The 72089-nt window shown below is 36.7% G+C and overlaps 1 protein-coding gene across 50 annotated transcripts; it reads left to right on the top strand.

The window, feature by feature from the left end:
• Window positions 1-16115: 16115 nt before the first annotated feature.
• LOC120082881 (general transcription and DNA repair factor IIH subunit TFB1-1-like) lies at window positions 16116-51806 on the top strand. 50 transcript variants are annotated; one of them, XM_039038251.2, is made up of 22 exons: window positions 16116-16340; window positions 16754-16912; window positions 17637-17770; window positions 21998-22076; window positions 22426-22487; window positions 22861-22924; window positions 28438-28564; window positions 28666-28741; window positions 28885-28980; window positions 29117-29161; window positions 39265-39321; window positions 39467-39622; window positions 39759-39824; window positions 40010-40133; window positions 47740-47796; window positions 47923-48032; window positions 48114-48305; window positions 48425-48538; window positions 48771-48848; window positions 50725-50772; window positions 50930-50998; window positions 51444-51806. In XM_039038251.2, exons 3-22 carry the CDS (start codon window positions 17690-17692, stop codon window positions 51528-51530), a joined length of 1788 nt encoding a protein of 595 aa, XP_038894179.1. In that variant the 5' UTR covers window positions 16116-16340; window positions 16754-16912; window positions 17637-17689; the 3' UTR covers window positions 51531-51806. The 50 variants fall into 50 exon arrangements, with proteins under 50 accessions (XP_038894179.1, XP_090172178.1, XP_038894181.1 ...); XM_090316052.1 differs by having other exon boundaries at window positions 17670-17770; window positions 51388-51806; XM_039038253.2 differs by having other exon boundaries at window positions 17670-17770.
• The last annotated feature ends 20283 nt before the right edge of the window (window positions 51807-72089 follow it).

Here is a 72089-nt window from a genome sequence, read left to right on the forward strand (position 1 = left end):
ATAATATCCCAGGTACAATTTCCAGTTTCCAATCAAACCAATAGGAAGAAACATCCAAACCAAGACTCACAGAGAAAACAGTTATCCAAACAAAAGAATAATAATTATAATCCAAGAAAACATATTTTTAGATCATGCCAAGTTTACCAAACTGGTATAAATATATAATACATCCAAACACCAAAAAATATATACCACTCACTGTCAATTTTCTTTCCTTTCGAACTCCCCGTCCCATGGTCTTTTGATAAATCCTAAAATTTAGTTAATACTCTCCTAATTATCCTCTGCATAGTCATAAACCAATCAATTATGCTTAAATTTCCCCAAAGTCCTAATTTGATTTATTGTAGGGTTCACTTTTCAATTTGATCCTTTAGTTACTTTGGAATTAATTTGAAGATCCCCAACATTGATATTCAACAGGAATTAATTCCCATCATTTTGGATTTACTCGTAGTTAAATCCTTTTGATTATTAAAAAAATCATTTTCCAAATTACTCCAATTTAAGCTCAAAGTATCTTAATTAGAACTAAAATTAAGCTTAAATGGACTTAATTTTTCCTAAACCCTAATACCATTCAATTTTAGGGTTTTACTTTACATTTTCATACTCAAATTATCTTAAAATCAACTTAAGATTCCAAATTAATTCAATCCCAAGTTTAAAACATTTTATTGATATTCATTAGAACTTAAATTAAGGTTGGAAACACCTTAGTTAATATTAATTTTGTCCAATTGGGAACACTTAACTTAAGATTAATTCATTAGAACTTAAATTAAGGTTGGGAACACCTAACTTAAAAAATGACGTAGGATCTGAATTTCTTCTAATTTCATGCTTAAAGCATCCTATTAATAACAATTGGACTCCTAATTATGTTTAGAAGCACCTTAATTAACTTATTTTGAATTTTTTTCAACTTTTAATGACGGACAGAAGATGACAGACAGAAGTCAACTCTAATAAGTCCTCTTTCTTGGACCTACAACCCAAAGTTTTCTAGATGTCAGCCAGCTTTTCCGACGAGCCTCTGGTGACCAATTTCTCTCATTTCAACCATATCCACTCTAATTAACTTATACAACCTCTTACCTATCATCTAAACTATCTTACCTCAAAGTTTGATGGTTCGATTTTCCCCACAACGCCCAGAATCGACCAAACTTCCTACAGGTACCTTTGAATTTGGAGCCTCAAATCACTCTTCAAGTCCACGAATTTACCCAAAAGTTGCACAACACCTTGATTTTCGTGTGACCTCTGACCAGCGGCGTGTTCCTCTGTTTTCTTACTCGTTCTGCCAGAATTTCTTAACGAAACTCTCCCAATTTCTTTCCTAACAACTCCCCAGAGGTTAAACTTACTTTTCCCTCAAGAAATTGCTCAAATTGAGCCCTTTCAACTCATGTCTACTCTTCTCCTTTTATAGGCCAAGAATCTCAAATCTTACCTTTCCACCTTGAATTTCCAGCTGACAGCTCCTAATTTCGATCAGCCCCAACACCTAGCTAATACATCTCCCACCTCTTATCCCTCAAATCACAAATTAACAGCCAAATTCCTTGAATTTCTCAAGTTTTATCAAAAACCCATTTCTATCTTATCCTTATTGAATTTTTGCCTTTCCAATTGAATTTCTGCCTTTCCCTCTAATTTTTTTTACAATTCCTAGTTCAAATGGTACTAATAAATGCCAAATTTCCCAAAATTTCATTCAAATCCCTCAATTTCTCAAAATTTAAAAATGTTCAGCGCCTTACGCCCATCCTTGCGTGCAACTGAGCGCTTCTTCGCTCGTGCCTGGCTCTTACTCGATGCACGATGGCCTTTACTCGATGCATGATGGCCTTTACTCGATGCACGATATCCTTTACTCGATGCACGATAGCCTTTACTCGATACAAGATAGCCTTTACTGGATGCACTTTGGCCTTGTTGAATTGGTGTACTAATTCTCCCAGAGTCTCATAGTTTGTAAACAATTTGTACACATTGTTATTAATAAAATAAGAGTTGTTTTATTTGCATTTACTCATATCCAATAAACTAAGATCCGTGGTTATTTTATGTAAACTTAAGCATGAATGTGAGACATACAAGTGGATCATGCCTTAAGTAATAACCTAAATAGGTTGTAGTATAAGGATAAAGGAAGGATATCTTATCCTGGTAACACTACGGATACGACCCGCTATGTAGATGTTTACAAGTGTTGTAAACTACTACAGATGGTCTGATTCTGACCATTCATGTGGAGACATGCGAGCGGGGGTGTCCTATACAAAGAGTTTATATAAGACCGAACCACGAGATGATTAGTCTCTTTATATAACGCCGTTGATAATTGAGACTTACATTTCACTAAAATGACCATAGGTGACATGACCTTAATCCTAAGTGTTTTGGGAACTCTTACCTATGAGGGCAGTCCTTTGATTAGTATGAGTGGGAGTGGTCAGATTGTTAACTCAACAAGCCCACTTTTTTGGGGATTTGTCTGATTGGGGAGCTGGAAACTCAGTTACACAAGACGAAATTCACTCCTTCCCCAAAGCAGGGGTAAGTAGATAAATTGCTCCCTTAAGGACTGATTCCAAGTCTTGAACATAGTGGCCACATCCTCTCTTTGAATGAGAGGACTCGGTCATAGTAGGACTATGACTTATTACTCATTAGAGAAATCAGTGGTACTTAAGAAGTTAGATGTAACTATAGGGGCAAAACGGTAAATTGGTCCAGTTGTACTTACGAACGATTTGTGAAGGGTTATCACACTGTTGATTGGTTAATATGGACACAGAAATATATCTGTAGTGAGAAGAGTGCAACAGTCGGTCTTTAGTGAAGTGTCCGACAGTTAACAGATGGTGGATCTTGTGACTAAAGAGTTTAGTCAGTTATTCTTACCATTGGAGCTTCAAGTTACGGGTTCATAAGGTCCCCTTGGTAGCTCAATGAGTTCAAGTTGAGAATAAGATTTTGGGGTTAGTTTGAAGTGTTCAAAATAACAACAGGAAATTCAATTATATATGATATAATTGGTGTGATGTATTAGATACATTATTTAGAATTAATGTAAATATGATTTACGTTAAGTACCATAAAATAGAAAAATAACTATGGTTTATATGTTTCATGAGATGAAATATTAAAACTATAGGTTATAAATATAATATGATAAGTTGGTTATCATATTTATTTATAATATTTTAATTATATGATAATTAATTCTTTTTCTCTAATAACCGATTGAGTGGGAGGTTATTGGAAGTTTTATGGTAACCGTGAGATAAAAGGAAAACGATTTTCCAAATTTAAAATTTGCTTCATTCGGAAAGTACTCATGGAAAAAGCTATCAAGTAAAAGAGTTTTACTAAGCGATAGCGTTAACAGAAACTAAACGATTGTGTAGAGTTGATTATACGATAGTCATTCAGCTCATCTGTTGGGAATGTCCTAGAACTCGCAGTTCGTGTTAAACATTCTATCTTATCAATGACAATGACTTCTTGATTTTGCATCTTATTAAGAAAATCCAATAAACGCATCCTTGGCTATAGTCTGAATGCTGTAACTTTATACAGTGACAAAAACAGGATCAAGTTGACAATATATAGCCTAAATGGTCTAATAAGTATATGGATGAAATTGGGTATCTCATCCTGGTAACATTATTGGATGTGGCCCACTCTGTAGTTGTTACAAGAAGTTGTAAGGTGCTACAAACAATGTGACCCACAAATCGTTCATGTTGAGATATGAGAGTGGAGACATCCTATGCAATGAGTTTGCATATAGACTAGACTATGAAAATAGTCACTTTTCTTTATAACGACCGTTTACTGTTAAAACTGACTATTTCATTTATTATATAACCTAGGTTAACTCGATCTTAATCTTGAGCTAGCTATGAACTCCTGTTTGTTCGGGATTATCCTTTAATCTGCAAACGGTGAGAGTAGTCCAACAACACTGCTCAATAAGCTTACCATTTTGGGGATAAGACCGGATGAATAGCTGGGGACATAGCCTTGCAAGATGGAATTCACTCCTACCCTATTTAGGGTTAGTAGATAGGTTGTTCTTTTAAGTATTGACTCCAGGTCCTGAACAATCGGGCCCCCGCCTTCTCATGATAGAGAAAGGATTTGATTCATAGAGATTATGAATCAGAATTGTTCATTAGAGGATCAGTAGGAACTTAAGGAATAAGAAGTAGTCACAGGGGTAAAACGGTATTTTTGACCTAGCTGTGATTACGAACAACCTGTGAAGGATTGACTTACTGATTATGGTTATAAGTGGACATAATATATCTACAGTGAGGGGAGTTCAACTATGGGCTATAGTGGAGTGTCCCATTAGTTAACAAATGGGGGCTAGATCGGACTAATGAGTTTAGCCGATTAATCTCGAATCGTTGGAGCTCATGATCTATAGGTCCGCGAGGTCCCCCTACTAGCTCGTAAATGGATAAGCTTTAGGGTAGCTTGAGAGATTAATTTGAAATGTTCAAATTAAACGGAACAAGAGAATAAATATTTAAATATGATTTAAATATATAAAGATGATTATTGTGCAAAAATTAATTTAATATTTGATATTAAATTAATTAATTTTTTAAGTTAATTTATGAAATTAATTTAAGAAAATTAAATTTTGAATTAAAATGATTTAATATCTTTTTTGTTTTAAAAAGAAAATGAAAAATCGTTTTGCATGGTTTTACATAATGGAAAAAGAGTTTTCTCCATTATTATCATCTTTATGCTCACAAAAAAAACTATGATCTTCTCTACTTTGATTCTCCAAGCATGAGCTGCAAGCCATGCACTCCATCTCTTTGCATGTTCATCATAGTATATAAAGAAGATTGGAGTTATTGGAGAGGAGAAGATAATCATAGAATTTCGAAAGAATTTTCTCTGAAGAAGAAGAAGTCTTCTTCAGCTATGCTGCTGTGAGTTTCTCTGGTTTTTTCACATCTTCGAGTTGTTCTTGAGTCTCACAACTCTGCCTAAAGCTCCAAGAGCATAGTAAGGAAGGCTTTAAGGTGGTTCACATTGATAACAAAAGAATACAGCAGTTGAACAGACGTTTTCTTAGAGAGTTCATCGAAGGTATGTTCATAAAACCCACTTTTTGTGAAGAGCATGCTTTAATTTTTGCTAAAATTAGTGAATTAGAAAGCTTATGGATCCTTGATACTTATGTTACATGTTGTTTTACTCTTTTATGAACGTTGCTATACGATCGAGTAGTAAATTATATGTGATAGGCTTCATTTACTAAATGATTGAGTACATCGTCTATGCGATAGACAGCTTCATATCTCCCACTTACTCGATCGTCTACTCGATCGTATACCTCCTGATTCCTCAAGCCAAGATCATACAGAGCCCACAACTCCTGGATTCCCACACCAAAAATACCAAGGTAACACTTGTGGTAGTGTCTTTACTTAGTTCGGGTATCGAGTGGGACTCAATTGGGTTCGAGGAACTGTTGGCTGTTCGTGCTGTTCATAATCTGTTCATTACGTTCGAGTGTTGCTGTTGGACACATTGGAGACTGATCGAAGGATTTTTGGAGAATGGTTCTTCAAAGGTATGCATACTCTATCCCTTGATTCCTATTGTAGCATGTTGTAATTTTTGTGTATACATGACCTGTTAGTTTCCATTTAAGACTGTAATTGTTTGTGCTCAATTCAAATGGAATTTGGAACGATCCCTTTCGCTACTCATGGAAATCCCCATGTTTGATTTCCTTTAATTGGTATCAGAGCCAAGTTGTTTTGATATTCCAAATACCATTTCTGTATTGAACTTCTTTTACAGTCGTGGTGGGTTTTAAGTTTGTTCTGCAATGCGTTTAAGAGTTAAATGTGTTTGTGGATGTGTTGATGAATGTTTACGGGATAATTGCCTCTGTTTAAAGCTTTCTTTAAGTTTACAAAGTGATAATTTGTAAGGGCCCCTGCGTTTTTGGGCATAATTAACAAGCAATCGAGTCTGTATTCAAAGTGTTTGAAGTTGGTTGAGTCGTTCGTGATGAAGTTTCGAAGTATGAAGATGCAGTTCTCATTGAGGAAGAAGACCAAAGGTTGGTCATATCGTGTAGCCTAAGGTAAACCATCGTTGAGATTTGGCTAAACGATCGTGTAGAAAAGTTCTGTCTGATCGTGTAGTATTTACTAAATGATCGTTTAGCGGAAAAAGAGTTTACTCTATCATGTAGTATTGGTTTCTCGATTGCGTGGCGCGTGAGGTAAACAATCGCATAGAGTTTTGATACTCATCGTTTAGTAAAAGGCGCACACACTAATTGATCGTGTAGTTCAGCATACCTCATCGCATAGTCACTGACTACATGATCACGCGGTATACGATACCTTACGCTTGCTCAGCGATCATCTAGACGATTATGTTTCACCACATCATTGTTGTTTACTTGATCGCTTAAGGCTTGCGTTGCATGATGCGCGTTGCATGATCGTGCGGCCTTCATGCTTCATCGTATAGTCAAAGGTACACAATCATTGCTAAACGGTCGTTTATGCTCATACAGTGTTGCTAAACAATTGAGTAAAGAGCTTACTCTATCGTGTAGGCGATCACAAGGATTTGTTACACGATCAAGGAGATGCGAACTTCACCCAGACGGTTCAAGACCCGAGTCGCCTGTTTGAACTGGTGGACTCATTGTGCTTTGTAAAAGTTAGCTTTGTTTTTTTTTTTTTTTTTTTTGAGGATTTGAGGCTAATTATCCCAGTTCATCAACTTTTACTTAATGTACATGAGATGTATGTTTGTTTATATGCCATAGTGTATGACATATAGATTTAAAACCCACCTTAGATTATGCATTTTATTCATGCATCATATATTATAAGTGTTATAATATAGTTATTGGCATGATGAAATTACAAGAAAGCATGCGTATGCATCATGAAATATAAGAGTTATATTTATGCATGCATTAAGCATATTCAAGCATCATCTTTATATTAAAAGAGTTAATGGTATAAGGGTGTATGAAAGCATGTATGCTTGATTCATTGCTTTGTTATATAAGTGTTATATACAAGTAGTAATGAATGAATAATGCATGGAGCATGACACTTAGGCTTGTTTATAAAAGTTATGAATGCCTTGTATGTGTAGCTTCGCATTGTGGATGGTTTTGGTTGTTTCCGGTTATAAGCGTTATAATGGAAATTATAACTAAAATCAATAAGAAAGAGTTACATGCGAACTTAGGTGAACTCATGTTTTAAAAGGGTTTTAAAATAGGATTGAGATAAACCTAAGTTCATGGTTCTAATGAGATTAGATACCTAAGTTTAATCTTTTAAATCGATTTAATAGGATTAAATTGATTTTCATAAAAGATTAAATTTGTATTAAATCTATCTATAAAGGACCTTTTGTCTAAGGCGGGTTCTATCTAGGTTGGGGTATTTAAGATGATGGAAACGGAACACCCCAAGGTGAATTAGATAGATTTGCTACAAGCATGCAAACAGTTGGTCAAAGACTTCGTTAAAGAGTTTAATGAATGATGATCAAAAGTTGTTCAACTTTCCAAAGTAAGCATTACTTTTGGGCAAACCTATAAAATCACTCAGTTAAAATTGTTACCCGTGTTTTTTTAAGTAAACTAACACCTTAGGTTATAAAATACTCAGTGGGAGGAAAAAATGTATATGATATATCAATTCCACTCACGTTTCTCCCTGAATGTTCACGCCGTGAGATTCATGCTTGGCCTTGTGGTGCCCTGGGAGCATCCCCATTCGGATGGTGTTTGCATGAATCAATATCAAGGTGAATGGAGATAGTGTTTATAGTAAGTGGGTGAAGGATGTGCGTTAACATGTCCTGCAGTCTCCTTCATTGGTTTGCATCGTGAGATCTTCTTACACTACCTTATGGTGCCCTGTGAGTGTCCCCCTACGGATGGTTTTGTGTGGTTGGTCAATATCAAGGTGAACTCCAGAAATGGATAGGGTTGCTTTAATTTTTGGCCCAATTAGATTTTTTCCCTTCGGATTGGCTACTTGGGGCGGAACTCTAAGATCTAAAATGAATGGTCACACTTACGGGAAATTGTTAAGCAAATTAATGATTTCTTGATCAAATCAATGATGGTTAATTGTTATAGAAACAAGAGTTATTTTGGTATTAATGACTGGTTGAGAATGTCTCTATTCAGAGGAGGGATAAATTGACTATCTTTCGGTGGCTTTTGTCCTAAACCACTGAAGCGTCGTTGCAAAACAAGATGTCACACGGGGTTCATTTCAGTTTTTCTAAACCGTATTAGATGTTGTTTTTTCAAGAGTATTTGCTAAAATCTAATGTAGATCAATGTGTTTGTTTTTTCAGCAACATGTACGATTTTTCGTTAGTTACTTCTTTTAATTTGACCGATTACATACATTAGAAAGAGTCCGTTAAAACATATTTCGTGATAAACGACCTCGAGTTTGTCATGGTTGAGGAGTGTCTTCAAGTTCCGACCCTTGATACACCGCGAAATGTTCATAATGCATATGATGTGTGGATGAAGGCTAATTCGATGGCCTGACTTCACATTTTGGCTAGCATACCTGATGCATTGGCCAAAAGGGTTGAGAACATGGTCATTACACGTAAAATCATGGACTCATTGCAAGAATTGTCTGAATGTCAGTTCTCACTTTTTTAGCATAAAAGGATGGATGACAAAGAAACAAGTAGTGTCAGTTCCCAAAATAATCTCCAATCTTTCTTGAATGTCAATGGACTCAAAGAGAAAGCAATTGTTGCTGACTCTGGAAAAGTTCATCGACGAGAAATGTTCTATGAAATGGAACTTGGAGCTTATTTAGGTTCTGATAATGATCCCACTACTCTCCAGAAGAGGAAGAAGTCTAAAGACAGTAAATGTGATTTATTTGTCTTTGAGACGTGTTTAGTATAGAATGATTATTCTGCCTGGATACTTGATTCAGGTGCTACTAACCACGTTAGTTCTTCTTACCAAGGATTTAGTTCCTAGAAAATGTTGGAAGATGGAGAGTTGACTCTTCGAGTCAGTAATGGTGAGGTTGTTTTTGTTGTTGTTGTAGGCAGGCTAAAGTTATTTTTGGACAAAAAACGTTATCTGTTACTACATAATGTTTTTGTAGTTCCTTATATCAAGAGCAACTTAATCTCGGTTTCTTGTCTGGTTGAACAAGGCTATACCGTCTCCTTTTCTGAGAGTAAAATGTTTATATTCAAGAATGATATAGAGATTGGTTTTGGTTCAATGGAAAATAACTTATATGTACTAAGGCCATTAGTCTTAAAAGCCTTGCTTAATACTGAAATGTTCAGAACGACGACAACTACAAAAAGACCAAAGGTTTCTCCTAAGGAAAACACCCATCTTTGGCATCTAAGATTAGGTCACATCAACCTCAATAGGATTGAGAAGTTGGTGAAATGTGGACTTCTAAAGAGTTTAGAAGAAAACTCCTTGCCAGTATGTGAATCATGCCTTGAAGGCAAAATGACCAAACAACCTTTTACTGGAAAAGGTTATAAAGCCAAGGAACCTTGGAGCTTATACATTCAGTCCGATGAGTGTTAGAGCTCGAGGTGGGTGTGAATATTTCATCTCTTTCATAGATGATTATTCAAGATATGGGTATCTATACCTAATGCAACGTAAGTTTGAAGCTCTTGACAAGTTCAAGGAGTATAAGGCTGAAGTTTAAAACTTGTTAGGTAAGAAGATAAAAACACAACGATCTGATCGTGGTGGAGAGTATATGGACCTCAAATACCAAAACTATATGATAGAACATGGAATCACGTCCCAATTCTTGGCCCCAGGTACACTTTAGCAGAATGGTGTATCAGAAAGGAGAAACAGAACCTGTTGGACATGGTTCGGTCTATAATGAGTTATGCTCATCTTCCAGACTCATTTTGGGGATTTGCAATGGAGACTGCATGTTATATTTTGAACAACGTTCCCTCGAAGAGTGTTTCTGAAATACCTTTTGAGTTTTGGAGAGTTGTAAAAGTGCCACTTTAGGATTTGGAGATGTCCGGCCCACATGCTTATGGCTAATATTAAGAAGTTAGAACCGCGTTCGAAAGTTTGCCTCTTTGTAGACTACCCAAAGAAATGAGGGGTGGATACTTCTATGATCCGAGTGAGAATAAAGTGTTTGTATCGATAAATGCTACCTTCTTGGAAGAAGATCACATCAGGAATCATAAACCATGAAGTAAGCTTGTTTTACATGATATTTCTAGTGAGACTACTAATAGTTCAACAAGAGTTGCTAAATAGACTGATTGATCAATAAGAGTTGTTGATGTCGGTACATCTAATCAACCATCTCAAGAGTTGAGACTGCCTCGACATAGTGGGAGGTTGCGAACCCACCGGAACGCTACATGGGTTTGACTGAAGCCCAAAACATCATGTCTGATGATAGGGTCAAGGATCCATTATCTGGAGGATGTTGACAAAGATGAGTGGATTAAAGCCATGAACCAGGAAATGGAGTCTATGTACTTCAATAATGTCTGGAAACTTATGGATCAGCCTGATGGGGTAAAATCTATAGAGTGTAAGTGGATCTACAAGAGAAAACGAGGTATAGATGGAAAAGTACAGATCTTTAAGGCTAGACTCGTGGTAAAGGGTTATACCCAGGTCAAGGCAGTGGACTATGAGGAAACTTTCTCACCTGTTGTCATGTTGAAGTCTATCAGGATTCTTCTGTCCATAGCCACATTTTATGATTATGAGATATGGAAAATGGACATCAAGACTGCCTTTCTGAATGGTAATCTTGAGAAGACCATCTACATGGCTCAACCAGAGGGGTTCATTATTTCAGATCAAGAGCAAAGAGTTTGCAAGCTTAATAGGTCCATTTATGGGCTGAAACAGGCGTCTAGATCGTGGAACATTAGATTTGATAGTGCGATCAAATCATTTGGCTTTGATCAAAATGTTGATGAGCCTTGTGTTTACAGCTGTACTTACGAGCGATTTGTGAGGGTTATCGCACTGTTGATTGGTTAATATGGACACAGAAATATATCTGTAGTGAGAAGAGTGTAGCTGCTGGTCTTTAGTGGAGTGTTCGACAATGGTGAATCTCATGACTAAAGAGTTAAGTCAATTATTCACGTACCGTTGGAGCTTCAAGCTACATGTACATAAGGTCCCCTTGGTAGCTTAATGGGTTCAAGTTGAGAATCAAATTTTAGGTTAGTTTGGAGTGTTCAAATTAACAAGAGAAAATTCAATTATATATGATATAATTGATGTGAAGTATCAGATAAATTATTTGGAGGAATTAATGTAAATATGATTTACATTAAGCACCATAAAATAGAAAAAAAAACTATGGTTTATATGTTTCATGAGATAAAATATGGTTATCATATTTATTTATAATATATTAATTATATGATAATTAATTCTTTTTCTCTAATAACCGATTGAATGGGAGGTTATTGGAAGTTTTATGGTAACCATGAGATAAAAGGAAAATGGTTTTCCAAATTTAAAAATTGCTTCATTCGGAAAGTACTCATGGAAAAAGCTCTCAAGTAAAAGAGTTTTACTAAGCGATAGTGTTGACAGAGACTAAACGATCGTGTAGAGTTGACTGTATGATAATCATTTTGCTGATCGTTGCTACACAATCGAGTAGCAAAGTCTATGCGATAGGCTTCATTTAGTAGATGATTGAGGACATCGTCTATGTGATAGACAGCTTCATATCTCCCACTTACAATCATCTACTCGATCGTATACCTCCTAATTCCTCAAGCCAAGATCATATAGAGCTCACAACTCCTGGATTCTCACACCGAGAATACCAAGGTAACACTTGTGGTAATGTCTTTACTTAGTTTGTGGATCGAGTGGGACTCGATTGGGTTTGAGGAGCTGTTGGCTGTTCGTGTTGTTCATAATCTGTTCGTTACATTCGAGTGTTGCTGTTGGATGCATTGAAGACTGATCGAAGGATTCTTGAAGAATATTTTTTCAAAGGTACGCATACTTTATCCCTTGATTCCTATTGTAGCATGCCATAATTTTTGTATATGCATGACCTGTTAGTTTCCGTTTAAGACTGTAATTGTTTGTGTTCAATTAAAATGAAATTTGGAACGATCCCTTCCGCTACTTAGGGAAATCCCCGTGTTTGATTTCCTTCAGGCCTGCACGATAGCCTTTACTCGATGCACGATAGTCTTTACTCCATGTACGATGGCCTTTACTCGATGCATAATCTCTTCCTTACTCATGCATACTCGATGCACGGTCCTTTCCTCGATCATGCATACTTGATGCACGATCCTTTCCTCGATCTTGCATGACTTTTACTCGATGCTTACCTAATGCTTACTTGATGCTTGCCTAGTGTTTACTCGATGTTTGCCTAATGTTTACTCGATGCTTGGCCACCCTTTTCACAACCAACACTTAGCCAAAAAATTTTCTCACTAGGTTAACTTATAAACACTTGAAAGTCAAGTTTCCAAACTTAAGCATTTTCCTTCTTCATTTCCTTATCCTTTACTCATTTCCCTACTATTTCACTTTAACTTAAATATTAAATATCTCATTTTACTAATTTCAACAATCAACATATTTAAATAGGGAAAGTAGGGTTCAGGTTTCATACGCGCGAATGAAAAGGGAAGCGTCACTCCAATCGGAGCATTGCAACACTGCCCTAGACACCCATGTCTGCCTTCTAGTGTTAGGCGAGCGTTGGACCAAGGCATGGGTTGAGCATTGCGATGCTGAAGTAGGGGCATTTTGGTCTTTTTGCTTCTTTGAAGCCCGAATGTAAAATCAACTCCAATTTGCTTCAAATTAATCTCGTTCTTCACCAAATCACCAATTCTACCTCATGGTTGCTCGAAACCTACAAAATAAGACAAGAACCACATAAAATCCAACAAAGAGCTCAAATTAAGCAAGGAAATATAACACTTTTTTAAAGCTATCTGTGACGTTAACCAAAGTTGTTTGTGAACCTTATAAGACAAACACCCATAGGAGAAACTTATCAATCCTAAGAAGACGCCCAAGGCTGTGAGTAACAAATTAAGTGTTTTCCTAAATATTTAGTAAATGCAAGGTTTATCCAAAAGACTAGTTTTCATGCTAGCTTTTATGTAAAGTATGTTTAAATGATAGTTTCCAAGCAAACCAGTTTTCCATGAGTTTTCCTTACACATGCATAGTTTAAAGATGTTTGTGAAAGCATGTTTTTATACACTTTGTGTTTATGAGGCATGCGTTAGTAGTTTACGATTATGTGACAAAGAGGTTTAAAACATATGTTTTATGTTATTTATGCTTTCAAGTGTTTTATGTTTCAATGAGTAGATTTTTATGATGATTATGATGAAACCAATACTGAAGGACTATGAGAAGGTATCCGAGCCCCCAGTACCTAAGGTATGACAATACTTAGTTATTATTAGGTCCACGTAGGTAGAGTTGACGTTGGTAGTGTTGAGATTACTCCACACCAACTAAGGATAGAGGTTGAGGGATTGAGCAGAAGAGTTCTCTCTCAGCAAGGTTTAAGAGGAATTATGATTTCAAAGATTTTATGTTTTAAATGTTTTAAGTATGAGTTTGCTTAGCAGTTTTCTGTATTGAGCATGATGTTTTTGTTTAATTAGTCACTTGTTGGACTAGTAGCTCATTCTTTCCAAATGTTTTCCTTTTTTCCAGGTAGTGATCATCTCTCCAGAAGTTAGCTGCCATGCTGCTCTGCCAGTCAATGACTTAATGAAGGCACAGAGTTTGTAAAGAAGTCTTAGGTGGTTACTTTATTAATGTCTGTACATATATGTTGTTCGTGTTAGGGACTAGGAAAGAGTGTTGGGACCTACTGAACTCTGTGATTGTTAATGTGATGTAAATATGTTGTATGTTGAACCTTGGTATTGTTGAAGTTGTTTTAAGTTATATTAGTACATCGAATGTCGTGTATGTATTTCTAGGGTTTCTTAAGCAAGTTAAGGATGTCAGTTAGGCAGTAAATGCTATAGAGGGTTGATAACTACTGCCGTCACATTCTCTTCAGGATTAAGAGGGTAATATGGGAGGGAGTATGGCATGTATTCTCTTTATGAGGGCGAGATAGGATATTGAGTATATTCTTCTTCTTTTTCTTTTTTGGAAAAGGAAACTTAGGGTCTATTTAGTAGGCAACTCGGATTTTGTTTTATGTTTTTCGATTCACCGAGTTCAGTGAATATGCGTTTGGTTGACAATCTGGATTTTGTTTTTGAAAACAGTTTTCAGATTCTGTGATCCAAATAGTGCAAATTCTGAAAACAATGTTTTTTTTTTATATGTTTTTAGTGTATCTAGATTTTGAATTCAAGATTTTAAAATGTAGAATTATATTAAAAATGATAAAAACAAAAACAAATATACTATTTCATATTATAAATTCAATTATTTTTGTTAAATTAAAATGTAACATTTTATCTATTATATGATATTACTAAATAATAATTAAACAAAAATTTCAATATAAAACAAATTTATTAATTAATTAGTAATAGTTTATTCATCATAATATTAATGAGTAATTAAATATATTTTATCAAACACATTTAAAAGAATCTTTTTAAATTATATTTTAATTTATGAATCTGCTACCAAATAAATGTTTGAAAACATGAAATACAACTCTATTTTCTTTGGATCCCTTGTTTTTAAAATGATGTTTTTAGATTGCCTACCAAACAAGTCCTTAACTCTTCATTGATGTAATGTAAATACACTAATGCTCAGAGATACAACAACTCTTGAAATGAAAAACAATTATGTAAATAAAAAATAGACATACAGTACCGAGCTATAATGAAAAGATATAAGCATTACAATTGAGAAAAGGATTCTGAATAAAGTAATCGATAAAGTGCTTGGATAGAGCTCATCGGGATCGTGATCATATTCTATGGAACGGTGATCTTGCTTGCAATTTGGAGGTTTTGAGGAGTTCAATCTTATTTCAATCGGGCATAATTTATGTAGAGGATTTATGATTTTCTTCTCCACCCTCCTTTCGTGAGACGAATTGTTTTTTGTGGTAAGTTGGGGTGTGTGCTATTTTGTAGGACTTTTTGGATGAAAGGTGCAATAGAGTTCTTAGAAAGCTTTGAACGTTCTTTGAGCAATATTTGATCTCTTATTTAGCTTTAATGTTTTTTTTGTGGGCTTTGGGCAAAGCTTTTTGTAATTATCCATTACCATTAGGTTTTATTTGCTTGATTGCAGGCCTTCTCTTTTTGGGGGTTTTTTCTTGTTCGGCCTTTGTATTGTTTTATTTTATTTTTTCTTAGTAGAAGCCCAATTATTCATTCAAGAAAAACTATTGTCTCTAAGAAGTATGGACATAAACACGTGACACGACACGATACGACGACACGCCAATTTTTAAAAATGTAGAACATGACACATTGGGGACATGCTATTTATTTATTTATTTATTTATAACTATATTTATATTATTGAAAATAATTTTTTTAATTAATTATTAAAAATTCTATTTTTTTATTAAGCATTAAAATAAATTAAGGGAAATTATTTCAAATGGCAAAACTACGGAAGTCTATCATTGATAGATTCTGAAATTTTGCTATATTTTGTAAATATTCTGATATGTTTTTCTATATTTAAAAAAGAGTCCAATGATTAACATTAGTTCTTTTTTTATTAATTATGCGAAATAACATTTTTTAAAATAATAATAAGAAAAAAGAAAAAGACATTTTAAAGAGAAAAAAATAGCTATTTTTAAATATAGAAAAATAAATAAAAATATTTACAAAATATAACAAAATTTTAGAACTATCAATGTTAGACACTGATAGATCAGATCAGTGATATTGATAGATACTAATAGAAGTCTATCAATGCCTATGTTTGAAAATTTTATTATATTTTATAAATATTTTCAATCGTTTTAATATTTGAAATAAATCCTTAAAAAAAAAAACCCAAAAACCCATTTGAGAAAAAGAAACTCACATTAAATGGATGTAATAAGGCCCAAAAGGCCATTTAAAAGTAAATACCCTAACCCTAAATAATGTTTTATTCTCTTCTCCCAAGCCCAGACACCCTCCTCCCGATTTCTGCCCTTCCTCCTCCCCGTTTCTGCTCTCCCTTTCCACCAATTCCAAAGTTGCCGACGCCTACCGCCCCTCTCTCCGCCGCCATCAAAGCTGTTCGATCTCCCTCCTTCACCGACCACCCCTCTTCATCGCCGCTGTTGGTTTGAAAGGTTTTTTTCCCCCTTCTTTTTTATTGTCTATGCGTGTCCGGCGGCGTGTCATCACGTGTCATTGCGTGTCCAAAATTATAAAAAATAATAAATAAAGGGAACACGTGTCAGGAACGTGTACAGACGTATCTGTGTCCGACACGTGTCCGGAAAGATCACCTTGTGATGATTGAACGGAGAAAATATGGTATCTTTAAGTTTGCTTAGACCTTAATAACGTTGTTGAATACATTACTTGTTTACCTTTGTGGATTAGTTAACCTGGTATTGTGATATATGGTATGAGATATGTGTCATGGTGATCTATGATGTTTATGTTACATTCAATTGCTATTTGTTACGATGCCATAAGCACGTTGTGGTGATATTATTGCTTTTGGTGGTTTTTTGCTGATGCATGGCTCCTTTAGCAGGGGTTACTTACCGACCATTCACATACTCACCCCTTACCCACCAGCTTTTTACACGTGATGAGGATTTCTATAAGCTTGATGATGAAGCAAAGGAGGGTGACGATCGAGAGACTATTAGCCAGTTGAACTTCTTTTTGTAGTCGGGTTTAGTTTGGACACGTTGCTACCGATTCTTTCTTTCATGATGTTTTTATTAATTGAACTAGAGTTTAGCATTGGTGTTGTCTATTTTTCAGAAACTAGTGTTGGAGTTGTTTTGTCTGGTTTTGGAGTTCAGTTGTTCTTGGTGGTTTAATAAAGTTGAATGTATCTAGTTTGAGTGTAAATATGCTCAATTGGTTTATTGTTACTCGATTTCGTTCCGGAGTGTGGTTTTGGGATTTAATCCCTGTCCAAAGGCTGGCCGTTAGTTTCCAAAATACCTCTTCCTTTTTTTTTTTTTCTTTTTTTTTTCCTAAAAAAAGAAATAACTTCTCATTAATTAAATGAAAAGGAACATTCCTATTCTCTTCTTCGTTTTTGTTTGTTGTTGTGTTTGCCATTTTTTGATTGTTTTTGAAACGATGGAACGTACTGAATTTCTTGGTTATCTTATTTATAAGTCGCAAGTTGTCATGATCGATCTTTGGCTACATTTTTGGGCTTCTTTTTTTTATGCACATCTTTATGATAGTCGAGTTTCTGAATATATGGAAATCTTTAAATTTCTGGAGATCTTGTTGTGATATTTTGCTTGTCTAATCTCTCTCTCTTTTATTGGGATCTGATTGTTTTTAGTGTTTTTAATGCCACGAGATGTTATGTATTCCTTTGTTTTCTCTAATGCCACAAGATGTTTGGTTCCGGTCAATTACTTGAATCTGAATAATCTTTTGCATCGTAGTTATTGGATTGATTTTTGGATCAATTCTTCTAGACTGATTCTCGGTGGGGAAGATGGGAACCAAGTATGTCCATAAGAGTGCTAAGTACAAGACCTCAATTAAGGATCCTGGCACGCCCGGTGTTTTGGAAATGGTATTGGTCTAAAGTTTATTATTTTTGTGTCTGATTGTCTACCTATTTATCACCTTTGCTTTTGTTCTCTTTCAATTAATTATATACTTCTGATTTATTGTATTTGATGACCTAGTCTACTGTTTTCTTAAAGAGTATGTTTATGTAATTTATTGAACTGAGTTTGTAAGACAATCTTGGAATGGTGTAAGTGATACATAAGTGATTTGTTTGAGTTTTCAGGTTCATTTTTCTAACTTTTATTTGTGGAACATCTTCACATGTCGGACACGGATACATTAAAAAATGCTTTAGACATGTTTCGACATGTAAAATTTTGTCTTTTTTTTTTTTTTAAATAAAAATTTGAACACAAAGGATACACCAAAGACATGCCACGTGCACATAAAAAACCCTAGTCTTTCCAACAATTAGCAACGTTGGTTAGAGGTGGTCGATGGTAGAGTGGTGGTGAAAATCGGAGGTAGAGTGATGTAGTAGGATTAGGATAAGTTGGGGTATTATGGTCAAATCCTTAATTGATTAGGATTGGGATTAGTTTCCATGATTTATTAGAATTGGGATTAGTTTCCTTGATTTATTAGAACTAAGATTAGTTTCCTTGGTTTATTAGGATTAAGATTAGTTTCTTTGATTAATTAGGATTATGATTAGTTTCTTTGATTAATTACGATTAGGATTAGTTTCTTTATTAATTAGGATTAGGATTAGTTTGCTTTCCAATTCTTTATAAACAGAGAGACTGTCTTCTTGTATTGGCAACTTCTGATTCATAATAAAGACTTTGATTTTATTATTGGAGATTTCTCTTTTTTTTTTTAATCTCCTAGGCTACATCCATTTGGTATCAGAGCAGCCGTCTGGATCAATGTTGACTGTCGTTGGTGAAGGTCGGGAAACTCTTGGCGACGCCGATCGCAAGAGGGAGTTTCGTGAATTGTGCTCGTTATTGAATAGTCCACAACTATATTGGGGGAATCCTTTAAATTTTAGAAATCAGAGATTTTTTTTCAAGATTTTGCAAGAATGGACTATTATTGATCAAGGAAGACGGCGAAGAAAAAATATAGCAGTTGGTATAGGCAAGAAAGTCAAATTTCCTCCCAAAACAGTTTTAGAATTCTGATTCAAGTGATTCAGAAGAACTCCAACATAATAATTTTGGCCGTGATTGATTTTTTCAAAGAACCTATCATTATTTACATCTGAAAATTGATTATAATGATTCTAGCGATTTTAATGAAGATTCTAATGCAGTTTAGAACGAAATAACAAGGTGACATTATCAACAAAGAGCCTGAGGATCCAATCAAATCGGTTTCTCAAGAAATCAACGTAAGAATTGGGAGTTAGATGATTAAGAAAATGATTCAAGAGTGTGAAAGAAATTATTATCACAAACATCAAAGAACACCCATGAAGCATTCCAACATAAATTTGGAGGTCGAAACATTTTCAAGAAGACAGAAAAGGTATTTTGATTCAAGAGTGTGAAAGAAATTATTTTGATTGTTGAAATTCGAAAAGCTTGGGAGAAATTGTAAAAAGGTCCAAACTCCAGGTTTTGGTAAAGGACAAGTTGACTTCACTCAAAAGGAGGGAGCCCAGATGAGTAGTTCAATTTCCACGGGAAAAGGCAAAAAGGCCACAAATCATGAAAAAGGGCTTCATTCACCCAACGGAAAGAGAGCAAAAGGTTTCCTTTCAGATAATGTTTTTTTTTAAAAAAACATTATCATTATTTTTGGATCCTCTCCGATGCTATCGGTGACCATGGGAAAGGGCTCATATACAACATGCGATGAGGTTGAAGATAGCAATGGAAGTGAGTTGGGAGTTGAAGAAGCGGATTTTAGGTTGCTCATGGTTGATCTAGGAGAGGAAAATGAGGAGTTCAATGATGATCTTCAATGTTTTAACCTTTACCTAAGATGGAATGGCCTTGCTTCGATCATTGAAGGTCTTGGAATGGAGCTCATTGTTTGCAAGAAAGAAGAGGAACCCCTGGAGGTAGAGCCAAAAGCTCCAACCAGTAATAAAGGGAAGGAAAGCTGGAAGTTTGTCATGAAATGTGAGGGGCTTGAATGTGGGCAACAAGAGGAGATTGGGAATCTATCTATAATGCTTGTTGCATTGTTGAAAAAAGGTATAAAATTAACCTGGGCAATGGTGATGAACTTAAATTCTGGGAATGTTTGGATTAGGGGATCAAAATCTTATTAGCTCCTTTTCAAGAAATTTTAATGTGGTGTGGTCCAAAGATTGTTTCGTAAATCAATGTTGGTCTTCTTCTATTGCTTGGGCTATTCCTTTGAGGTGTGTAACTTAGCTAATAAGGAAATTGCAGATTGGATTGATTTGATGAGTTTGCTTGATTCCATAAGGCACTTGGATATTAAGGATACCAAATCCTCGACTTTGACTTGTGATGGGCATTTCTTAGTGAAGTCTTGTGTCCCATGCTTACCACGCTAGGTGTCACGGGGTTGATTTTGATTTCAAAATTTTTGCCCTTGGCCCGTTCGGCCTAAGGTCTTCCTTAGTTCAGCTGTACTTTTTGCCCGATAAACACGCACCCACACAACTCATAAATGACAATCTTACTTAAGGACTCTGCACACTTGACACTCCCACCCAAATATAAACAAGAGGAGGAAAAGAACATAATTACTTGGTGGCAATATCACCTAGTCACTTTTATTGAGAAGTAACAATACTGAATTGATCACCTACACTACAAACTCCACTTGTAATGTAACAAGACTCGAGGAAATAAAGTTTCCCTCAAAGTTCTACCCATTACAAGGAATGTCTTGGACAATGCTTACGGTCATCCTTTTATAGGCGTGGATGAGAATTGATTGGAGAGAAAGGTGGTCGAGTGGGCTAGTGGGGATGGATAACCACTCGCGTTCCTTCCATCTAGGAGCTCACTCTTCTATGATCTAGGAGCTTACACTTGATAATCTACGCACTACCCCATGTTCATGGACAACTTTTGAGAACTACCCACCAGTGTTTTAAAAAGCCCTCTTGGGCGCGTGCCTAGACTCAAGGCATAGATTTAGTGCAAGGCGAGACTCACAAAATAAGACGTGCCTCAGGTGCTCGCCTTTTGTAAAGCCCCAAAGGTCAAAGCCCTAGGTCTTAGGGATTTTTTATTATTTTTAAAAAATAGTAATAATTAAGGGTTTTCCTTCTTTATTAACTAAAAGAATCAAGTTTAATAGGCCTAAATGCAAAATTTCTTGTGTTTGGGGTCCTTTTTTCTTCTATATTTCCACTTCAACTATGCTTTCTCTTTTTAATATAATATTTTTATATATAGTGTGCCTCACGAAAAAAAGCCTGCCTGCACCTTTTTGTGCACCTTGTGTCTAGGCTCCAAGGGGCCATTGTGCCTTAGTGTGCCTTGGGCATTTAAAAATATTGCTACCCACATTTTAGGCATTACTCCACATTTACTCACCATGGGCTAAATGTTCCTCTGCCACTCAAGTGGCTTATTTGATCTCTCTTGCCAATTAGCGCCAAGGTTGCATCTCCCATGCACATGTGCATGTTGCCTATCGCTCATTGCTTGGCACATGTGCTCGACACCCGTGCGTATGTCTAGCACTACATGCACCCAACCCATCTTATCAGGACCTTAGTTCTTGAGCACGGCACAATTGATAGGAGTCTTGCAACAATAGTGTCAGAGTGTGTGCATCGGCAACACGTAGGTGAAGAGCAAGGAACGCGACACAACAAGCACACGACACCAACATGGAAGCCTTGTAGCTCAACAAGTCTGGCGCACAATAGTAGCTGTGCACATGTGGACTTCTTTCTAAAGAAACAGGAAAAGAAAACAATATGAAGTTTTGAAATGTGAGTGAGATGAAGGGTGATTAGTTTCAGATTGCGTGTTAACCTTAGCTGCTAGTTTTCAAAGTCTTTACACGTATTAACTTAACTAATTGGTGCACTTTATCACTCACGAGTAGTATCAGATAAGTTTGGTTTTGCTGTTTAATAGTTATTTCTATAATTGAGCCCTACAAGGACATGAAAGATGATTATCCACATCCCTCGACCCCCCTCCAAATTTATGATTTACACAAAAGTCTTCTTGATTGTGTATAGTTAAGAATTTGAAAAATTTTGACGTGCATCTGTAATTGATTCGACCATTTTACATAATTTGTTCAATTAATTTGGTTTTACTATTCTCACTTTGTACAGACAGAGTGGAAATTCATATTTAGACCCAGCGATCCCACTTCAGCTTCTAAGCTTGATGTGGAGTTTAGATTTATTAAAGGTACCTACTATATTGTTCCAAGTTAATGTATTTCTATTACCATATTTATGGTATGTTCTATATACCCGTACAGTAGTATTTATATTTTTGCCGGATCATTCTTTTCCTGTTGAGCACCTTCTGTAAGTAGAATTGAGTTTTTTTGGATGATTGATAACTATGGACTGTGTAATCAGAACCTTTTTTTTTTGAGTAAAGTAGTGCAGAAATGAGATATTCTTTACTCTTTGCCCTCCACTGTTCCTCATTAGAACTCTGACTATTGTTTAAGCGCATCTGTAATCTCTATTTCCTGCAACCTTATGTTTGCAAAAGATCCTGTTATATCTAAACTGCCCGTATTTTTCAGGCCACAAAAACACTAAGGAAGGATCAAATAAACCACCGTGGCTTAATCTCACCAGGGACCAGGTTTCTAATATTTTGCTAGATATTATCTATGGAATTATTGAATTGGGTAAAGGAAAAGGATCTAATTAAAGGAACCATACGTTAGAACATTGGAAATATTCCATGATTAAATCCTTGTACGTATGATTTTAAAATAGGTAAATGGCAAATTCTTATATGTTTTAAGAAGTCCATTACATAATTCTCACCCTCAAGCTTATCTTCAAATTCTCTTTCAGTAGTTTATTGAAAATACTTTGTGATTGATGAGTTCTCTAAGTGATTTCATCAAGGGCCTTTGGATATCAATCTCAAATATCATTTCAACAAAGCATATTGTGAGTCCAGAATTTATCTTGCAAGATGACAATTAATGACGTGCTACATTTTTCAGGGTGGAAGTATCATTTTTGAGTTTAAAAATTTCTCAGATCTTCATGTTTGCCGTGAGTTTGTAGGTAAGCTAGGATTCAAAATTATAAGCAATCTTGTTTATTAATCTATAACGCAATTTACGACCTTTATGCTTTTAATTATATAAGAACTGCAGGTTCATTGATCTGAAAGATGGTGAATAGTTTTGAACTTTCCCCTGTAAAATTCTTATGTTTGAGAAAGAATCAGAATACTCTATTCATTCAGCAAAAATATGAATATATACAAGTGTACAAAGCATAGAAAAGGAAAATATCACAAAATATTTACAAGAATGGAAAATCCTAACTATAGAATTATAACACTCCCCCTCAAGTTGGAGCATATATGTTACTCATACCCAACTTATTACATAGATAATCTATACATCTTCCATTCAATGCTTTCGTGAAGATATCACCTAATTGTTCTCCAGTCTTCACATATCCTGTAGATACCAATCCTTGGTGAATTTTCTCACGTACAAAATGGCAATCAACTTCAATATGTTTAGTTCTTTCATGAAATACTGGATTAGACGCAATATGAAGTGCTGCTTGATTATCATACCACAACTTTGTCGGTGTGGTGATTTCAAATCCCAACTCAACAAGGAGTTCATATATCCAAATCAATTCACACATAGATTGTGCCATTGCTCTATATTCTAATTCTGCACTTGAACGTGACACCACATTTTGCTTCTTACTCTTTCAAGAAATCAAATTACCACCAACAAAAACACAATACCCTGAGGTTGATCTTTTGTCTTCTTTGGATCCTGTCCAATCGGCGTCTGAGAAACATTCAATATTAGTATGACCATAATCCTTATATAATAAACCACGCCCGGGAGCAGCATTCAAATAACAAAGAATCTGTTCCAATGCAGCCCAATGATCAACTGTAGCGCATGACATGTACTGACTCACAATACTTACTGAATAGGCTATGTCGGGTCGAGTCACTGTAAGGTAATTAAGTTTTCCCACTAACCTCCTATATCTTTCAGGATCTTTTTAGCAATTCTCCATCTTTTGTGAGCTGTAAGTTGGGCATCATTGGGGTACTACATGGCTTAACCCCTAGCTTTCCTGTTTTAGTCAACAAGTCAAGTACATATTTTCTTTGTGATAATAGAATTCCTTTCTTGCTTCTTATTACCTCAATTCTTAAGAAGTATTTCAACATGCCCAAATCTTTGGTATGGAATTGACTATGAAGAAAGGTCTTTAGAGACTGGATACCTAAAGCATCATCACCGGTAATCACAATATCATCCGCATATACGACTAACAAGATGACACCACCCTCAGGTCTCTTAAAAAAGACCGAATGATCTGACGTGCTCTTTTGCATTCCAAAGCTTTCAATCACCTGACTAAAATTTCCAAACCAAGCTCGTGGGCTCTGCTTTAATCCATACAAGGATTTACGAAGGCGGCACACCGTTCCATTCTCCCCCTAAGCAACAAACCCTGGTGGTTGCTCCATATACACCTCTTCTTGAAGATCACCATGAAGAAATGCATTTTTAATATCAAGCTGATGTAAAGGCGAATGATTGATTGAAGCTAATGAAATAAACAACCGCACCGATGCCATTTTTGCTACAGGAGAAAAAGTATCAGCGTAGTCAACGCCATAAGTTTGTGCGTAGCCTTTCACTACAAGGCGCGCTTTTAACCGAGCAACAAGAACCATCAGGATTGACTTTAACCACAAACACCCATTTGCAACCGATAGTTTTCTTTCCTGTAGGGAGAGAAACTAAATCCCAAGTACAATTATCATCTAAGGCAGTCATCTCCTCCACCATTGCGGCACACCAACCAGGATGAGACGAAGCCTTATGAACAGTTTTAGGGATGGATACAGACTCTAAGGATACAATGAATGAACATGTGGAAGGCAACAAATGGTTATATGAAACAAAAGAGGAAATAGGATGAGCACATGTACGTTTACCTTTACGAAGAGCAATAGGGAGATCATCACTCGTTTCTGGATCCACTGACGAAGAAGACTCTGGTACAGGGCATGGAACTGAAGGAGGTTGTCGTCGAGTACAGACCTTAACAATGGGTGGAAAAGTAGAGGTAGCCACAAGTAGAGATGAATCAGGAAGAGGATCGGGGGGAGAAATAACTGTGTAGACAAGGAAATCATCCTCTAATTCCTTGTTCTCCCCCTAACTCTTATTCGGAGAGAATGATGGTGATGAAAAAAATGGGGTATGTTAAAAAAAGTGATATTAGGAGAGACCAAATATTTATTTAGACTAGGACAATAACACCGATACCCCTTTTGGACACGAGAATAACCAAGAAAAATACATTTTAAGGACTTTGGATCCAGTTTGGTATGCTGAGGTCGAACATCCCGAACAAAGCAGGTACAACCAAATATTTTGGGTGGAATGGGAAACAAATTTTGCTTGGGGCATAAAGTACGAAAAGGTATCTCACCCTTAAGAATGGAAGAAGACATGCGATTTATTAAGAAACAAATTGTGAAAACAGCATCAGCCCAAAAGGATTTTGGAACATGCATTTGAAACGTCAAAGCTCTGGCTGTCTCAAGGAGATGATGATTCTTTCGTTCTGCAACCCCATTTTGAGATGGAGTATCGACACAAGAAGATTGATGAAGAATGCCATGAGCATCTAAATAAGACTTGAGTGTATGAGAGAAATATTTCTTAGCATTATCACTTCGTAGGATTTTAAGAGCACCACTAAACCGAGTTTGAATTTCAACATGGAAGTTACGAAAATGAGAAAGTAACTCAGAACGATTTTTCATTAAATATAACCATGTAACACGAGAATAATCATCGACAAATGTAACAAAATACCTAAGTCCTCCTTTGGACTCAACAGGACAAGGACCCCAAACATCAGAATAGACTAATTCAAAAAGAGCACTAGCTCGTTTATTGACTCGAATTCAAACGATGAAATTTAGCAAATTGACATGACTCACAATCTAAAGAAGACAAATGTTGAAGTTGTGGATGAAGACTCTTCAATGCAGAGATAGACGGATGACCGAAACGACAATGCTCTTCACAGGGAGACGACACACTTGAGCATCTGATGGCCGTAGGTGTTTGTGGTTCAAAGATGTAAAGACCTCCAAATTCATGCCTTTTACCAATATTCTGTTTCGTCATAAGATCCTGAAATAAGCAATGACCAGGAAAAAAGGAGACACGACAATGAAAATCACGAGTGAGTTACTGACCGAAATCAAATTAAATGAGAAATGTGGGAAATTTAAAACTGATGACAATGAAATTGATTCAGTAAGATGGACGGTTCTTGATCCTAAACAGGAGTGGAGGTTCCATCAGCTATAGTGACATTAGGTGAAGAGGTAGATGTACAAAGGTTAGAGAATAAACTGAGGTTACCTGTCCTATGGTGTATAGTGCCAGAATCAATGACCCATTTTGACGTGGAGGAAAGAAGGCATTTAGAAATGTTACCTATCTCTGCGATGGCCGTAATGGGAGTAGAAGATGATGCCCTCAATGACTCTTGATACTGCTGAAATTTAGCAAACTCCTCTGCAGAAATCGTAATTGACTTGTCAAGATTATTAGGAGTAGAGGCGACATGTGTAGAGGGTGATGGCATCCTCTGACCCTTATTCAACAACTTTCTGCATTCACGCTTCGTATGGCGAGGTTTATGACAATAATAGCAAACAACACCTCCTGGATTTGATCTTTGGTTTATTTGGATGACCTTTGAAGCTATTTGATTCAACCCCTTATTACCTCTATAATCATCTGTGCGCCCAATCAAAGCACCACTAGAATTAGATGATGTAACTGCTTGTGTCCTTTCAGTACGAAGTATTCGAGTGTAAGCTTCTTCCAACGATGAGAATTTTGAGCTTGACAACACTTGATCTTTGGCCATCTCATATTTAGGTGCAAGACCTACTAAAAAACTCATGATAAACAACTTTTCTCGTTGAGCCATTAGAACTTTTGGATCTGTGCTGATTGTCATCAAGGCATTGAATTACGCACATGTATTTTTAACCTCCATAAAGTAGCTTGTAAGAGATTTTTCTCCTTGATTAGGTTGATATAGAGTCTTACAAACATCAAACACTCTATTAATATTCTCTTTCCCTGAATAAAGGAAATCCAAATATTCCAATAGTTCCTTGACTGATTCGCAGTGATTTACTAGTTCAACAATTTCACGATCAATAGAATTCTTGATTTGTAGAAGCATCCTTGAATCGTCCCGCCACCAAATCTTTTTATTAGCATCAATCGGTGACTCTTCTGTGATGTGATCATCCATCTCCATACTCCTAATAAAGTGGCGGACATTTGATCTCCATGAATAGTAGTTGGATCCATTCAACTTGTGTTTAGTTACTTTTGACACCATAGGAACAATCTCAGACATGACTACTGGTTTCTTATCAGCCATTACCTCAAAAACAAAGACACTGGGCAGCAGAGAATCAAACCTTAATTTACCGAAGAGATGTCTTTACAAGCAGTGAGAATATCTATATATCCCAAACAAACATACCACCAAGAAGAGCCAACAACACTGAGGAAATCCACAGAAGACGGACGAAAAACGGCGGCGCACGCGCTGGTGCGTGGACGGACAGCAAACTGGAACAATCGGCGCGTGAGCCTCACGCGCTTGTCAGATGGCAACCGGACTTTGGGGTTTTGTAGATCGGTGGTTGGACTTCACGTTGGATTGGGCAGTGTAAAAAAAACAGCTTTTTTTTTTTTTTCTTTTTTCGGCGACAGCGGTGGCGGCTAACGACGGCGAACGAACCGAAGACGGCGACTGTGAGCAAAAGTGTAAACTCACCTCTCCACAAAACCCTAAACGTATCACAAATGGGTTCTAAATTCTCAAACTCTAAGGTTCACAAAAACCCTAAGTTTATTTAGAGAGCTCTGATACCATGTAAAACTCTTAGGATTTGAGAAAGAATCAGAATACTCTATTCATTCACCAAAGATATGAATATATACAAGTGTACAAAGCATAGAAAAGGAAAATATCACCTAATATTTACAAGAATGGAAAACCCTAACTATAGAATTATAACATCCCCATGCATTGACAAGCCCCTTGATTAGTTTGACTATTCATGAAAGGCAATTAGGACAGAGGGATGAAGGGTGAATGCCATAATCAGTTAACTTTATAAGGACACCTCAGACACACAACTCAGTAATAAGTTAGAGGGAAAGATAAGGAAGTTGGGAGGTTCAATAATATGTTAAGATTAGAGGATGTTTAGGTAGGGAATCATTCCGTAGTTTTGTCCAATTAACTTGGGTTTGAAAGAGTACAGGAAAATTCTCGAATCTCTTCCTAGGAATTTGTACTATCTAATTGCAATCCGAGGAACACGTATAACCTATTCTGTTCTTCATTGCAATCATTCAAATAATTTTTGCAATATTTTTCTATTCTTTGTCCGACATTGTACTTATACCCTTTTCCTGTATTTGTTTGATTTTCTAGCCTGATGGTTTGGCATCTGGTGCCTTCTCCAGGAAGTGCTTTAGCAAAGTCGGGAGAGGCTGCACAAGCTCCACCTGAGAGGCCTGTGGCGGCATTTCCTCATGAACAGCTCAGTAAATCAGAAATGGAACTCCGAATGAGATGTTTGCAAGAGGATAGGTAGACTGATGACCCATATCATTGTAAACAAGAAGTCAACCTTTATGGCTTTATGCTTAACAAGCCACGTAACATCTCTCAGCTCATCATTTATTCTGTAGTGAACTGCAGAAACTCCATAAACAATTTGTGATTGGTGGTGTGTTGACTGAATCTGAGTTTTGGGCAGCAAGGAAGGTGAAGAGATAACCTTTTTTACGTTTATCTATTCTGCATTTGAAGCTGACCTTTTTAGAACTTTGATTGTATATCTAATTTGATCTTGTTCACAAAGTATATTTTGATACAAATATAATATTTTTTGCGACTAATTGATACAGAAATTACTGGAACGGGACAACTCCAAAAAGTCAAAACAACTGATTGGTTTTAAGAGTTCAATGGTTTTGGATACCAAACCAATGTCTGATGGTCGGGTACAACATCATTACCTTTTTCCTACCGTATCAAGCCTAGTTTATTAATCATTAATATCTTATTTGTCAAATCCTCCCCCCTGCTTGGTTTAATTGCTCCGGAATTTAACATTGTTATCTTTTTTTCTACTTTCAGACAAACAAGGTTACATTTAATTTGACACCGGAGATAAAATATCAGGCATGATTTGATTCATTCTTCCCTCCTTGCCCCCTCCCCAATTTTTGTATAATCAAGTAGAGGTTCTTTCTTAACTTACTTATTTTATTCAAGTATGTTCTCATAGGCGAAGGTATATGTCTTAACTAGTTGAGATTTGCTCAGGTTGATCTTTTCGTTTCCTTTGTTATTATATTGAACTTGTACATTATGTACCTTATATATATATAATTGAAAGGAAACAAAAACTTCTCAGTTAACCTCTAAGGTAAAGAAAGTTGAAGGTCTAAAGAAAGCCTGAGCCCTGAGGGAAGGAAGTAAAAAATTGATTTGGGAACTTAGAAGCTTGATTGTTATGTTAATTATGGAGGGAAGAGCTGGGACAAATCTAGAGGAAGATTTTATCTTGGAATGTGTAGGGGTTAGGAGGGAAGGTCAAGCAAAGTTTGTTTGTTTGTTTGTTTGTTTTTTTATTTAAAGAAACAAAATTTTTAATTGATAAATGAAAAGAGACCAATGCTCAAATTACAAGGAAATAAAGCGAAGAGCCAAAAAACTTGAGAAGAACAAACCCAAGAGAACCATGCATTACAACGAAGAGAAGACAAAAAATAAAAGCCCTCCAATTAAACAAGAAATTTGGAGATAAAGAAGTTATTACCCAAGACTAGAGATTCCGAATTTTGTTATTCTCGTTGAAACCAAGTGTCATTTGTATGATTGTTAGCTGATTAATAGTTTTTTGGGGGTAGAAGGTTGAGTGGGTTAGCCTTGATTCGGTGGAATCATTGGGAGGGATCTTGTTAACGTGGGATGGTAGTTTTTTCAGCTCCAACGGACTACGTAATGTACTTTATCTGCTGGGTTATGGGTGGCCATTTTACCAGAGGTTTCTATTGTATCAATCTACCCTTTTACAAATTAAAAAATGAGGTTGTTTTGGACATCCGGGGTGTATGGCCCCCTAGGATTAAATGTAAAGGATTTTTTGGGATGAATTATGTGTTCAGACCTCCAGCTGATAAGGATTGTCTATCAGGTGCATGAAGCTCTTTAATGCCTTCATTGAAGAAGGTAATCTTGTTTTTATCAAAAAATACAAAAAAAAAAAAGAAGGTAATCTTGTTGACACCCCCTCCTCCCCCCATTAAATGGCAAGTTAACTTTGGCCAATAGTAGGGTTCATATTAGAATTGATAGATTTTTGTTGATTAAGGAGTGGCTGAATTGTGTGGTGAAGTTAGACAAGTGTTAGGTTTGAGAAGGACTTCGGGTGGAATTTAACTTGCCTAGGTGACATCTTCTCCCTTCTTTCCTGTGTTTTAGTGGGTCACTCTTTCAAAGATGAGAAAAGAACTCTTTAGTTAAACTTCAAGAGGGCTTTCACTTGGAGCCTTTGATTTGAGTGTAATGGTCATATCTTCGACAAAAAGATGCATAGACTCCACCCTTTATTGATTCCTTCACTTTCTTAATATTGTCATGGAACAGATTGTCTCCTTTTTGTAATTACAACCTAACTACACTCTTAGAAGGCTAAGATTTTTTGGGTTCAATTCACGGTGGTCACCTACCTAGGATTTACTATCCTACAAGTTTCCTTGGCATCCAAATGTTGTAGGGTTAGGTGGGTTGTTTTGTGAGATTAGTCGAGGTGCATGTAAGTTGGCCTAGACACTCACAAGTATTTAAAAAAAAAAAACTTAATTACCCTCACTACCCAATGGACTCTTGTACTCATTTGTACTCATTTCTCTACATCAATGAGATATTTGTTTCCTAGAAAAAAAATAATAAATAAACAATTATTGATAATGTATATCCTTGGCACAAACAGGTACCTATCCTAAGACTTCTTTTATTATAGCAATTCGTCTCCATGGATAATAGTTTGCTTTATGGAGTTTTCGATCATATGACAAGTTCCTTTTTATCTATCTGACTCATACTCTCCTTTGTACCATCTTAGTTTCTCTATCTTTCCGTCACTTTTATTTTGTTTGTCTCACTCTCCTCCTTTCTCTCACTCAAATCTTTACTCTTTCTTCATCTCACTTTTCACTATATTAAATTTTCTTCCCTTTTTTTGGTATATTTCATGCCTCACCTCTCTAAGGCCTTTTCTCTAGAAAATTTATTTTTTGTATGCTGTGTGCCTCGCCACACTCTAGCACACACTTCATTTTTATTTTTCCATCTTGCATTGGTCTAAGGACTAGTGCTCGAGGATATCCTTTGCTTTAAAAGACAATGGTTTCGACATTGTTACTTCTTCTATCTTATCCAAAAAAAAAAAAAAATGCATTGTCACTTCTTCTAGAGTTCCTCTGATTTTTATGCATCATGTATTGGGCTTGTTTTGTTTTGTTTTGTTTTTTTGGAAAAGAAAACGGTCTCTTCATTAAGTTAATGAAATGAGACAAAAGCTCAAAGTACAATATGGATGCAAATAGCAAAAGAACCTAAGGATCATGAGGTGCACCTGGGCATCTCAACTAGGTTGACACCCCCTTAACACCCTCATCATATCCAACTATCAAAACATATCCAACTATCATCATATCCAACTATCATCATATCCAACTATCAAAACATATCCAACTATCATCATATCCAACTATCAAAACAAAATCTTAACTATATGCACAATACAAAATCAAGGCATGAGGACTAATATAACTCAAGTTTGACAAGGACTAAGAAACAAACTACAAGGACTAATGCATCTCAAGTACCACAACTTCCGTAAATTTGAGTTATAAAAACAGCCAATCAAAGACTACAAAGACATCAAAGGTATTTCTAAAAAGCTGGAGAAGTGATTGCCCACCAATTTAAACTTAGATCTTGGATTGAGAAATCTGCAAAATGCTTGGAAAGAGTGCACCTAGGAAGCACAGATACTTCTAATTGTGTAGAGAATTGGTACAGATACGGATACGATATGGATACATCCAGATACGTGGTAGATACGTGATTTGAAGCATCTGATTTTTTAATTTTTATTTTTAATTTTCAGATACGCGTATCTGCTTCCAGATTCGTGAAGGGGATACATGGGTCAATTTTTTTTTTCAAATTTAAGCCTAACCCACAACTCATTTTATTTAAGTGCATGTTTAGGAGTGATTGTAAAATCATCAAAAATCACTTTTTTCATTTTTAAAATCACTCAAAAGCACACTTTTAATCACTCAAAATTAATTTAATTTTCAATTTTACACTTTTAAATGCAATTTTCATATCATCAAAATTAGTTTTGAAGAATTAAACACGTTTCACGGTGATTTTAAAAATGACAAAAGTGATTTCAACAATTTTAAAATCACTTCCAAACATAAAATTTCACTTAAATTGAGCAATTCAAAACAAAATAAATTAAAAAGGATAAAAACATAAAAAATAAAAAAAAACCCGAAACGTAATTAAATCTTCATTCTTCCCTTCTCTCTCACTATTTAAATCATGATTCACACCCCCTTCATCCTCAACTTCATTCTTCAATCTTCATCTTCTACTTCTTTCCTACCGTCCATTCTAGTCGCTCAACAATCACTTGACGTTACTAGATTTTTTTTTCAAGTTTTCATTCTCTTCTTGAATCTTTTTTAATCTAACTTAAAATAATTATTATAGCAATTAATTAGACATTATATATATATATCTACCGTCTATTCTACAATCACTTGACGTTACTAGATTTTTTTTCAAGTTTTCACTCTCTTCTTGAATCTATTTTAATCTAACTTAAAATAAGTATTATAGCAATTAATTAGACATTATATATATATATAAAACATATCTTCAATGTATCCATATCTTAGTTTTTTTAGAAATTAATGTATCGCCGTATCATATCGAATCCGTATCATGTATCCTTATCTGTGTCTGTGCTTCTTAGGAGTGCACCAAGACGAAACATTGAGTTGAACAATATCAAAACGCTCCAAGTGGTTCTCTCATCGTGAAATACTCATTGGTTCCTTTCAAACCATAATTTAGACAGCAAAGCTTTCACCTTATTATTCCACAGCAGTTTGGCACTCTTTTTAAGCAAAGGACCCGTCAAAACCTGCAAAACATTAGCATGGAAAACACTCCCCAGGACCCAGTTTATATTAAAAAATTCAAAAAACCGTAACCAGCACTTTCTTGCATAATTGCAGTCGAAAAATAGGTGTTGGAGCTCCTCCGAATCAGCCATACACAGTGGACAAATATGTGGAGAGGCAGTGGGAGGGCAATTTTTTGTGCATAACTGTGAAGCAGTTTAAGGCACCAAACAACATGATCCACAATGTGATATTAACACACCGAGGGCTTTTGGTTTTTGAAAGAGATTTCTCTAGTTGTTTATCCAAAGGGGAAGCGAATGATGAGTGTTTAACAAGGGATTTTACCGTGAAAACTCCACTGCCTTCTAAGGACCAAAACCTCTTTATCTGGGCTGTTTGATACTCTTATTTCTGTAATAAGGCCAAACAAGGCCATAAGTTAAGCTAATTCCTCATCCTTCAAATTCCTTCAAAAGCATATGGACCAAGATGAGGAGGAATGGTCCAAATGTTCAGCTATTGATCCTTTTGGGTTGACAGCAATCCTAAATAAACAAGGAAAGCGTTCAAATAGAGGAGTTTTGTCAATCCAAGGATCTAACCAAAATCCAATTCTGCAGCCATGGCCAAGTTTGAAGAGTGCCAAGGCTTCAATTTTCATCCAAGATCTAGAGATACTAATCCAAGGGCTCCTTAAGCTTAGACTACATTTGCCAGTAGTATGCCAATTGAAAAAACTAAGGATGTGTCTTCATTGAAAAATCCCCATCCCCACTTAGCTTACAATGCCAAATTTTTGTTTCAGAGGCCACCAACGCCAATACCTCCATCCTCTTGTGCCCTTGTGACCATCTCCCATTTGATTAGGTGATTCATTTTACCTCCATTGTGATCTTCCCTAAAGAAATTTCTCATTTTTCTCTCGAAATTACTTTTTCAGGTATAAGGAATTAAGACATGTAATAGGTTGGATTATTAGAGAAAACCGATTTACACAAAGTAGCTCTTCCTCCCCTTGATAAATTAAATCTCCTCCATTTATCTAATTTGTCTTGAATTTTTTCAATAACCGGCTGCCAAAAAGAGACCCTTTTTGGATATCCCCCTAAGGGCAATCCAAGATACATAGTAGGTAAGTAATTAACTTTGCAATTCAGTAAAGAGGCAACGAGTACCTTATTTTCTTCAATATTCACTCCGTAGATGGCAGATTTCTCCCAATTTACGTTTTGGCCAGGATAACATTCAAACAAATCAATCGTTTTTCGAAGATTCTCTAGCATCTTATCTTCATGTTTGCAAATAATCAGTGTATCATCGAAAAATTGAAGAAGTGATACATGAACTTTATCTTTTCGAACTATAAAGCCTTCAAACTTCCCTTTCGCATGAAGCCTAGCAATGAGAGCACTCAAAACTTCAGTCGCAAGTAGGAAGAGAAAGGGAGAGAGTTGATAACCTTGTCGAATTCCTCTGGTGGCTTGGATTCTACCTCTAGGTCTTCCATTTATGAAAATTGAATATTTTGGGTTCTACACATCCCATTATCCAGATTATCCATTGAGAATTGAATCCCTTTTCAACTAAGACTTTCTCCAAAAAGTCCCAATCTACTCGGTCATAAGTCTTCTCCAAATCAATCTTAAATATTCATCCTTTCTTCTTTTTGGAGCATTAATCCTCAACTGCTTCATTGGCTACTAAAATCGAGTTCAAAATTTGTCTTCCTTCAATGAAAACAATTTGTGAATGAGCTATAAAACTGGGCATTACTCTTTTTAATCTTTCGGCTAACACTTTTGCTACAATTTTGTAGGCTAAGGTGGCGAGGCTGATCGGTGTGAAGTCTTTGACCATTACTGCATCTTCTTTTTTCTGAATCAAACAAATGAAGTTCTCTTTTACACATGCAATTAGCTTGCCATTACCGTGAAAGTCCTAAAAAAGGCATATAAAATTATCTTTAAAGTGATCCCAAAATTTAATGAAGAATTCCACCATGTAGCCATTTGGACCTGTGGCGTTATTTCTTCCCAACGACTTCATGGCTTTTCTTATTTCTTCGTGACTAAAGCAAGATACTAATTGCTTGTTGTGATATTTTGATACCATGGCCCATTCCAAATTAATTGGGATAGATCTTACTCCAATGGTCTTGGAGTAGAGGTTCATATTAAAGCCCAAAACCAGGGCCTTAATTTCACGAAAGGAGTTAGTCGGAACCCTCCTGATCATTTATCAATTCCACAATCAAATTCCTCCTGTTTTTTGCTGCCAAGAATCTGTGGAAAAAGCGGGTGTTTTCATCACCTAATTTCAGCCAGTTTAGTTTACTCTTTTGCATTAAATTCCTTTTTTCCACACGGTAGAAAGCCATTAGGTCAGCTTTTTGTGCCATTCTGAAGTCTTGCTGCAGTGAGGACAATCTGTCACTTTGATCAATCACGTCTAATAGTCTTTCCTCCATTTTATTTTGCTTATCTACAGATTCTGCATGCCATTTCTTTAGAACAACCTTAAGACTTCTTAATTTTGCAAATATAGTATATCTTGCCCATCCTTGATGATTGCTACATCTCAAATGTCTTCCCATTATCCGGCAATAATCTTTGTCAAGCAGCCAACTGTTGCAAAAACGAAAGGGTGAGGGGCCCCATTCAAAGGATCTAGCTTCAATCAACAAGGGGAAGTGATCTGAAATAGTTCGCACTTTTCTAATGACTAGTATTTTCAAATGCTTCGTCCCAACCATTTGATAATATAAATCGGTCTAATAGTGATCTGGAAACCACAATGCCTTCTCTGGATCACATGAAACGACCATTTGAGAGGGGGATTTCAAATAAATTAGTTGTAGATATAAAGTCATTGAATTTCTTCATTCCTCTTGTTATTCTTCCCACTGGAAAATGTTCTTGGATCCTTCGAGTTATAATGAAATCTCTTCCAAATACACCAGGGTTCCACACAATAGGAGGAAAGGGAAGATAACTTTGGCCAAATATACTTTCTTTCTTTCTACTCTGTTGGCCCATATACATTAGTGATCCAACAAATCTTCTTATTAATTGTAGTGCATTTTACTGATAAGGAGTGTCCTCCTTTAAATACTTCAGTTATTTTTATCTTGCTCTCATCCCACATGGTTAAAGTTCCCCTAGATTTTCCAAGAGCTTCAATAAAAAACCAACAAACTTCTTTCGAGCTCCATATTGCCTGGATGAAATTTATGTCAAAAGTGTCTCTTTTTGTTTCTTGAATTAGTACAACGTCTGGATTTATTTTCTTTAATTATCTTTTAATTGCCAGTTGTTTGGAAGTGTCATTTAATAAGCCGTGGAGCTAGTCTACTGGATTTTTAACCTTTTGAATCAGCCAAGGATTAGATCACAAGCTTCTACTACGAGGATCAACTTCTGAGGAATTTCTTTCTTATTGATTGGAGTAAATTTCGATGGCCAAATACTTGTTGTTCGTCTGATTTAAACAATGTTTTAAAGTCAGCTCCACAGTCGTTCTCAATCTCAACCCCTCCTTGAGCTTCCTTTGCGTCTGAGCTTTCAGTATCCTCACTACTAGAACTTACTGCTGAATCAACGTCAGAATCTTGATGTTTGGTCTTAGTGTTCCTTGAGGATTCACTTGGAGTACTTCGCATAAAAGATACATTTGTTGCTGAGAATTTGAATTTAGAAAGATGAAATTTATCATTCAAAGAATATGTCTGAACTGACCTTTTAGTAGGGAGACAAGGAATTTGCACTCTTACACAACATTCTTCCCGTAGGTCCGAATTAACTATGGTTGACCATGATTGATAAAGGAGGTCTTATTTCTGATGAAATGTTTGGGAAACGGCTTGAACAAATGTGAGCGTCTTCTGTAGAGTGAATAGGAGTTGGATGACAACGTTCTCCTCCTCCCCCCATCCTCCCTACTCGGAGTACCCTTTCTAGATGTTCTATTATTGAGACTTGAAGATGGAGTCTATTGCACGACAATATTTAGAGCATGATTGGACGAAAGAACTTCTCTGGTTTGATTTAATACCCTTGTTATCGGAATAGAGGGCATTGCAAAGTGGAACTAACGAGGGAGCTAAAACTTCCTCTGTTTCAATATTGCTATTTTTTGAGTCAAGGGAATTGTAATCATCTGTTGAAGTGGGGACCATTAACCGTTGATCTTCTTTCAAATAAATATCATTGGTCTTAATTTTAAAAGACGGTTGGTTATCAATGTGGGAATTGACACGTGTAGGCATGCTAGAGAATCCATTCAATTGGCTGTTGCCTTCTATCTCTCTCCTCATTGAATCTGCCTTTTCACTTTCCACGGATGTGTTCACACCAAAACCGTTTGTTGAATCTGAAACATCAGGTGACGCGAATGGACAAGGAGGTCTCTGAACTTGCTGATGAGGTTTGTTTCTCTATCGGAGGTTGCTTCACCAGATGCAAAACTACCATATCAGTGATTCCAAATAGGTTCCTTGAATAGCTCGGCTTGTTCTACGTGAGGAAGAGCCATTTTGGATTTAAAGCGTTTCATTTCACACCTTCATCTTGAGCAACCTGGTGCAATCGAACTAAATCCACTGGGTTGGTGAAATCTTTTAAAAAAAAGTTTCCTCTTGTGATGCTAGGTGGGTCAATACATTGAAAGATACTGCCTCGAGTTTCATCTTTAATCTCAATTGTTGCTGACATAAAACCACAAACGTTTCTCTTGACTTGTATTTTGGCTTCAAAGTAGTTGAGGAGATTTAACGTTTTCGTGTGAATGATCTCCAGACCACCAAAATGAACCCCGATGGCTTCAAAAGTGCCCCTGTTCCAATAATCCAAAGGAAGGTTTTTTATCACTAACCATCCCCCAAATCATTTTGTGTACATTGGTCTAATATGTCGGAATTTGTTCCATTTTTCGAATAACAAGTGAAACGGCCTGAGCTCGATCCAGGGTTCTCAATTAAATCTTCAATGTTGCTTTCATTGATTTGAATCAGCGCCTTATGTGTTTGCAGGGGATTAATAATCACTTCTGTATTAAAAGAGTCCTCCAACACCGTAGCTATCTCTCTCCAATCATCAAACACCAACAATCTTGAAATAACCCAAAGGTCGTTAAAATCTTGCTTAACTACTTGTGGTTTTCAAAGAATACTTGCTCTCCTTTTCCATAAAGGAACAAGGGGATGAGCACTGGTTGGCTCTTGAGCTCTTATTTGGCAAGGAGGATTCAACTGAATGTACAGTCTTCTTGTTTTTCAGGCTATCTACAAAGCTAGATTTATGGTTTTTGGAGATAGAAGGCTGTGTAGGACAGGTTTCAGACGGACTAATGCTCATCCTTGCATTTTGGGGGTTTAGTTGGGTTGCTGAATCTTTCTTGCTTTGAAAATCTCTTAGCATTCCAAAGAAAGAATGCCATCCTTGTCGCGAGGTACTCAGAAGAACATGAATGTAATGTCTTCCACCTGAGGCTGGCCAAAAATACATCTCAGAAACCATCCGGATGAAGCTCTGAACTTTGATAATCTTGTGGTCTGAGTCATCTCTGTTGTCTCTTTTGAAAAATTGATCATCAGGCCTTTGGAGAAGATTGGATAGATTGTCTAATGAACCATTGGAGTTGGGAGCTGGGAAGGGCCACGTTCTTGCTTGCCTCAACATCTTCCTCATAGAATGAGGTGGAGTCGAACCAAATGGAGTAAAATAAATCATCGGTCTTGTAGCTAAACACTTCCATTGCTAGTAAAATGAAGTTGGAGCATCAAAATATGGTCGGAATTCAGGAGAGTGGCCAGTCGGAGAGTGCTCAAAATCAGGCTGACGACGGTTAGAAGGAGGAAAAACGGGGAGAGGGAGAGAGGAGAGAGAAAAGGACTAAACATGTATTGGGCTTGTTATCTCTCATCTAAGTATTTTTTTTTTGGTATCATTTGATATTGGTCCCAACATGTGCACGTTAGTCGAGTTGTGCAACCCTTTTATGGAGTAGAGTTATAATATGCTAACGTAGTTTGAACATTCTTTCTAATATGCTTTTCTTCTTTATCTCGTTCAGATTTTTGCCCTGAAACCAGCTGTTCACCAGGCATTCCTTAATCATGTTCCCAATAAGGTACTGCCAATACTGAAAATAGTGACTACGTTATCCTCTTCTTTCTTGTTGTTTTTAACGGTGGTGTAGTTGATGAAGGTAACTAAATAAATTAAATATAGAAAATGTTAATATATTTTATCATTTTTTTTATATTTAATGACAGATGTCGGAGAAAGACTTCTGGACAAAATATTTTAGAGCAGAGTACCTTCATAGTACAAAAAATTCTATTGCAGCTGCAGCAGAGGCTGCTGAAGATGAAGAACTTGCCCTTTTTCTGAAGGACGATGAGATATTGGCTGCTGAAATTCGGAAAAAGGTGGTTTTTTTTTTAAAAAAATGTAAACCTTTTTGGAGTTTTCTTCCCTATTAAAGTACTTCTGGTGGTGTTTTTCTGATCACTTCTGTCATTCCAGATTAAATTCTATTTATTTTTTTTTTCATGTTATTTCTAGATTCGGCATGTTGATCCTACACTGGATTTGGAAGCTGATCTAGGAGATGATTACACACACCTTCCAGTATGTTAGTGGCCTTTATTTTTGTGTTGTTTGGATTTTTTTTTGGGTTCTTCATGGAGGATTTATCTTTGTTCAAACTGTTATTTATTCCCTTTGTATTCCTTTGAACTATTTTTTTTTAAAATTGTTATATTTAGATTGGTGGCCTTCTTATCTTACTGGCTGATGCAAATTTTCTTAATCAGGATCATGGAATCTTTCGTGATGGTGGCAAGGAAATAACTGAATCACAAAATGAGCACTATCGAAGGACTTTGTCACAAGACCTTAATCGTCAAGGTGCAGTTGTTCTTGAGGGCAGAACTATAGGTTAGTTTCCAACTTGTTAAATTATATTCCTCTGTTGCAGTTATCAGGTAAAGGTTTTAACTAATTTATAGACACTCCTTGTTGAATATATATAAAGATCAAAAAAAAAAAAAAAGCCCTGTTTCCTTTTCAATGAAAATATATGTATAAAGGTCAAGTATACCGTAACCTGTTATGGACTGTCCGACTTATATGAAAGGTAGATTACTTAGAGTGGAGATTCTGTTTTTAGCTTACTGTTTTACAAATATACCTTAGCCTATCATTTTATTTTTTTTTATAAGAGACATTTCATTGATATATGATATTACAAAAGAGAGGGGAAAGAAGCCCCAAATCCAAAGGAGTTACAAAAGACATCTCCAATTGGTCAAAAGAGTATCGAAACTATAACCGTAGAAAAGCATAGATAATTTACACCAAGAGATAGCAATGTTCAGCACATGATAAAAAAAGAGGTCGAAATGTTGGGTTTTGTTGTTGAAGAGACGGTTGTTCCATTCAAGCCAGACCAATCAAAGGAAAGCTCTAACGATATTCTTCCAAAGGAGGCCTTTTCTCCCTTTGAAGGGATGATCATCAATAACAAGGGAGAGGAATAGGTTGATATCCGAAGGAAAGGCCATATGCCAATTGAAAGGCGGAAGAATAATGTTCTAAAAGGTCCTTGAGAAAGCACAAAATATGGATAGATGGCTTTGGGACTCATTGTCCTTTTTACAGAGGTAGTACCAGTTGGGGGACATCGGAGAGGAAGGGTTATGATGTTGGAGCTTATCATGAGTGAGGACATCCTTATGCGAAAGCTCCTAAAGGAAGAATTTAACCTTTTTAGGGTAGTGGTCAGGCCAAATACTGTTAATTGGGATCGCAAAGGCAACCCACTGCTGGTATATCGAGAATCAATCCAAGACTTGGTGGAGAAAATAACATTTGACTCCAATTTCCATCTTCGGTTTGTAGGGGCTGGTAGGTGTTGAGAATTTGGGAGAGATTAGCTCATTCCTTAGTTTCCACATCATTGAGATGGCGACGAAGGTGGATGTTCCATCCACTATTTGTCCCATTCCAAAGATCAATGACCATAGCATCTTTAGCGAGAGACGAAGCATATAGGTTTGGGAAGGATGTGTACAGCAGCCTACTGTCAACCCAAGCATCATGCCAGAAAGAGATGGAGATCCCACGGCCCAAAATGGCAGAGACATGTTGATCCACAAGGGGTTGGAGATGGTGCAAAGCTTACCAAGGACCTTTAGAAGAGTACATGGATCTAATATCGACTTTATTACCACACAAGGAAGTTTCGAATTTTGCCATGATGACTTTGCGCCATAAAGCAAATCTTTCCACCCAAGGAGCCTCTCATTTCTCAGCTTAACCTCAAGACCCCCATAGATTGAGGGAAAATGACTCTCTTCCATCCAACAAGATGAGAGTTCGTACCCTCTTCCTTTCCTTTCCATAAGAAATCTCGATATATTTTTTCAATAATATTAGCCACCTTGCATGGGAGGTTGAAGAGGGATAGGTTGTAAGTTGGAAGGTTGCTCAACGAGGCTTGTATAAGAGTTAACCTCCCCCCTTGGTGATGTATGATGAAGAGTGAAGACCAAAGCTTTAATTCTTTGCTCAATTTTCTCAATCACAGGGGCCCAAAAAGAGAGTTCTAGGCTTTCCGTGAAGAGGCAACCCTAGGTAGGTGTTAGGCCACACTCCAACCTTGCAACTGTGTAAACCGGCAATGTCATGAAGTTGTGTGGGGTAAAATTGATGCCAAGAGTCTCTGATTTGTGGTGGTTGATGGATAGGCCAGAGCAGGATTGGAAAACATCAATGACATCAAACAAATTCTTGATTTGTTCATGCTTGTAGATAGAAAATAAGATGGTGTCGTCATCAAATTGTAAATGGGAGATGGAAATCTCGCTAGTTCCAAGAGAAAAACCATGGATCTTTCTATCCAATTCGGCTTGAGATAGCATGCGATTGAGGGTATCAATAACAACATTAAAGAGGAAAAGAGATGGTGGATCTCCTTGCCTAATGCCCCTTGAAGCATGAATTTTACCCCTTAGACAGTCGTTGATAATGATGGAATAACTGGGGGATGAGATACAACCCATAATCCATTTCCTCCAAAGGCTACCGAAACCTCTAGCTTCCAATGAAGCATCAAGGAAGCCCCAATCAACTGTGTCGAAAGTCTTTTCAATATCTAATTTAATCACAATGCTCTTTTTCCCTTTTCTCCTTTTCTGGTCCACTCATCGATAAGCTCATTGAGAATAATCGAGGCGTCCAGTATTTGGCACCCTTGAACAAAGGCGGACTGATGCTTAGAAATCAGGTAGGGAGGATCGTCTTTAACCTATCAGAGAGAACTCTAGCCAAAATCTTATAATGTCGGTAGTTAGATTGATCGGCCTAAAATCACCAACTATTTTAGCATCAGATCGCTTGGGGATGATGCAAATGTAAGTTTCGTTAAGGTTGGCGTCGACAATACCTTTCTTAAAAAAATCCTGAAACCCTCTCAATATGTCAAGCTTAAGGATGTGCCAAGATTTTTTTATAGAATTCCGTGGTGTATCCATCGGGGCCCAGAGATTTATTGGTACCAAGAGCGCAGACAGTCCCTCAAATTTCCTATTCATTGAATGGGGATTCAAGCTGTGAAGATGGTTGAAATGTGAGGGAAGGATAGCTACAGGTAGGAAAGGTAGGGAGGTTGTTCTTCTTGGTGTACAACCCGGTGAAACGCTGAAAGATTCCTCAACGGTTTCTGATTTAGAGAGAAGACTCACACCGGCTGTGGAGATAATTTCAAGAATAGTGTTTTGCCTTCTCCTTGTGGCTACAATACGGTGGAAAAAACAGGTATTTTGGTCGCCTTCACTAAGCCAAGTGGCTTTGCATCTTTGTCTCCAAAGAGTTTCCTCCATGGCCACCAACGAGAGAAACTGTGCCTTGAGGCTCTTCTGTTGAGCTCTAAGGATGGGGAACAATCGAATGACTCCTCCATACCATTAAGAAGAGTGATTTTCGCAATAATCTGATTCTTTTGCGTGTGGACACAACCAAAGGTTTCTTTGTTCTAGGCTTTCAGGACTTCTCTAAGGCCCTTCAGCTTATTAATAAAACCGTGTCCCGGACGCCCAAGCAAAAGGGTGTTTCTCCACTAATAACCAACAAGGTCTTCAAAATCCTTATGCAACAGCCCCATATTTTCAAAGCGGAAAAGGGTGGGACCCCATTTGTCAACCTCCAATGGATAGCAAAATAGGGAAGTGGTCGGACGTTGGTCTCTCCAATCTCTTGGATGAGGTGTATGCAAATTTCCGTTGGACACTATTTGTGATAAAACAACGGTCAATGAGTGTGAAAACCGAGTAATGTCTATAACTAGACCAAGTGTAGGATCCATTATGTAGAGGAATGTCTAGGAGATCGGCCCCATCAATGAAGGAATTGAAGGTTTTCATACTTGCCGATTGGGGTTTAGTGCTTGATCTTTCATGGGACCATTTGTATACATTGAAATCACTACCCAAGATCCAATTTTGCGTGCAAAGGCCTTGAAGATCATATAGTTCCTGCCAAAAGAGAGGTCTATCTTTTGCCCGTGAAGGGCCATGTATACCAGAGAGCCTAAAAGAAAAGCCATCAGCCAAGAAAAATTGAATTGTGAGTGAGTAGTCCTTTAAATATCTCTCTAGCCGTGATAGATGGGTCATTCCACATGAGGATGATACCCCCGAAGTTCCTGAGGCCTCCAACACAGACCAACTGATATGTTTAGAGCTCCAAAGAGACTTAATGATAAAACGATCCACGACTTGAAGCTTGGTTTTTTGAAGAATGACCATTGTCGGATTGTGTTTTAAGATGAGTTTTTTCACAACCGCACGCTTCTCCCAGACCTTAAGGCCTTGAACATTCCAAGATAGAATGATCATGTAGAGGTGGTCGACCCACCGAGGTAAACCTTAGGAAGGTCATTGTCATAATTGATTGAGTAGAGCTTTTTTAATTCGTTTATGCTTTGCTTTGTTTTTGAGATCGCTTGAGCTTTTTTGAGGTGGACGGAATTGTTGTAATGTACAGGTTATGTTCCAGGAGCCAGGGAACCACAATCCGAAGGTGGGAAGCAGAGTTAAAAGGGCTTGATGCAAGGTTGTTCTCTGGCTCTAGGTTGCTCTCAGCCATCAATGAGGCACCTACCAACGTGTTTTGTAAGGAGAAGTCGGGGGGAGGGGAGGAGGGATGAGAGAACGGTGAGGGAGGAGCTGAAGAGAGGGGGAGATGACTGAGGTCTAAGTTGTTGTGGTCTGAGGAAAAAGGGTAAGAAATCGAAGAGCTGAGTTTTGTACCAGAGACGAGGTAAGACCGCTTGTTATGAATGGTGATGGATAGTTTGTGGGGGGAGGGGGGATCAACGGGTGGGGAAGCAGGGGTGAGTTCAAGGTGGGAATGGCGGGAGGAAATGGTTGGGCTTGGTCTGAAGGGGGATCGATTCTGGAGGACAAGGGGGGAAGATCTATGCTTATCGAGGCTAAGGTTGGGTTGCACTGAAGAAGAGTTGGGGAGTGCAGGGGGATGGGGCCATGGGAGGGCTGGACTGAGGAGTGGGCTTTGACTGTGGAAGGGTGGCTTGGGAAGGGGTGGGCTTTAGATGGGATAAGATGGGAGGCGCTAGGGAAGCCCAACAGGTAAGGGCTGGAGGATGGGCTCGGGTGAGATAATTGGCCGAGGAATGGGCTTTTTTGAAATGGTGGATGTAATGGGCTCAGGTGAGCTAATGGAAAGTGGGTCGATCTATTTGGCTAAAGAGGAAGGACAGATAGGTATAGGCTGTGGGTTGTGGGGTGGGTCAGAACAGGTAGGTGTGGGGTCAGAAGGGGGTACCTACAAAGTGTGTGCAGATGTTGACATCGGGTACAGTCCAAGGAGACCCTTGTGTAAGTCAACATGCGCATCGTTTGCCGCATCACCAGGAGGAGGTCGACCATCCGGGGGCTGAGAGCCATGGATTCTGGCAACAAAGCCCAGAAATTGATTGTTGTTAAAGAATGGGTCTATTTGTACCATTCTCGAAGATGTAGATGAAGATGGAATGACAACAATAGTTTGAATGAAACCTGTGTTGTTTTCCTTGACTCTAATCGATGCTTCTAAAAGATCCAGGCGAGATAAAGTTTTCTTTGCAACTTCCACGAAGCCATCGCAAGTGTCCCCAATGAACCTGAAGGTACGATCGTCCCAACCATCCAAAGGGAGGTTTCTGATTCTGATCCAACCACCATAGCAGGGGACAATTGGGTTCGTCGTGCCCGAGCTATTACTCCATGGGGTGAGCTTGAGGGAAAACGGACCAACCTTGTACCAAGTTTGTTGTTCATCTTCACATCTAAGGAGAGCCCGATCGGCTTCAATCGGATTGATTGCATATCGGTCACAAACATGTATCTGTAAGGCCCACATACTATTGTACCAATCATCGTGAAAACAATGCCTCGTGACAAGGACGGCCGTGCTGAAGTGAATCATGGCATGAGTTAACCCCGTATTGTAAACAAAATTCATATATGAGCTTACATGTACGGGGGAGTGATAAGAATATGTCTAAGGGGGTGTTCCACTCACCAACTTTAACTGGGTTGAGTTGGCAAAAATTATCAACTCAATGTTTGGCCCGCAAACTTAAAATGTTTGTAAAGTTGAGTTATTTTTACCAACCCACCACTTTGACTCAACCCAACACTCCCTCCAATGTTTTCGATGGCTCCACCCATCGGCCACCATTTGCAACTATCGGTGCCACTTTGACGACATACTCTGAGCGCCAACTCCAGCGATCAACTTTGGGCTCTGACAACTACCTTCGACAACAACTCTGGTGAAGACCACCTTTGATGATCAACTTCGGTGACAACCACCTTTGACGACCAACATTGACATTTACGTTAGGTAACCAACTCCAGTGAAGACCTCCTTTAATGATCAACTTCGGTGACTATCACCTCTGGCGGCGAACTTTGACGATTACTTCGAGCAACCAACGCCAACCACCAACTTTGTCGTTTATCTCTAACGAAAAACTCAAACGACCAATTTGACCAATCAATGTGAAAAGAAGGAAAAAGAAAAAAAAAAAAAACTCGACTGGCGAAAGTGTTTTGAAATACAAATTTGTAATTATTAGTTTATAGTGTTTAATAGTCATCTTTGATAATAATTTAACATTGAGGATTGTTTGGGGATGATAAGGTCATCCTTATAGACCTACTTGTCACAAATATTGAAAAGATTGACTACTTTTTAACAATCTCGTCACAATCTAAGAAGAGGTATTTGTTTGCATCTATTTGGTAGGACTGACTAGCTTGACTATCTTAGTGAACAATATTTTTTTTGTATGCATGAAATCGGCTCATTGTTGGTCATGTTTATATATATATTTATGGAACATATAAATCGACATCGACCATTGATTGCAACTTTATTTTTTTTGTGCATGTTGAACTCAAACATTCCACAACCATTAAAGTATGTTGTAGGGTTGTTGATATATAAGTAATAGTATTTTGTTTACATTAAGGGCAATACTTGCATGTAGAAAATTGTAAAATATATTTTTATTTATTGAGTTTACCTCTCAAATTAGTGTTAAGAATTTTTGGAAATATGTGTGTACATGAATGGTCTAACAAAAAATTAAGTAGAAAATACAAACACGAAAAAAAAAAATGAAAAAACAAAAAAAACCCCCATAAAAATGCATACTTCCAACTCAATCCAATTTTGCACCCCAAATGTACCGTAAAAGTAAAGTATATTCGAACTTATTTGCTTATGTTTTTGGGTTTAGTCTTGTAATTGCTATGCTTCAGATTTTTCTTTCTTTTGAATGCTGATGGGTTCTCTTATGTAATTTTTCATTTCATTGGTGAAAAAATTTGTTACTCTTACAAATCTTGATAGGTAATTTTACTTGATTTCTCAATATTAGTTTTGTGATTTGGGGAAGATAGAATGAAGTTGCGCTTGCTCACGAAGTGGCTCTTTGGCATGGTGGAGAGCAATAGTTTGTAAGATTTCCAAAACCAGGAAAGGGGAGATTAAGCAAGTCTGGGATATAATCTATTTTCATGTAACTTGATGGGTTGTTACCTTAATTATTTCAGCTGTAAACAAAGCCATCCAGCTAGACTTTAACTGATGATGAACGAGTTTAGGATTGATTTCATTTGCAAACCACATTCTTCAATCAAATAAGAAAATTTGGCAAGAATAATGGATGACTTATATGCTTGATCCTTTTGAACATTTTGAAATAAGGTGTCAAAACTGCCTGAAATAGACCTTTGAATTATGATCAACATGTTCTAGGTGTGCCTGAAAATATTCAAGTTCCTCACTACTTGCATGACCCACTGATTCTCCATCTGAATCATAAATAGAATGGAACCTTAAGGGGTGAATGGGTAGACAATTAGGAAGTTCTTTTTGGAACCTCTTTTGCTTTGTACATTTTCTTTGTATTTCATCCTAAAAAACTGATTGTTTAATTTTCTGAATTGATGCTTTACAAAATTGAGAGTAGACGTGGATTTGGAAGATCCTAGGACAGTAGCGGAAGCACTCGTGCAGTCTAGACATGGTTAGTATGGCCTATAATGATTTCATTTTCTAATTCTTGTTCTTCCACCAATTGCGCCCTGAGCTCGTCACTAACTTTACTTCTATCATGCATTGAAAAATTTATTACTGGTAACTGATTTTACAGCGGTAGAAGGAAATGAGAAGCAGACAGCACTTGATAGGATCTCTAGGATGACAGCGATTGAGGATCTTCAAGAACCTCATAGCCATCCTTTTGCTCCTCTTTGTATCAAGGTTGGATTTTTATTGGTGAAAGATGCTAAGATCTACAATCATTTTAGCAGAAGACTATTTGATGGCATATTTCCGTAACAGGATCCTCGAGATTATTTTGATGCTCAACAAGCAAATGCCATTAAGACGTTGGATGATACACGAGCTGGAATGCAACAAACTAAATGCAGTTTGAGCACTACAGAAGCATATTGCTCACTGAGGGAATCCATATCTGAGATCAAATCTTCTGGACTGAATCATCCCATAATTAAACCTGAAGTTGCACTTATGGTAAAAGCACCTGCAGCATTCTCTTGCCACCAACACGTATTTCTGCTTTCTGTTTTGACAATTCTTCTTCTGCTACCAAAACCTTTTTTTTTTTTTTTTTGTTCGTTTTTTTTTTGTAGGTTTACAATGGATTAACTCAAAATATTTCTAGTACCAAATATCAACTAGGGAAAAACCCTCAGGAGAGTATTCTGGAGAGTTTACCGAACCCTACTAAGGAGGAACTTCTACATGTGAGTTGGTGTTGCTCTTGCCGTAATATTTGAATATATTCTGATGGCTGGTTTTCTAGAGATGTTAAAATCACCCAATTTACCATCTCACTAACATTTATTGGCCATATAATAATATTTTAGACATTGAAGTTGGTTTACTGCCATACGTTAGTGTTCTCCAATCACTTGTTTTTCCAGATGTTACCTTTTAGTGAGGTAGTTTTTTTTAAGCAAAGTTTATTGTTTCCAGCATTGGATCTCGATTCAAGAATTACTCAGGCATTTTTGGTCGTCTTATCCAATCACCACATCATATCTTTATACTAAAGTAAGTTCTAATTCTTATTGCATTAATAGGACAATCCTTCATTTGATACTTCACATTCTCAATGAATGTGAATACATGAATACATATTATACAATCATCACATCCTATCTTTAATTCTTTATCCATTTATTTCTATATTGAATAAGTAGATCGAGTTCTAGTTCAGTAATACTTCACATTTTCATTTACTTCAATTGATCAAGAATCTATTTTGTTATGACTAGTTACTGCTCACTGTTGTGCAAATAATTCACAATATTGAATTTAAGATTCACATTTTATACGAAAGCCTTCTTTCAAAGCTTCAATACGAATTGAATAAACGATGCGAGCTATTGCGCCACTAGCTGAATGAGCTTATGTATTGTGGGCTTGGGCTAAATGAAGGCCTGGGTCCTTTAATAGATTTCAAGGGTATAATTCATGCTTCTAGAGGCATAAGTCAGTGGTAAACAAAATGGTTTCCTAGAATTTGTTCTATAGGTACAAGGCAAGGTGACCTCTTCTCCCTCGTACTATTCACAGTTGATTTATTTTGGCAGACTCTTCACTGATCGAGGGTTTGAGGATGCCCTCCAATTCTCCTCTTGTTAGGAGAAAGTGTAGCTCCACTAACTGAATGAGCTTATGTCTTGCAGGCTTGGGCTCAATGAAGGCCTGGGTCCTTTAATAGATTTCAAGGGTATAATTCATGCTTCTAGAGGCATAAGGCAGTGGAAAACGAATAATGGTTTCCTAGAATTTGTTCTATAGGTACAAGGCAGGGTGACCTCTTCTCCCTTGTACTATTCACAGTTGATTTATTTTGGCAGACTCTTCACTAATTGAGGGTTTGAGGATACCCTCCAATTCTCCTCTTGTTAGGAGAAAGTGCTTAATCTTTGTAAGATTTTACAGATTCTGGAGGTTTCTAGCATTAATTTTTGCTTCCAAACAAAAGTTAGCTTTTGGGCATCAATTGTCCCAACTCTTGAAGTAGGAAGAGTTGGCAAATAGTCTCAGCTATAGTATCGAGCTTTGGTCCATATTTTGGTGTTCCCTTAATTGTAGCTCTGGAAAACTGAAGAGCCTCATTTTGGAGAACAATGGTGTTGATAGAATATTTTGTAAGCTAAAAAGATGGGGAAATAAAAAACTTTTTTAAGGTGGGATACTAAGATTTTGATACTGCCATACTGGAATGGTTGGTGGATGATTGGCAATGTTGGATTAAAGTTTGAAACTTAGGATGTAGAACTGATGGGTTGTCTTGCCTCATCAAATGAGGGGTATATTAAGATTGCAAATATACCATTTGACAAACAAATTCTCTACTTTTTCACTGCCATTAGAGATGCTTGCAGTGGATGTGATGGAAGTTCGTATTGAAGTTATCAAGGCTCGTGTGTAAGGGTTGTTGACGGTCATGGATCTTTGTCTCGAGAAGAAGAATCTTCCTACTAAATGTAAGCTTTGACATCAATATCCAACTAGATTTGATTGTCTAGTGAACAAGGAAACAAGATAGGTCGCGTTGCCTGTTCCAACAAATTAAAGAAGAGTTTTGCATGGATAGATAATGAAGGGTGCAACTTAGGAAAGGACTCTTAAAAGCTGGAATTGTGGTTTGAGAAGGAACTTGATCCATTTAGCAGGTAGGTATGTCAGAAAGCTACTGGCTGCTAAGATGCCTTATTGTTGAGGGGGCAGAATTGCGAGCCACATTTGATTGTTTGGAAAATTTTTATCCTTCCCTTCTATCTTCTCTATTTTGGATGAGATTTGACCTGATGAGAGTGTCAACTTATATTAAATGATTTATACTGGGTATATATTGCAATTTTGGTATGGGTTGCCTGTACTCTTATCGTTTGTTGGTATGTTGATTGCTACGCAGGTGAGCAGGTTGAAGGATGCCATGTCAAAAATCTATCGACAGTTGGAGGTACAAGACTCTTCCCCCTTCCCCCCCAATTTGATATTTTGAACAGAGCATTGCGACCTCTCTCTCCCTCTCTCTCTCTCTTTCTCTCTCTCTCTCAATATATATATATATATTTGCATTACTATAGTTTTTATGATACTATTTGTATTGAAAACAGGAGATTAAGGAAACTGTGATGGCGGATTTCCGCCACCAAGTATCTCTTTTGGTTCGTCCAATGCATCAGGTTTGTAGTGTGTTCTCTTTTGAAATTTACACTTGTTTTGGGGAGAATGAAAAAGAAAGCACTGTAGAACTGTAGAAGTAATCATAATTGCAACTTCAAGCTTCCAATGTGAGCAAGTTTCCCAAACTTATAAAAGCAACCACAGTCAAATCTGGTCGTTATAACTTTGTTCATGAGTGGTTACAATTGGATCCTAAATCCTTAATCTTAAACGACCCTTGAACTATAGAATTGTTGCGATGCTACACTCAAACCCATGAAAACTAATGCCATCTACCTGACCACGAAAGATTTGATGGTATTGTTCAATTGCAGCAATTTTGAGTTTAGGAGGATTGCTTTGTAATAACCCCTTATACTTTTTCTTATTTTTCTAATCCATGGTGTAGCGGGCATGGTGGATGGAAAAATGACCATATATTGTGTGCATGATGCATGTTTGTAGGCTCTGGATGCTGCATTTCAGCATCATGACGCTGACTTACAAAAGAGATCAGTAAAGAGTGGAGAAAGGCCTAACGGATACACTTGAGACAAAATCAATATAGAAACTCCCTTTCACCCCACTGAGTTCATCTTCAGATGAAATTTTGCCGTGGACAGCCATCATCATGTGTTGGACAAGTTTTTATTTCTGCATTCAATGTGCCTAATCTATTGCCTTCAGTAGTAAACAATGGCAATTTTTAATTTTATAATCCATGGTAATTATTTCTCCACATAGAACAAGCATTAAGAGTTGTATTATTATAGCCACTCTAACTTTATATAATGTTATGGGATAGTACAAAATAATCATCTTCATTCATGTGGTTGAAACTTTGTTTTAAGGTCCTTTCCTTAAATCATGTCATGAAATGCCGCTTCTTTTGTGTATTTTTAGGAAAGATTAATTTTCTTTTCCATGTTATTTTCAACAAGAATCTACTGGTACCGTTCTGGCTTCTGGTGACCAACATCAGAGCTCAGCTAGGGTTGTAATTCAGTTTGATTTGGTACTTCGTTTCCCTTCTAATTCAACTCAACAAATTGATTGGGGTTCTCCCATACTATTAGCAACTAATCGTTGAGGTGAGATTGAATTGGACCAAAGTTCAATTTTAGAATAGAACGGTCACCGTTTAGCGGTGTGTGAGGGCTATGACGGATAAGTAGCAAGAGAAAGAGGAAGGGCGATATTTGTATTAGAAATTTTGTTGAATAAGTATCCAGACTTTCAATTTTGTCTGATCTTCACAAATCTCAAGTAGGTCAATGAGTAATTAATAAATCATAAAATTATAAATTTTAGTGCAAAATATATTCTTCATTTTTTTTTTTTGGTCTATATGATCTTTAAGATTTTAAAAGATGCATTTCATCTTTAAGGTTTTAAAAGATGCATTTCATCTCATATTTACAAAATAGTTCTAAATGAATCTCAACTTAATTTAAAAGTAAGGAAATATTGACTAGATCTTTAAATGCTGATGTAGATAATGACAAGTCTACATCATTTAATTATTAGGTAAAATCATTTTATTTGAAACTATTAAGTGAAAATTGAAATGGTTTAAAATATTATAATATTCCAAAACAAACCTAAATTAGCTTATTCATCTTCTACGATTACTTTTAGTCGTTTCCAGTCTCCTTCAATTTCCTCAATATCTACCGTTCTCAATATCTATTAATCATGGTTTCTTTTGAAATCACTGACTTGGAGATCATTCGGGGAGTGATTTGGGCTGTTTTATTGTCACGCCTTGAACAAAATTTCATCCACGCATCCAATGATAGCATGCAAGTACAAAATCGTCAATATTTATGGGCTTCAGTGAATTTTTGTTAAATTATTTTAGTATGTTCAAATTCTAAGAATAAATTGTTGATTCATAATTTACAAAGAAAAAGGAAAGGAAATACAAAAACCAATCCAAATTAGTTTTTAATACAAGGGAAAGCTGTTGTATAGTTGATGCAGTAATCGGAGCATGAAAATGGTGGAATTGAGGAAATTTCCACTGACAGACGGCGATGCAGGAGGACGACGAGAATGGTGGATCTGTTCGGATGTGGAGACAAAACTCACCTTATCCAAATGGCACCAAATTTAATTCCAGTGAAGAATCCCTAATGGGTCATTTCAATTATAGAGCCCACCTTTTTTTACATTAAAATTATCTATGTGGGTTGGTTAATTACACAAAAATTAGGATCCAATTACCTTTTACTTTCCAATCTATAATTATATTTCTTGTGGTGAGCGGTAGGGAAGAAAAAATATATTTATGATATACTTTTCCATATTTACGAAACATCTTCAATATAGAAGAGAGAGAATGTATTTATTATATTTTATTAATTACTTGAGATTTCTTCTCATTTTTAATTAGAGAGAGAAAATACATTTAATATGATTTTATTTTTCATTTAACACATTTAGACGTATCAAGAATTGATCTTTCTAATGGATTCGTAGTTATTTTAAATATACCTTAGAATATTGTTTTAGATGTTTGCAAATGTTCCAACCAATGTATGAAACATACCCAGTATATAAATCAGACGTTGACTCAATATTCAACATAAATCCCCATATATATCGTAAATCTCTTATAGTATGTATAATTCCAATAAATCAAAATTTAACAACAATTCCCTAGCAGAAGTGTGATTCAAAATTAACTTAACAATTTCACTATATCACAGTATATAAATCATTCGACGTTCAACATAAATCATAGTATATATCATAAATTTTATTTATATCACAATATATATATCATAAATTTCATTTAATTAGTCAGAAATCCCAATAAATCTCATTTAAGCTTTACATGTATTTTATTATTAATTAGTTGAGATTTTTTTCCATTTGAAAATAATGTGATTTTTTATGCCCAAGTTTGATTTCATATATATATATATATATATATATATATATATATATATATATATATATATTCGTATATATCTTTGTTTATTTGAAAATATGAAATGTATGATATTATTGGAATATAAATAGAACTTATGATATATTGTTAGAGAGTTGTTAATTTTAAATTTATTGAGATTATATATACTATTGTTGGGTCGTATGTCCTAAAACACGGAATTTGTAATCTTTAAAGTTATTCTATTTTACATTAAAGTTGTTGTTGAGGTTTATTCAATAAAGTTATTATTGAACATGTAAATTGCACTTGTATATAGCTTAAATCCAATAAACTAAACGAACCCCTGACTATAATATGAATACTTGAACTTTATGTAGAGACATAAAATGGATTAAGTTTGAGTATATAGCCAAAACAGTCTATAAGTATAAGGTTAGAGTTGGGTACCTTAACCTGGAAATGCTATGGATGTGGCCCACTTTATATATGATACAAACAATGTGATCCTAAACCGCTCATATAGAGACATGCAAGTGGAGCATCCTATGCAAAAGATGTTTGCATAAGACTAGACCACGAAGTAGTCACTTTTCTTTATAACATTGTTTACTATTAAAACTGACTATTTCAATTTGATGACCTAAGATAACTTGATCTCAAACCTGAGTTAATTATGAACTCCTGTTTATTTGGGATTATTCTTTAATTTTCATGGGTGAGAGTGACTCATCATCATCGCTCGATAAGCCTTCCAGTTTAGGGTTAAGGGTAAGACCAGGTAGATAGCTATGGACATAGTCCTGCAAGATGGAATTCACTCCTACCCGCTTTCAGGGATAACAGATAAGTTGTTCCCTTAAGCACTGTTTCCCAGTATTGAACAAGGGGCTCTACCCTCTCAATGACTGAGAGGGACTTGGTTTATTGGTGGAACCATAAACCAATTGTTTATTAGTAAATCAGTGGAGACTTAAGGAGCAAGATGTATTACAGGAGTAAAACGATAATTTTGACTCAATGTAAATACGAACAACCTGTAAATGATTTGACTTACTGATTATGGTTAAATCAAGTGGACAAAAATATATCTACAGTGAGGAGAGTGAAACTACTGGGCTTTAGTGGAGTGTCCTAGTAATTAACGAATGTTGGTTAATTTGGACTAAAAGAGTTTAATCGATTAATTTAGGATCATTGGAGCTCATGATCTGTATGTCCATTAGGTCCCTCTACTAGCTCGTAAATGGATTAAACCTTAGAATAACGTGTTGAGAGAATTTGAATTGTTCAGATATGGATTATAGTTTGAATCATTATATTTGATATAATTGATATTTAATTATTGAATTAAACAAAATTGGAGAGTTAAAATATTTAAATTTGATTTAAATATTATATATGAATTTGGATTCATATTTGGATTAGGTATTTTATTTATTTAATATTTGATATTAAATTAAATTAATTAAATTGTTTAATTAATCATTTATTTAAAAATCAATTTTATGAAAATTTGGATTTTTGAAATTAAAATTTAATAATTAAAATCAATTTCATTAAATTAATTTACTTTGAAATAAAAGAAAAGATTAAAAAAGGGAAGTGGAATTGTTCCATTTTTTCCACTTCCATTCCACCTATTCAAATATATGAGTGGTTTTTTAAGTGTCAATATGTGGTTTATTTGAATTGCATGTTAAAAAACTATAAATAGAAGTTTTTACTTTTGAAAAAAAAAATCATGCAAAAAATAAATAAAATTGTGAAGAACATTCTTATTTTCTCATAATTTTTCCTTTCCAAACTCAAACCCTCGTCAAATTTCCTCTCAATTTGGGTTCCACCACCAAATCTAAAGCCAAGAGTATAATAGAGAAACTCTTGTGGTTGTCTACATTAAGGATCAGAACTATTTAAGAAATCTACAAAAGCTATGCCCTAAAACCCTAATTAGGTTTTTTTTTTTTAAATAATTTTACATGCTTATTTCATGAAATTAGTGTGATTAGAGTGTTCTTGATCCAATTAGCTTCTGCTATCATGTTCGTATGTCTTACAATTGATACCATAACGTGATTAGAACATTCAATTTGCTTTATTTTAGCATATGGTTGGTGATTATTCATATGATGAATGAATGTGTTCTAAAAATGGATACTTTTGGTTTTGGCATCCAAATTCTCTTTCAGTTTGTAATAATTTAGCTTTTAGCTAGCCTAGGATACCAAAACCGATCTATTTTTAGTGTGGTTTATTTAATTGTGCATTATGAATATATGAATTAAATAGTTTATCTGCTATGTGCATTTAGTATGTCATGTAAATTTAAAATCCCACCATAGGATAAACATGCATCATGCATTGAAAGTATATTATAAATGTTAGTATGCATGTTTAGGATTCCATGTTATGTTATAAGTTGTTATATTATTGTATGAAATTGATGTTTATATAATTGTCATATAAAACATGTTGATGCATGTTTCAGTATTAAACAAGACTTTTATGACTAAGGACCTTAGTACATTCAAGTTATTTTCCATTGAACCAAAACTAATATCCATTATCATTCTTAAAAATAAACACTTTATTCTCAGAAAAGGAGATGGAATAACCTTGTTCAATCAGATGAAACTGAAATTAAGTTCCTCTTGACATGAGGAACCACATAAACATTATCCAGTAATAGATAACGTTTCTTGTCAAAAAATAACTTAAGCCTGCCTACAACAATAGTTGAAATAACCTCACCGGTACCGACTCTAAGAGTCATCTTTCCATCTTCCAACTTTTTCTAGGAACTAAATCCTTGATGGGAAGAGCATACGTGGTTAGCAGCACCTGAATCAAGTATCCAGGTTGAATCATCATTCTCTACTAAACAAGACTTCAAGAAAAAATAAATTACATTTATCGTCTTTAGACTTCTTCCTCTTCTGGAAAGAAGTGGATCAGTATCAGAACCTATATAAGCTCCAAGTTCCATTTTAGAGAACACTTCTCGTCGATGAACTTCATCAGAGTCAGCAACAATTACTTTCTCTTTTAGTCCCTTGACATTTAAGAAAGATTGAAGATTATCTTTGGAACTGACACTACTGGTTTCTTTGTCATCAATCCCATTTTGCTCAAAAAGTGAGAATTGATGTTCAAACAATTCTTGCAATGAGTCCATGATCTGACGTGCAATGACGATGTTCTCAACCCTGTTGGCCAATGCATCATGTATGCTAGCCAAAATGTGAAGTTGGGCCATCGAATTAGCCTTCATCCACACCTCATATGCATTACAAACATTTTCGATGCATCAGGGGTCGGGACTTGAGGACACTCCTCAACTATGACAAACTCGAGGTCGTTTACCACAAAATATATTTTAACAGATTCTTTCCAATGTATGTAATCAGTCATCAAAAATAGGGAAAATAAATATAAAAACAAATTTAAATAAATGGAAAAATGGTATTTATCTCTCCATAATAAATGTATTTCTCTCTTCATCATTAAGGGAGCATAAAAAATAAGAAAAATAAATACAAAAAATGAATTTAAATAAATGAAAAAAATGGTACTTATCTCTCCGGAATAAATGTATTTCTCTCTCCATCATTAAGGAACTATTGAAAATAAGGAAAATAAATTTAAATAAAATGGAAAAAAATGATATTTATCTCTCCATAATAAATGTATTTCTCTCTCCATCATTATGGGAGGTTCGAAAATAGGGAAAATATATATAGCAAATGAATATAAATAAATATACAAAAGGGTAAAACTGTCCAAAAATAACACTAAAAGAATTTTTTTGAAAAAAATCAAACGTAAAGATATTTATGAAAATATATGGCCAAAGATGGCTTTTTATGTAAAAATCACAAGAACATAATTTGCAGTTGGCCGAGAGCCTCCTTGTCGTTAAAAATAAGAAAATACACCAAATGGAAATTTGAAGAAAGTTTCCTCAAATCCTAGTGTGTCATTTTAGTGTAATAGTGTGGGATTGAAAAATACAATGTGTATTATTTCTTATTGAGTTGAGGGTTTCTCTTATTATTTATTTCAAGATACCAAGTTGTGGTACTTGGATTCAAATAGTTCGGGCTATTTGGGGAGAGATATGTAGTGCGAGTTTGATGGTTCTTTGCAATCTACATCATAGTAGAACCTGTAGTTACAGAAGACTGGACTAGTCTCAAGTTGGGACGAACCGATATATTTTTCAGTGTTGTTCTCTTTTTCCCTTACTATGTTTATTTATAATTTCGATTACTTATTTGGCTCTAACTGTGAAGTGGGAGCTTGAGATATATTTTAGTTTATTCATCATTTATTTCTATCTCGTATAAATTCCCAATAGGATCGATAGATTGAGAAAGAAATGGACTTAGGGTGTTTTTGGAATATTTTAATATTTTAAACCTAAAATCATTTTATTTTCAAATTATTTGCCAACTAATCAAATAGTGTGTCTTTCTTTCTTTCTTTTTTTTTTTTTTTTTTTTTTTTTGCCAAGTAGTTAAATGAAGTAGACTTGTCATTTCATCCACGTCAACATTTAATAGTCCAATCAGTATTCTATTAGTTTAAACTTAAATCAGGAACCACTTAGAACTATTTTGCAAACGTGGAGAATAAAATGCATCTTTTGAAACCTCAAGAACAAATAAACATAAACTCCAAACCTAAGGACCAAAAGTGCATTTTACCCTAAATTTTATATCGAATGAGTTCAAAAACCTATTTGAAACTTTTTAGGGGTGTTTGGTGCTCCAAGTTGAGTTGGGTGGATAATCTAGTGGGATAAAACCATAGTCAAGGAAAAAAACTGCAACACATTTACTCCCCGTTGTGAAAACATCACTTGATAACTCTTGGTTGTCACATTCAAATATTGTGTATTAACTTTTCAAAAGTTGTTGTAACACCTTCATCAATAAGCCTTAAAAAGTTATCTTTTGAAGAAGTTTGTGATGCTGCCACTTTATGCTTTATGGTCTTCATATAAGAACATTATTCGTTAGCCTCATGAATCTTCAGGATTTCAACATGATTTAAAGTAGAAGTTATTATAATCTGCTTCATAGACTGTCATAATATAAAAATTCTTCTTCATGTACTAAGTAAGTTGTTTAAGATCTAGCTCGTATGAGTTAGATAAATAACTTGCATCTTCGTAACAAACTAGATCACAATTAAATTTATTAGAATAAAATAAATCCATGTAAGTTAATTCTGAAATAAAACATAACATATGTTTAACTCTACTTCAATATCTTTCCTTTTGGATGATTATTATATTTATGTAACAAAATTACTAAAAATACTACAATGGGTAGTGTATAAACTTGTAAAGATATATAACTGCACATATTTTTTAAAATTTATGGTTCTTCAAGACCTAAAATTCTTCATTATCTTTCTCTATAAAAGTATATGGACAAATAGGGTCTTTTATACCCTCATATCAACAAATATTTGATAAGATGATCATATTACATTCGTCAGGAATATTTTATAAGAATCTCTATGATACATATATACATAGTTCTCTAATATTTTTTGGTACCTTTAATCCTTCAGGGATATAAACATTAAGAGATTCATATAAATGTATAATGACAACATCCATAAGATGTATGTTAAACGTTTCATACACAATCAGATAAATTAGATATATCCTAGTATTGTATCCACCATAGGAGAATATATCTCATCATAATCAATGTCAGTTCTTTATGTTAGTTGACCTAAGCTGCACAATTACTGTTGGGGTGGGGCTTACATTTGTTTTGCAATATTTTACCAATGAATTATCTTTTGAACTTCTAGTACAAAGTGAGCTATATGGTGATCAAAATGAGACAATACTTATGCATTTCATTCAATTTCTTTTTCCAACTTCTTCTTAGTTCCTCCCTATAAGGTTAAAAAATTTGCCACATTAATGACAAATAGCAAATTGTGTAGCAAATACATCACCTGTTAGGGGCTCAAAGTGAATAAATCGAATTCTTCAGCGGAAGTGTGTGAACGCGTGCACTTTCGAAATTTGTTTTAGAAAACAAGGAAAAATAGAGAAAACATATAATAAATTCATAAGCATGTTGTTGGAAGAGAAGAGGGGATAAGAGGAACTAACCCTTGAAGACCGTCTTCGAGCAATACTTCTCTTCTCTACAACTCACGGCCAGCCACAAACTCCTTTGCAATGACTTCTCCCTTGAACTAAAAATAAAGAAACACGACCCTTTTTAAGTTATCATATTGTGAAACTAGCACCATTTTTTTAACTCGTTACATTATTTTTTCTTAGGCCAACTAAGGCAGGATCGAGTAAACGAAGGTATATATCTCGATTTTGTCTTTTATAAATGTGTTTACCTTGTTATTTGCATGTTGTTAAGCCCGAAAATTATATTTTGTGTGGTCGTTTACGTAATCTCGGGGGAAAATCAATAATCTCGACTGAGAGCGATGCCATGTACCTCGAGATTGTAGTAGGGTTTCAACTCTTGGGTGAGATATTGATATTTTTTGCCCTAGATTTATTATTTTGTGCAAGATTTTGATGATTTTAGTAACTTGTCATCTGTATGCATTTTTTCAGGATGCCTCGTATCTTTGTTTGTTTTGGGGGTGAATGAAAGGATAATGAGAAAGAATATGTTAGGGGCTAGTTGAAAGGTTTGATTGAGGACGCTGGAATAACATATGAAGAGTTTTTACGGCAAATATATAGAATTAGTGGGATAAATTCGGTTGAGTTTAATTTGGTCTTAAGATGTTTGTACAATGTTAGGGCGAAAGTATCTGGATATGAAGAAAACCTTCATTTTTTCTTAACTTGGTGACGATGTTTATCATATGGCTTATTTGGTGTCCAAGTTACCAATAATAGTCCGTAAATCTACAAGTACGATACAGTCATATCCAATTCCAATGGCCCAAAATGTTCCCTCATTTCCATCTATCCACGAGTTTATTCCTGAATACAATATAGGGTCAAATGATGTGCGATCATTAAGTCCATTGAATGATAATGTATTTCTGCTAAAATTGGATGACAATACGAATGGGGTGTTGAATAGAGAGTCCGTATTTGATGTAGATATGTCAACATTAGTTTTGGGATGTCGATATATCTGAGGCGGCTGTTAATGTTGGTCTTGTGGACTCGATCAATGACCAAAATTCGTTGACCACAGAGGTAGATTCGATGTTGAATGTAGATTCATCGGTTGACATAGGATCGTTGGGTGATAGTAACTTGAATACAATTTGGGGTCAAATGATGTGCGATCAGAATGTAGACTCATTAGTTGACATAAGACCATTGGGTGATAGTAACCTGACAACTAATGGTGAGAAATATATGGATTCAATATCAAGCGGTGAACCTGGTGTTAGGCGTAACAAAAAGAAGCGTATTGAAAAATTGATGGTCAACACCATCGTCGTCTCATTTGAGTCAACTTTAGAATTAATGACATCCCATCAATGCAATCATAAGAGAGAAGAAGCTTCTCACCCTGAAGCTCTATAAATACTGAGGGTCATCTTCAGTGAAGGAGTTCGTTCAGTTAGGTAGTTCGCCCAGTCTTAGAGTTCTCGTTCTTAGTTTTCTTATACTTAGAAGGCGGAAGCGAGATAAGGGAAAAGACGTTGGAAGATCGTCCTGGTCAGCTCGAGAGAGAATCCAGGAGGTGTGAAAAAACAGAGAGAGGGTCGACTCTTGCGAGAGAAAGAATATCTTTTGAGCAGAGTAGAGAAGAACAGTGTAAAAGCCCTGCGAAGCAAGAAATTGCTACCAGGCTCTTTATTTTTATTCCGCATTGTTATTCTGTACTTCGATTATATATCTATAAAATGAAACTTTCTTATCTACATCTGAGGAGGTTCGACTTGGTTTCCATTTTTGTTGTGTGACTAGACACGAAAATGGGCTTATTCTCTCGAGCCAGGGGAGATTACCTCATGGGAGCAAGTAGTAGAGAAGTTTATGAACAAGTACTTCCCCCCGACGGAGAATGGCAGAAGAAGGAAGTTGATCACCAATTTCGAATATGATATTGACGAATTACTCAACGACGCTTGGGCGAGGTTTAAGAGGCTGTTAAGAGATTACCTGCATAACGACCTACCAGACTGCTTACAGATGGAGATTTTCTACCACAAATTAAACCCTGCTTCACAGACGGCTACCAATACGACAGCAGCAGGAGGTCTGCTGGATAAAACTTATGATGAGGCCAAGAGTATCCTTGATCGCATTTCTAAAAATCATGAAGACTATAGAGAAAGCGATCAAAGATTAAGAATCAAGGATAGTGACGCGAACAATAGGGTCATCGCATCCCTTCAGAGTCAAATGACTGCGATGATGAACTTGATACAGGGAATCGAAATCAATAGCCTAGCAACGCATAGTGGGCAAGTGAACGCAATCAACCAGACGATCGCAAATTATGCTACTTGTGGTGAAGGACATCAAATAAAGGAATGCATGCGAAACCTACAGTCAATCTATTTTGTGAAGAATAATCCATTTTCTAACACGTACAACCCTGGTTGGAGAAACCACCCCAACTTCGCGTGGAAAAATCAACAACAAAGTTTTCAATCAGTGGCGCAAAAAGAAGGGCTAGTGTTGCGGGATAAACTATGATGATGTCTAATGTATGATACAAGTCCATGTCCCCATTACAAGTTCCCTGGCAACGGCGCCATAAACTTGTTACGGTATACACTATAATGAAGTGTAATGTATGATACAAGTCCATGTCCCCACTACCAATTCCCCGGAAACGGCGCCATAAACTTGACACACACATTTTTAAAGTCTTTATCATCATAAACAATACAATGATGCAAGCAAGGATGCAAGATACAATGTATTCTAATTTTATGCCATAAACACATGGATGAATGATGACTTTATTTTCTTTATGCGATACTACTTCTAAATATGCGTTATTTATGAGAATCTTGTAGTATACTATGCGTTGTCACAAGTTTCCTTGCGTTGGAACCAAGTATAATTCCACACAAGTTTCCCGGTGTGATCCGAGGTCGAACACCGGGATTGTTTGAGGTTATTGCGTTATATTTGTGATACATGAGACCAGGGGTTTTCAATTTATGAAAAGGTTGTTTGTACAAGTATTTAAAAATGCGATAAAATAAACCTAAGCTAAGATGATACAAGATACTAAGGTTGAGACTGACTGTGAAGATTATACAAAGATCGTGTTATGCGGTGGCAAGGCTTATGTGTGAAACAAAAAGAGAAAAGATAATTAGTACAAACATCGCAAGTTCCTTAATTGCGTTAAAGGCATAAGTACGGTTCCGCTTTCCCTTGGCATACACCTCTCGGTGATCGGCCGCGTTTCCCACATCTCTGTGGTGAAATAGGGATGAACATAATGAACGCAAGGTTGCTTCCATCTCTGGAAGTACTTCTTGCTTTAATTAACGCATTCTTCTAATCTTCTCTCAACAGATCAGAATGACATCTTCACTTCTACTCTCACAGGTGAAGATGTCGTCTAGCATGCTTTAGCTAAACATCTTTATTTCTTTAGCACAGAATAAGTTACTTGTTTAATTCATATTAATCACCAAGGGATTAAGAAAACATCATGGAGAAAATGATTTATGGAGGAACGAAAATAGACAGAAAAGTAGAAATGGAAATGATTAAGACATTTAATAATACTATTTAGCGTCTGATACATGGTTGTGAATGAAGAGATTAAGAAAATGAAATACACTTGATGAATGAGAGTTAGAAACAAATACAAATAAGCACCAATGTCTTGGCACAGATCTGGAATGTAGAATCGCTTGACGGCGTTGATGGAGTAAATGGAAGGATGAGCTTCCCTCTCAGGCTTGCTCAACCGGTAGAAGGGATCTAAATACAGAGCTTCTCAGCGGGGATTTGGCAGAATTGTACTGAGACTCACCTCTTGGCCTTGTCTCTTCTCTTCCCGGATTTCCTCCGATCAGCATTCAGATCAGCTCTCTCTCAATAGCCTCGTATCAATTATCCCCCGTATCAAGTATATTTTTCAGTGAATTCTTTGAGGGTATTTATAGGCTGAAGGCTTTGACTCTCTGACTTGTGGTCCCCACTTTGTTGTTATGGAAAGTTCGAAAATGATGGAATAAATATTCCTTCTGTTATGCAATCAGTCTGTCGAATATGCACAACAGTTAGTTGTACATGTGTCAAAATCCTCTGCGTTTGCATTGCTCATTTGCATCTTTCGATCGTGTGTCTACATGTGGTGTTGTTTTTATTACCGCATGCGGTTGAAGTTCAGCTCTGGATCGACTGTCGCGTTGCGCCATCATTGCGTTGATCGTCTCTTCAGTATTGATTTGACGAGCGCAATGCGACAGAGATGCGTTGTTCAATTTCTCTCTGAGCCTTGATCGTAAGCGGTGACTTGGTTTCCGGCAAAAAAGACTTGAAATATCCTTTTCTACCATCTTAATGGTCTTAATGGGTGTATTTACGATAATTTATAATTATTATATTTCTTAGCTAGTTTTCATACAATCGACACATATTTTCTCTCTTTTGGCCGCAATATCTAAATAAGGCAGCATAAATAACTTGTATTTCTACAAGTTATCAGCCACCCAGATTTTCCCACGAACCAACGGTCAAACGAGTAATCAAGCCAGCAGTTCGCAGGCGTTGCAATCTTCCTCTTTTGAAAGTTTGTTGAAGCAATACATTGAAAAGAACGAAACAATGCTTCAAAATCAAGCGACGTCCATCCGCAACCTAGAAATTCAGATAGGTCAGATTGCGGGCGAACTCAAGAATAGACCACAAGGGGCCCTACCGAGTTCAACGGAACTCCCACGCAACCCAGAGGGTACAGGAAAACAGCAATGTTAAGTGGTGACGTTGCGGAGTGGAAAGACTGTGGCAGAGAAGAAGAAGAAGCCTAGCCGTTATGCTTCAATTGCACTGGAACCAGAGATTGCGTCCACCTCGGAGCCGAAAAGCCAAGGGACCATGAGAATACAACTGCCACCATTCCCTCGGAGACTCAAAAAGAAAAAAATGATGAGGTACATTATCAACGCTTCACGAATATGTTAAAACAGTTACATATTAATATTCCGTTCACTGAAGCAATTGAGGAGATGCCCGCATATGCAAAGTTTCTAAAGAATATGGTGACAAAGAAGAGAGCCACTGGTATGTTCGCAACAGTGGCTTTGACGCAGAGTTCACAATCTATCATTCCACCAAAATACGCGACCCTGGGAGTTTCACTATACCTTGCTCTACTGGAGGGTTATACATCGGTCAAGCGCTATGCGATCTCGGGGCCAGCATTAACTTGATGCCCCTGTCAATTTTCAAGCAGCTGAATGTGGGGCAGCTCGCACCCACGACAGTGACTCTTCAATTAGCAGATAGATCTCTTGTGCATCTAGAGGAGAAGGTGAAGGATGTACTAGTTACAATCGACAAATTTATATTACCAGTAGACTTCATCATCCTGAACTACGAAGCAGACAAGGCTGTGCTCATTATCCTAGGGCGACCATTTTTGTCAACCGGTTGTGCCCAGATTGATATGTACAAAGGAGAGATCACGCTGAGCGTGAATGGACAAAAGCTCAAGTTTGACATTATCTGAGCCATGAAATATCCTGATGAACAAGACCTCAATGAATCCGACGACGAACAAGGTTTGAATGACGAAGAGAAGCCTGACGATAAAAATAAAGATGAGGATACGATCCATTGTAGCATACAATGCGATCACAGAAAAAACAACCAAAGAAGATGAGATGATCGCAACCCAAGAAGATAAGCCGACAGTGAATGAAGAAAGAAGAACAATCGTCCTTAGAACAACCACCAACAATAGAGTTGAATACCCTTCCTAACCACCTGAAGTATGTGTTTCTGGGGTAGAATGAAAAGCTATCGGTAATCATTTCCTCTGCACTTAATGAAGACCAAGAAAATGCGCTGTTGAGCATTCTGAGAAAGCATGTAAAAGCAACTGGTTGGACGTTCGCAGACATTAGAGGAATCAACCCCGTATACTGTATGCATAGAATTCATCTCGAAGAGAATCACAAAGGATCGATCGAACATTAGCGCAGACTCAACCCTGCGATGAAGAAGTCATAAAGAAGGAGAAAATCAAGTGGTTAGACGCGGGCATCATCTATCCAATAGCCAATAGTACGTGGGTCAGTCCCGTGCAATGCGTGCCGAAGAAAGGAGGGATTATGGTAGTCCCTAATGAAAATAACGAACTGATACAGCAAAGGACCGTTACCGGATGGCGGATCTGCATGGACTACCGCAAATTAAATGCGGCAACAAAGAAGGATCATTTCCCTTTACCTTTTATTGACTAAATGTTGGATCACCTAGCTGGAAAGGACTTCTACTGCTTCTTGGATGGGTATGTCAGTTATAACCAGATCATGATCGCTCCTGAAGATCAAGAAAAAAACCACATTCACCTGCCCGTATGGAACATTTACATTTCGACGCATTCCATTCGGGCCTCTGCAATGCGCCAAGCACTTTCCAAAGGTGCACAATGGCCATTTTTTCAGCATATCTTGAAGACTCTGTAGAAATATTCATTGACGACTTCTCTGTGTATGGACAAACATACGAAGTCTGTCTTAACAACCTGGAGAAGATATTGAAAAGATGTGCAGAGATGAATCTCATGCTTAATTGGGAGAAATGCTATTTCATGGTGAAGGAAGGCATTGTGCTTAGGCACAAGGTCTCCAAGGATGGGTTGAAGGTGGACAAGGCAAAAATTAAGGCGATTGAAAAGCTCCCATCTCCAGAATGTGTAAAGGCTGTCAGAAGCTTCTTGGGACATGCTGGATTTTATAGACATTTTGTCAAAGACTTTTCAAAGATTGCACGACCACTGAGTGCGTTTATGGAGGTAGATAGAAAGTTTGACTTCGATGACCAATGCCTCAATGCATTCATAATTTTGAAGAATGCATTAACGACTGCACTTGTGTTGATCGAACCAGAATGGACATTGCCTTTTGAATTAATGTGCGACGTAGGCCGTTATGCGATGGGAGCAGTGCTGGCGCAGAAGAGAAAAACAATACTACATCCCATCGCATATGCGAGTAAAACCTTGAATCCTGCTCAAACAAACTACACCACCATAGAAAAAGAACTGCTTGCGGTGATATTTGCATTGGAGAAATTCAGAGCTTATTTGTTGGGAACTAAAGTACTCATTCACACTGACCACAGGCGATAAAATATCTGATGACAAAGAAGGATGCGAAGTCGAGATTGATTAGATGGGTTCTCCTCCTTCAAGAACTCAATATGGAAATCATTGATCGCAAGGGGACGGAGAGCCAAGTTGCAGACCATTTATCCAGATTAGAAAATCCAGAAGTTGATCGCAATTAGTCAATGGTGAGTGCAACATTCCCAGAAGAGCACCTATTTCAGATTGAAGAATTGCCATGGTACTGCAGACGTGGTAAATTATCTGGTTTGCGAGAAATTTCCCAAAGATTATACCAACCACCAAAAGAGGCGACTCAGACATGAGTGCAGATCATATTAATGGGATGAGCCAAATCTGCATAAGAGGGGGTCAGACCAGATCTTATGCCTGTACGTACCAGATGCTGCTCACCAATGCATATTATCATAATGTCATGACTCATCTTATGGAGGGCACTTTGGAGGACAACGCACAACAGCGAAAGTATTACAAAGTGGGTATTATTGGCCAACACTATTCAAGGATGCAAGAGACTACACGATGAAGTGTGACCGGTGCCAACGCACGGGTAATATTTCATGGAAACATGCGATGCCCATGAACATCATTTTAGAACTGGAATTGTTCGACGTCTGGGGCATTGATTTCATGAGACCATTCTCACCATCGAATGGTCACAAATATATTCTGTTAGTCGTCGACTACGTTTCCAAGTGGGCAGGAGCAGTAGCATGCACCGCAAGCGATGCAGCGGTAGTCTCCAAATTCCAGAAGAAAAATATTTTCACTGGTTTTGGCACTCCACGTGCCATAATAAGTGATGAAGGCTCCCACTTTGTCAGTCACACTATCAAGGATTTGCTGCGCAAATATAATATCCTCCATAAAATGGCCATCAGATACCATCCACAAATAAATGGTCAAGCTGAAGTGTCCAACCCAGGAGATCAAGTTGATACTAGAGAAGGTGGTGAAGCCTTCACGAATGATCAGAGAGGTATTCCCGCATGGCACGGTTGAGTTATCGAATGACGACGGGACCAACATATTCAAAGTTAATGGGCAACGAGTGAAAATGTATCCGGAGAAGACTGGCATCGCAAGGTCGCCTTCGTACACCTGCGAAACTCTGAATGAAAAAGAAGTGGGTGGTCCCTGTGCAATCATACGATTCAAATTCATCAGGGACGCAAGTTTTGTGAAGTACCGTTGAAATCCTGAATTCATGAACTTATCTCTATCCCCTTTTAGTATTGTCATTTCGTTATCTGTTGACCCTCTCAACGTTTTCTTTGCAACGATCGAGGTGAACGATGCGAAGGCACTACACGAAGATTCAACTACTTTATTTCGTCACCAAAATCAAAGAAATAAATTTGCTGCAAAGCAGGATGCGTCCACAAATAATGCGGGCGATAGCGCAAATTTGGGGGTTGTATCTTTCCTTGACTTCTTTCTTTCCAAATTTTGCACTATCGCATTGCATTTTAACTCTAAAAATTTTATCATCGCATCCTCTTTAGTCGACGCAATCATTTAACATTGATTAATTTAGTAAGTCACCGCATTATTTCTCCTTGCCAATTATGATTTCAATGATAAAACACATGCTTCTATTTTTTTTGTATACACTAGAGTCAACTTAATTTTAAGATAGTCAACTCATAAAATATTTCTAGAAGTTAGTGGTTTGCCAGCTTTCTTTCAATCTGACCCTTTACGAAACTTCCTAAGAGCATCGCATGACTTCTTTCAATCTTTTAGCAATGAGGACACTGCCGCATTTTAAATTTGGGGGTGCAGTATTCATTTTCGACCTTGCTATTCTTATCTATAAAAAAAATCATCATTACGTTGCAATCGGATCCTACTCGTAGTTGGATATCCGCATGACACCCGTGGGGGCAAGCCAAAACGAAGGTAGGAATCGTGATCAACGCATAAATAAATGATCGCAACTCCACTGCTAAATAGGCATGAGTTTAGACTGAGAAAGAGCGCCTTGCTCATAGTTGGATGTCCGCATGACACACGTGAGGACAAGCCAAAACGAAGGCTAGGCACTTAGATCAGCGCAAGTTCATAGAATATATATATATATATATGTGTGTGTGTGTGTGTGTGTGTGTGTCTAAAATACACAAGGATAAAAATCATTTAAAAATACCCCAGTGAAAAAGTTTTTTTTATGAAATAAATCATGAGATTCCTTGGAATCTGGTAAAGTATTTTCGAAGGTTAAACTGCGGTCCCTAAATTTTAGAAATATTTTAAGAAGAGACCTGGATAAAAATTAAGGAAATTTTGGTGCATAGGATTTGAACAAGGCATCCCTGAGAAATCTAGGAAAGAGAAGGCGATCGACTTTCTAAAGGAAATCTTTAGCTTATGCTTGAGGACAAGCATTGTTTAAATTTAGGAGTGTGATAACGGGCAGAAATGCACGTTATTACAGTGAAAAGTTATAAAATAATGCAGGATTGCGATGGTAAAAATATACAATATTGCGTCCAAAAGTATTAAGTTCACAACATTGCGATCCCATGCATCCATTGCATTAAAACAGCTAACTTATGTATTTTCGTGTAGAAAATGCATTGACGCAAGGCGGAAATGCGATTCGAAGATATTAACGTCCGAGCGCATTAAGAGATTGTGGGCTGTGCGATCATTTGCATTCGTGAATATTTGCTTAAGAAGGTGGCCGCATAGAGCCGGAGGTGGGCACATCTGGGTGAAAGCTTAATAAATCATGATGGGACAGAAAGCTGATGACAGTCGATTCCAAATTAAGTTGACAAGCCGTTAACGACCTACTGTAGCAAGTACACTCAACTTTTCGGTGAAAATTATTTGGTGCATCAGATAGAGAATTAATGTCATCCCATCAGTGCAATCATAAGAGAGAAGAAGTTTCTCACCCTGAAGCTCTATAAATACTGAGGGTCATCTTCAGTGAAGGAGTAAGTTCAGTTAGTTAGTCTTAGAGTTCTTGTTCTTAGTTTTCTTATACTTGGAAGGCGGAAGCGAGAGAAGAGAAAAGACGCCGGAAGATCATCCTGGTTAGCTCGAGAGAAAACCTAGGAGGCGTGGAAAAACAGAGAGAGAACCGACTCTTGCGAGAACAAGAATATCTTTTGAGCAGAGTAGAGAAGAACGGTGTAAAAGCCCTGGGAAGCAAGAAATTGCTACCAGGCTCTTTATTCTTATTTCGCATTGTCATTCTATACTTTGATTATATGTCTATAAAATGAAACTTGCTTATCTACATCTGTTCACTCTCTTTAAAACACACATGAGTAGCTAAATCTATCGAATGGGTTGAGAAGTATTTAGCTAACATGACCTAGGATCTTCATTGCATGCGATCATCTTGTCTTATGTTGCGCCCAACACCCCTTTAGAGCTACTCGAGAGAGAGTCTAAAGAAAGAACCTAAGACTCGAGAGAGCTAAGTTAGAATCTAGACTCGAGAGAGCAAGATTAGATCTGCATAAGTAAGAGATAGGGACTTAGAGATAAGCTCTGTTTGCCAACATGCATCGCATGCACCCTAGAGATAGGTTATGGTAGTATGCGGTCGTCTTGTATGTGTGTGTGTCAATCGTCATCAAATAGACAAGAATAAAGGCTTATGTGTAAGTCCTATAGACATCATCGCATATATCGCATGTGTTCTAAAACTAGAAGCCATAGCATTTGCATTGAGAGATGATTTGTTGTTGTATGTATGTAGCATGATCGCATAACAATGAACGCAATCCTAGGAAGTACTAGCTAAACCCCTTCTCAACCCGTTCCCCGACATATTCATCACATCTTTCGTATTATTAACTCTTTTCTCAACTCCGCAGCATACATTTTATACTGTAAACAACAAACCAACCAACCCTTTGATTTATTTGTTACCGCAAAGTGATCTCAAAATTATCATTGCATATTATTTGTCTTAGTCCCTGAGTTCGACCCTGGACTTACCAGGCAACTTCGTAGGATTTATACTTGGATCTTGCTGAGAAAACTTGCATGCTCAACGCATTTTCCACCAACGCATTCTTTACCATTATTTCATCGCATAACCACACGCATCAAGTTTTTGGCGCCGTTGTCGGGGACATCGGCTATACATTATGCTAACGGTAATTTTTTTATTTTCTTTGCAGCTTTCAATCTCTGGTGAATTATGACCCAGAGATTGAAAGAACGTTCCGAGGAAGATTGAGAGATAGTCGCCAACAACAACAACAACAAGAGAAAGATAACATGGTAGAACAACCAGAAATGGAGCACCAAATGAAAATAATGTTATGGTGAATCCCATCCTATTGGCGAACGACTGCAATAGGCCCATTCGGGACTATGCGTTGCCCAACCTCTACGATTTCTACCCAGGAATCATGAGGCCTACTTTTGACGGATCAAGATTCGAAATGAAACCGGTGATGATGCAAATGATCCAAACTGTCGGACAGCTTGGTGGTAGGCGTGGCGAGGATCCGCACGCCCACCTCCGGAGTTTCATCGAGATTTGCAGCACTTTTGTGTTCCCTAACATCTGTACTGAAGAGGTTCGACTAACTTTGTTTCCATTTTTGTTGTGTGACCAGACACGAAAATAGGATTATTCTCTCGAGCCAGGGGAGATTTAACTCATGGGAGCAAGTAGTAGAGAAGTTTATGAAGAAGTAGTTCCCTCCGATGGAGAATGCCAGAAGAAGGAAGTTGATCACCAATTTCGAACAGGATATTGACGAATCGCTCAGCAACGCTTAGGCGAGGTTTAAGAGGCTGGTAAGAGATTTCCCGCATAACGGCCTACCAGACTGCTTATAGATAGAGATTTTCTTCCACGGATTAAACCCTGCATCGCAGACGACTGCCAATGCGCCAGCAGCTGGAGGTCTGCTAGATAAAACTTATGATGAGGCCAAGAATATC

Source organism: Benincasa hispida, chromosome 8, assembly GCF_027475165.1.
Source record: "Benincasa hispida cultivar pf3 chromosome 8, pf3_genome.v1.1, whole genome shotgun sequence".
Taxonomy (NCBI): domain Eukaryota; kingdom Viridiplantae; phylum Streptophyta; class Magnoliopsida; order Cucurbitales; family Cucurbitaceae; genus Benincasa; species Benincasa hispida.

Coding starts and splice junctions, on each gene's coding strand:
- LOC120082881 (XM_090316034.1), top strand. CDS start 17,690: ATGGGAACCAAGTATGTCCATAAGAGTGCTAAGTACAAGACCTCAATT. Junction 39,322..39,466: donor TTAATCATGTTCCCAATAAG/GTACTGCCAATA, acceptor ATTTAATGACAG/ATGTCGGAGAAAGACTTCTG. Junction 50,773..50,929: donor AAATCTATCGACAGTTGGAG/GTACAAGACTCT, acceptor TATTGAAAACAG/GAGATTAAGGAAACTGTGAT.